Source organism: Acomys russatus, chromosome 16, assembly GCF_903995435.1.
Source record: "Acomys russatus chromosome 16, mAcoRus1.1, whole genome shotgun sequence".
Lineage (NCBI taxonomy): Eukaryota > Metazoa > Chordata > Mammalia > Rodentia > Muridae > Acomys > Acomys russatus.
Window position 1 is genome coordinate 14,849,389 of NC_067152.1, and position 71,213 is coordinate 14,920,601.

At 44.7% G+C, this 71,213-nt stretch overlaps 2 protein-coding genes across 4 annotated transcripts; both read left to right on the forward strand.

Annotated features, from left to right (window-relative positions):
• Positions 1–17,955: 17,955 nt before the first annotated feature.
• On the forward strand, positions 17,956–19,991 carry Srsf1 (serine and arginine rich splicing factor 1). The gene is made up of 4 exons (XM_051158251.1): positions 17,956–18,198; positions 18,728–18,912; positions 19,359–19,531; positions 19,727–19,991. Exons 1-4 carry the CDS (start codon positions 18,005–18,007, stop codon positions 19,919–19,921), a joined length of 747 nt encoding a protein of 248 aa, XP_051014208.1. The 5' UTR covers positions 17,956–18,004; the 3' UTR covers positions 19,922–19,991.
• Positions 19,992–38,224: 18,233 nt separating this feature from the next.
• On the forward strand, positions 38,225–53,292 carry Vezf1 (vascular endothelial zinc finger 1). 3 transcript variants are annotated; one of them, XM_051158248.1, is made up of 6 exons: positions 38,225–38,400; positions 42,765–43,459; positions 44,358–44,421; positions 46,125–46,326; positions 48,590–48,751; positions 51,447–53,292. In XM_051158248.1, the coding sequence occupies exons 1-6, from the start codon at positions 38,368–38,370 to the stop codon at positions 51,872–51,874; spliced, it is 1,584 nt and encodes a 527-aa protein (XP_051014205.1). In that variant the 5' UTR covers positions 38,225–38,367; the 3' UTR covers positions 51,875–53,292. The 3 variants fall into 3 exon arrangements, with proteins under 3 accessions (XP_051014205.1, XP_051014206.1, XP_051014207.1); XM_051158249.1 differs by having other exon boundaries at positions 38,227–38,400; positions 46,143–46,326; XM_051158250.1 differs by lacking the exon at positions 38,225–38,400 and adding an exon at positions 39,478–39,757 and having other exon boundaries at positions 46,143–46,326.
• The last annotated feature ends 17,921 nt before the right edge of the window (positions 53,293–71,213 follow it).

Consider the following 71,213-nt stretch of genomic DNA (forward strand, 5'->3'; position numbering starts at 1 on the left):
TAAAGGCATTTGGGCTCCATTCTGGAGGAAGACAGCAAGGCTAGAGTAGCGCTGGCTTCTCTTTTTTCAGCCTCCACCAGATGGAGGCTTGTGAGAGATAAACACCCACAAGCTCTCCAACAGCAAGGCAATCCTATCTGTGAACCTGCGCTCACACCAAGAGCAGAAAAACTTGAGTTCTTGACTACAGGGTAACCACAGCCTGAAGACAGACTAAGCAGGATCCAAATACCAGCGTGCCTATGACACGTGCTGCCTACCTCTCAGGAAGCCTTCCATAAGATCTCCTCTGGGAGCCGGGCATGGTGGCGCATGCCTTTAATCCCAGCACTCGGGAGGCAGAGGCAGGCGGATCGCTGTGAGTTCGAGGCCAGCCTGGTCTACAAAGTGAGTCCAGGATGGCCAAGGCTACACAGAGAAACCCTGTCTCGGAAAAAAAAAAAAGATCTCCTCTGGGAAGATGACATAGTTTATATCCTACACATGTGGAAGGCAAGGCTTATGAGGGACTAAGTGATATTTTCAGGTTCTGCATGGCCCAAGTTTTCCAAACCTGTTCATCACCCAGCTCTTCCTTTGGAAAATTCCCAGCAAAGTCTCACTATACAAGAAGATAGCCCTTGCTACCCTCCACCTTTTCGAACCATCCCCTAGGGATGCCAGGAAAGGGGACTTGCTCCCTCCCCTCCACCAGGGTTAGGGTACTATCCAGGGATGGTCCAAGGCTTTTGGATCTTGATTGAAACACTTTCACTTTTTTTGTTTGTTTGTTCTCCCTCCTCCCCCCGCCAGGGTTTCTCTGTATAGCTCTGGCTATCCTGGGACTTACTCTGTAGACAAGGCTGGCCTTGTACTCAGAGATCCCCCTACCTCTTCTGGGATTAAAGGCCTGTGCCAGAGCTGACAGAGCAACCCTGTCTAGGAAAAAAACCAACCAACCAAATATAAATAGAACCCCACAGACAGGAGACAACACTTTTACAGTGTTATGCCATACAATGCTTCACTGATCTTCTCTGGTCCTCATAGAAACTTACCAGAGAACTTCTCCTCCTGGTATTCTATCTGATTCTAGCCGCTTCCACTGACTCATGTGGATTCAGCGGAGCTTTGCTGTTTCTGCTGGATCCTGCTGCCGCTACCGATTTGTGTTACTGTTTGGCGTTTGCTATTAGACTGGACTGCTGGTATCCTGACGATGAAGAGTGGAATCCCCCCAAGGAACTACTTCTAAATATGTCCACAACCCCCTTTTCCTATTAACTATCTTTCTCTCCTACCTCTGGTTGGTGGGTTGGAAGGGAGGTTGAAGCATTTTAGAACTCTAAATAAAGTAGGTTTTGAAACATCTAAGCCTACATAGAGTCACATGTACTTCACCCTGGTCTCCATTAGAGGATGGTGTAGAACTTTTTTTTTCCCCCTGAGACAGATCTCACTGTGTAGCACTCCATATGTAGACCATGTTGGCCTAGAACTTAACAGAGATCTGCCTACTTCTGCCTCCCAAGTGCTGGGTTTAAAATCATGTTCTACCATACCTGGACTGATGAGGGGTTTTGTTTGTTTGTTTGTTTTGGGCGGAGGAGGGTGTTGAGACGGTTTCTCTGTGTAGCCTTGGCTGTCCTAGACTCACGTTGTAGACCAGGCTGGCCTCGAGCTCACAGCGATCTGCCCAGCTGGTTCTGCCTCACAGGGTTAGTCCGTAACTGGCTGGTTTTATTTATGGCCTGAGATGAGGCTGGATATCATTGTGGGGACGAGTGGTAGAGTACCCAACTCACCTCATGGCACATGAGAGAAACATGAAAGAGGAAAAGACAGGGAACAACACATTTTCCCAGCATGCACCCAATGGCTTACTTCCTCCAACTAGGCACCTGTTTTCCACTACCTTCCAGTAATGACATCACATTTTGAACCCATCAAAGATATAATGCACTGAGTAGGTCAGCATCCTTGTGATCCAACCACTTCCCAGGAGCCAATCAGTGACTGTGGGACATGTAAACTGTGCAACCGGGCAAACTGGCCTGGAGCTAGTGTGGTCGGGATGTGTCCAAACCCTGAAGATCTCCATCTCCAGAGTAAGGATTGCTCCCTCCCTGTTCTGTGCCTGGATGCCCTGGTGCACATAGTCTTGTGACCTCCACCCTTGCAATTCTCAAGGTAGTCATGTATTCTAGCACCTGGAATTCCTTTCTGTGTAAATGAAACATTCCCAGCACCTGAGCCCCAGCCAATGATGTTCTCACCTAAACTCCCCTACCCACTTCCCCAAGGTCTATATAGTCCTTATTTGCTCCAACAAAGAGAGTGGTGTCATTGGAAGAGCTGTGTCACTAAAAGGGCTGTATCATTGAAAGAGCTTTATGGGAGATGGCACTCCCCGCAACCCCCCAGCACTCACTGCTGAGTGGGGATACTGCAGACCCACCAGCTTCACTCCTTTGAGTCCAGTACAGTATGCACTGGTGCCCTGGGTGCCCTGAAGGGAAGAAGTGCACCCCAGGCTCCAGAGCAACAAGTGACCAAGCTCCCAGTACATAAGCCTATCGGGGGGGGGGGGGGACATCTAATATTCAAACTATATGGATTAAGGATGTACACAGTTGGTAAAGCGTTTGCCTGCTATGCACAAAGCCTTGCTTTCCATCCTCAGCACCACCTAAACCAGGCATGATGATGTGCACCTGTAATCCCAGCACTGGTGAGGTGGAAGCGGGAGGACCAAGAGTTCAAGAGTTCTAGATCGTATTCAACTACGCAGCGAGCTGCTTTATTTATTTATTTGTATTCTTCCATCTTTTTAAATTAATTTATTCATATTACATCTCAATGGTTATCCCCTCCCTTGTATCCTCCCATTCCTCCCTCCCTCCCATTTTCCCCTTACTCCCTTCCCCTCTGACTGTGACTGAGGAGGACTTCCTCCCCCTTTATATGCTCATAGGGTATCAAGTCTATTCTTGGTAGTGAGCTGCTTTAAAAAAAAAAAAAAAAAAAAAAAAGCATTTCCAAGCCCTAACATCTGTCATGACTGCAGGTCTTACCCAAGACAGCAACTTGGAGGGACAACAAGATCTAAGCCAACAGAAGTTCAAGAGAGGGCCAGATTCTTAGGGCTGAGTGAGTAAGAAATGCACCCAAGGATGATGTTTGCCTAAACTGAGGTCCCAGCAGTGAGAGAACATAAAGCACCACAGAAGTGTCAGCAACAAACACCTGCCAAGCGCAGGAGACACCAGTGCCAGATCCCCATGCCAGGAACAAGGAAGTGGAAATTTACCTGCTTCTGTCCCACTGCAGCACTGCAAGGATCCAAAACCACAGCATAAAGAGTAGGAAAGGGGAGCTGGACGGTAGTGGCACACGCCTTTAATCCCAGCACTCGGGAGGCAGAGGCAGGTGGATCGCTGTGCGTTCGAGGCCAGCCTGGACTACAAAGCAAGTCTAGGACAGCCAAGGCTACACAGAGAAACTTTGTCTCAAACCCCCCACCCCCCACAGAAAAAGAAAGAAGAAAGAAGGAAAGAAGAAGAAAGAAAGAAAGAAAGAAAGAAAGAAAGAAAGAAAGAAAGAAAAAGAAAGGGGCCATTGGAATATCCCAGGAGGTAGAAGCACTTACTGCCAAGCAGAGTTTGGTCCTGGGTAGCTCAGTAGTGGAACACATTTACTGATCTTGCAGAGGACCTGCATTCAGTTTCCAGCATCCATCTGGTGATACACAACCACGTTTAACTCCAATTCCAGGGGATCCAGTGCCCTCTTCTGGCCTCTTGCACACATGTGGTGCATATAAGCTCACACAGGCACACACTCACATCAAAATTATATAAACGTGTAGAGTGTTTTACCTTCATGTATGTTTGTGCACTGAATGTGAGCCTGGTGTCATTAGACATTAGAAGAAGGCATCAGATCCCCTGGAACTGGAATTGCTCACAGTTGTGAGCTGCCATGAGGTGCTGGGAACAGAATCCAGGTCCTTTGGGAAGGCAGCCAGTGCTATTAACTGCTGAACCATCACTCCACTACCGTAATTTTTTGTTATAGGAGTTTAATTTTGGGGGCAAAAGTGATGGCTCAGTGGTTGAGAGAACTGTCTGCTCTTCTGGAGGACGAGGTCAATTCCCAGCAGCCATCTATTACAGGTGGCTTACACCTGCTGTAACTCCAGCTTCAGGGAGTAGAACTCTTTTGGGGGCACCTGCAATCATGTGCACGTACCTATATGCAGACATACACACAACCAAAAGGACAGAAATACTTTTCAGTGTCATTTTTTTTCTAGATACGGAGTCTGAGCTGGAGGCACGGGAGGAACCTTAATTTTATGTCATCTTTGGAATCTTCATTATCATACATTTTAACCACTAAGTTGAGACTGTATTCAGACCTAAAGGAACTAAGAAAGAACAGAATTTCAGAGGTGCATTTGGATGGGGAGAATGACATTGTTTGACCGCAGTTAGTTTAGTGTTTCAAAATGACTTGTACCAGGCAAGGAAGTGGCTCAGCAGGTGGAATGCTTGCCTAGCACATGCAAAGCCCTAGGTTTGGTCCTAGCAATGAATAAACATGAATCTAACAGCAAATGCCTGTAATCCCAGCACTCAGGAGGTGGAGACAGGAGGATCAGAAGTTCAAGGTCATCCTAAATTACACATTGATTTAGAGGCCAGCCTGTACTACATAAGATTCTGTTAAAGAAAAAGTTATGGGGCTGGAGATGTTAGCAGTGGTTAAGAGCTTGGCTGCTTCTCTAGAGGACAAAGGTTTGAGTCCCAGAACCCACATGGCAGCTAACAACCATCAGTAACTCAGTTCTAGAGGATTTAAGAGATGCTCTCTTTGCACTCAGGAGGCAGAGGCAGGTGGATCACTGTGAGTTCGAGGCCAGCCTGGTCTACAAAGGGAGTCCAGGACAGTCAAGGTTACACAGAGCAACCCTGTCTCAAAAAACCAAAAAACCAAAACCAAAACCAAAGAGATGCCCTCTTCTGACTTCCAAGGGCACCAGACCACACAGAGTACACATATAAAAACACAGGCAAAACACTCATACACATTAAAAAACATCTACAAAATTTGTTAGAGTGTGAATGATTCCAACAAACAAAAACAAAATTGTATGTCCTTGGTGAGGTAATAACTCTGTGCTATAAATGTGTTAAAAATATTACTCTAGCTGGGCATGGTAGCTCACGCCTATAATCCTAGCACTTGGGAGGCAGAGGCAGGAGGATCACTTTGAGTTTGAGGCCAGCCTGGTCTACAAAGTGAATCTAGGACAGTCAAGGGTACACACAGAAACCCTGTCTCAAAAAACAAACAAACAAAAAATTTATTCCAAAATGATAAAGATTAACAAGTCTCAAGATAAGAACAATTATAGTATCAATTATCATAGAAGTATTTTTTTAAAAAGAAAGTAATGCGATCTGCCTGAATTTTTATTCTGGTGCAGCTGTGCCAGTCTCAATGACAAAGGCCTGACCTTGGGTAATCTTCCCTCAGGCCTGCTCGTTTGTCACAGCCTGCAGCTGGTGAAAACATCGCCAGGCAGTTCTGAGGGTGTGTAGGGCTGGAGACTGCCAGCTTGCCTTGCAGTGGCGAAATGGAGAATGGTGCAGCTGAGCCTTTTTATAAAAGTAGCCATGAGCACAGTTCCTGTTCCATGTGTCCAGATGGGAGGAATTCAAACCCCGGGCTGGGTGGGAGGGGCTGCCACTGGCTTCTTGGTTCATAATGTACTGTCAACAGGCCTCTTTGTACTTACGACTGCTTGAGTGAGTAGATGCTCTTCAGCTGAAGTGTGCAGGTGGGCAAGGGAGGATGGAAATAGACTGTGGAAATTACTCAAGGTAGTTTGGAGGTCAGGCTTTTGGAAAGCTTTCCAGTGTGTTTATCCGACATGTCGCAGAAAACATGAGTTCAACTGAGCGCCAGGCGGAGACCTACCATGCCACCTTTTCCCTTTCTGCTCCTATACACACGTGTGTCAGTGCAGCACTGGCAAACAACATATTAAAAAGGCAAGAGTGTTTGAGTTTACCAGGCCAGCCTGGTCTACAAAGTGAGTTCCAGGACAGCCAAAGCTGTTACACAGAGAAATCCTGTCTCTAAAAAACCAAAACAAAACAAGCTGGCACACTGTGTCACCACTGCCTGTCTCAGACCAACCCTCCTCAGATGCAGTCTGCATACCACCACCAGACTGATGCCCCTCATCTCTGCCTTAACTTCACCCCTGCCTCAAGGGTAAACCTTCCTTCTGAACACACCCTCTAACCCCTAGCCCTAGAAGGGCCCACATCACCTGCCTTTCCTCCTCTGAGGCTTCCCTTGAACACAGCCCTTCTTATATAGCCATGCTGCTGTATTTATGAACCCCCAAACACACACACACACACACACACACACACACACACACACACACACACACACACACACACACACACACACACTGCAATGCCACATGGGACCAAGTAGCCAACAGAGGGGTGAAACAGTGACCTGGAGCCAATTGGCTCAGACCTGAGACCTTCAGGAGGAGGCAGCTTCTGTTCATCATAAAGTTAGCTCCAGCCCCAGGTGATCTGACACCCTTTTTTAGCTTCCCTGAGCACATGCATACACGTGTGCACTCACATTTACAGACACATAAGTAAAATAAAAATAATGTAAGAACACATTTTTTTTAAAGCTTTATTTATTATTATGTATATAGTGCTTGGCCTGCATGTACATCTGCAGACCAGAGGTGGGCATCAGATCACATTATAGATGGTTGTGAGCCACCATGTGGTTGCTGGGAATTGAACTCAGGACTTTTGCAAGAGCAGTCAGTGCTCTTAACTGCTGAGCCATCTCTCCAGTCCTTAAAAACACATTTTAAAAAATAAAAATAGGGCCTGGAGAGATGGCTCAGAGGTTAAGAGCACTGTCTGCTCTTCCAAAGGTCCTGAGTTCAATTCTCAGCAACCACATGGTGGCTCACAACCATCTACAATGTGATCTGATGCCCTCTGCTGGTGTGCAGGTATTCATGCAGGCAGAGCACTATATACATAAAATAAATATATATATAAAAAAAAAAGTAAAAATAAGGGCTGAAGAGATGGTATCTGTTCTTCCAGAGGTCTTGAGTTCAATTCCCAGGCACCACATGGTGGCTCATAGCGTGCAGGCATACATGTGGGCAGAGCATTGTATATTTAATAAATAATCTTTTTTCTTTTTAAGTAAAAATAAATTATTAGGCTGGATAATTTTGAAGCGTCCTTACCCAACACTTAGAAGTTCTGGGATTCTCCTGTCAACCATACTTTTTAAGCAAAGCTTTGGCTTCAATATTTTGTTTGTTCTGTTTTTGTCTGTCTTTCTTTTCTTCCTTCCTTCCTCCCTCCCTTCCTGTTAGGTCCAGCTGCAGGTTGTGGCTCACATGCCCTACCTTCAAGCTAGGGGCGGGGCTTCCTCTCTCAAAGAGAATCTCTATATAAACCCCGCCCTGCAGCCGGACCTGACATTGTTTTTTTGTTTGTTTTTTTTTTTTTTTGGTTTTTCGAGACAGGGTTTCTCTGTGTAGCCTTGGCCATCCTGGACTCACTTTGTAGACCAGGCTGGCCTCGAACTCACAGCAATCCCCCTGCCTCTGCCTCCCAAGTACTGGGATTAAAGGGCTGTGCCACCATGCCCAAGGGACCTAACACTTTCACTCTTCCTTCTTTCTTTCAAGACAGGGTTTCTCTGTGTAGCCCTGGCTGCCCTGGAACTCACTCCGTAGACAGGACTGGCCTCGAATTCAGTGATCCACTTGCCTTTGCCTGAGACTAAAGGCACACACTACCATGCCCAGCTAACTTTATCCTATTTAAAAGCAAAACAAAACAAACTGCACCTCTTGGGTCTGGGTGTTTGTGTTTTTGTGATAACTTGGTTTGAGGACTTGCTTCCAGTGGCTGATTTTTACAAATTCTGTTGTCTAAGCTTTGACTCACCACAAAAGGCTGAGTTCATCTAGGGCCACAAGAACAGTATCCTGAACAAGAGAATGGGCAGAGGATTAGGTACAATATTTTCAAAACCCAAAACAGACTGAAATTTCATCGCTTGGATAAGGTTGGATGGGGACTCTTACATTCCAAGAACCTTGCAAGTGATGTTAAGATTTTCTGCTTAAGCAGGGCATGGTGGCAAATGCCTGGAATGCGAGTCTGGGAGGTAGGCTAGGAGGATCAGAGTCATCTTCAACTAAACAGCCAAGTGTGAGTTAGCCTGGGCATTGTAAGATGAATACTGTGTACCCACCACTGGTGACTGTTACTGGTGTGACCCTGTGTCACAAGGATCATGCCTACCCTCCCACCTAGGCCCATTTGAGAATCTCATTCAGAACGGCGTAGGATTGTCAGGAAGGGTGTCAATCCTCAGAAATGCAAACTTTTGAGTTGGACATGGCAGTGTACTCCCCGAACCCCAGCCCGCAGGAGGCAAGACTGAGATCAACCCAAGAAGGTTGGAGAGACAGCTCAGCAGTTAAGAGAACTGACTGCTGTTCTGGAGGATGTAGGTTTGATTCCCAGCATCCACAGGGTGACTCACAACCATCTGTAACTCCAGTTCTAGGAGATCTGATGCCCTCTTCTTAACTCAGAAGATACTAGGCACAGACATACATCTAGACAAAAATCCATACACGTGAAATTATTTAAAATCTGAGTTCAAGAACATTTTCAGTGTAGGTAAGCTATATGAGCCCATTTCAGAAAATACAAGGACCAGAGAAATGGCTCTGTGGGTAAAGTGTTGCCTCACAAGCCTGATGACCTAAGTATCCCTCAAAACCCACACTGGACTTCTGAAAATTGTCCTGTCATCAGAGCACACATGTGCCTTCTTTCTGTCTCTCATGCACACAATACACACAATAATAAAAACTTTGTTTTCCCCAAGACAGGGTTTCTCTGTGTAATAGAGCCCTGGCTGTCCTGGACTCACTCTGTAGACCAGGCTGGCCTTGAACTCAAGAGATCCACCTGCCTCTGCCTCCCAAGTGCTGGGATTAAAGGTGTGCACCACCACCACCTGGCTAAAATAAGAACTACTGATACTGTGTTGACACTTTTTTTGTTTGTTTGTTTTTGAGACAGGATTTCTCTGCCTGTAGGGCTGGCTGTCCTGGAACTAACTTTGTAGACCATGGCCTCAAACTTGCAGTGATCCACCTGCCTCTACCTCCTGAGTGCTGGGGACACTTGTATTTGGGGCACTGACACCTCTCCCTCTTTCTACCATCCCTTTTACTTCTGCCAGCTGTTTAGGGTCAATAGCAACCTCCATCAACAGCAAACGCAGCAAGCAGTGTCCTCTGAACCGCTGTGTTGAAACCTTTCTCTGTCCACCAGTCTCTGGTCTCTCCAACCTGCTACAGGCCCCATGTCACACCCTCTCTCTCTGTGCTGCAGGAAGCAGGCTGTTACCAGCTGGCAAAGACCCTGCCCCTCATGAGGCAAGTATGAGCTGTGCACAAACTAAAGCCCAAATTAAGATCCCACACTTGGGATTAAAACAAAAACATATTTACATAACTGAGTTTACAAAGAAACCAAAACTTGCATTACAGTATTGAGTGCGCACATGACCTTCAGGGGTGGTGGTGGCACACATGCAGAGCACAGCACACAATGAACTCAGAGGACAACCTCCCAGAGTTGGTTCTCTACTTACAATATAGGCTCTGGGGCTCTAAGTCAGGTAGTCAGGCACGTACAGCAAGCACCTTTATCCTCTCTGCTATTGCAATTGTACAGAATTTTAAAATTTTATTTTATGTACATTGGTGTTTTGCCTGCATGTATGTGTAAGGGTGTCTGATCTTGGAGTTACAGACAGTTGTGAGCTGCCATGTGGGTGCTGGGAATTAAACTCAGGTCCTTTGGAAGAGCAGTCGGTACTCTTAACCACTGGGCCATCTTTTCAGACCTGATTTTTTTTTTTTTTTTGGTTTTTCGAGACAGGGTTTCTCTGTGTAGCCTTGGCTGACCTGGACTCGCATTGTAGACCAGGCAGGGCTTGAAGTCACAGTGATCCGCCCGCCTTTGACTCCTGAGTGCTGGGATTAAAGGTGTGCACCACCACACTCGGCTTTTGATTTTTTTTTTTTTTTTTTGAGACAGGGTCTCTCTGTGTAGCCTTGGCTGTCCCGGACTCACTTTGTAGACCAGGCTGGCCTCGAATTCACAGAGACCCACCTGCCTCTGCAAGACTGAGGACAGATATGAGGGGATAGGGAGATGAGCAGGACTGGGGTGCATGATGTGAAACAAACAATAAAAAGTTGAAAGAAAAAAGAAGTTGAAAAAAAAAAAGTGAATGGAGGTTCTCTGTGGGGGGAATTAAGCTGCCCCTACACAGGTTATTAAATGAAAACCTCAGCATCCATACAAGTTGTTGGTCATGTAAGTCCCCAGGTCCCCAAAACAATACAGGCCACTGCTCAGCTGTTGGCTGACTATCAGCACGAGATGAGAGAATAAGACTCTACTGCTGGCAGGGCATGGTGGTGCACACCTTTAATCCCAGCACTCGGGAGGCAGAGGCAGATGATCGCGAGTTCGAAGCCAGCCTCGTCTTCAAAATAAGTCTAGGTCAGCCAAGGCTACACAGAGAAACCCTGTCTCAAAAAACCAAACCAACCAACCAGAAACAAACAAAAAAACCAGACAAAACTCTACTGCTGGGCCAGCTGATGGCAGAGAAATCAAGCCAGGACTGAGCTGGAAGCTTCCGCCCTAGTGGCTAGCCCTCACAGTGCAGGAAGGTGCTGTGCTGGCTGCTGAGGAAGAACTGTCACCAAGAGCCAGAGACCCTGCATGTCACCACACAGGCAAGATGTGCAGCAAGTGCTCTTAACCACTGAACCAGCTCGCCAGTCCCAGCTCTTGTAGTCTTGAATTCACAGCACCTGTGTGTGTGATTAGCAGCGTAAGATTAGTACTGTCACACAAGATTGGTGACGACTGAGTCACCAAATAATTAAGTTTTAAAATAAATGAGGGCTTAAGAAATGGCTCAGGCGGGACAGAGGTGGTGCACACCTTTAATCCCAGCACTCGGGAGGCAGAGGCAGGTGGATTGCTATGAGTTTGAGGCCAGCCTGGTCTAAAAAGTGAGTTCAGGACAGCTAAGGCTACACAGAGAAACTCTGTTTCGAAAAACCAAAGAGAAAAAAGAAAGAAATAGCTCAGTAAACTACACTGAGAAAGAAAGAAATGGCTCAGTGGTCAGAGAGCATGTGTTGCTCTTCCAGAGGACCAAAGTTCAGTTTCTAGCATCCACACTGGGTGGTGGCTCACAGCCACTTGCAAATCCAGCTCCAGGGATCCAATGTCTCTGGCACAAATGTGCACCTACACATAATTAAAAAATAATTATAGCCGGGTGGTGGTGGCGCACACATTTAATCCCAGGTCTTGGGAGGCAGAGGCAAGCAGATCTTTGTGAGTTCAAGGCCAGCTTGGACTACAGAGCAAGTTCCAGGACAGCCAAGCTGTTACACAGAGAAACCCTGTCTCGAACAACCAAAAAATAAAAAACAAAATAAAAATAAAATAAAAATTTAGCCAGGCATGGTGGCAAACACCTTTAATTCCAGCACTTGGGGAGGCAGAGGCAGGCAGGTTGCTGTGAGTTCGAGGCCAGCCTGGTCTACAAAGTCAGTCAAGGACTATACAGAGAAACCCTGTCTCTGGGGTGGGGGTGGGGGAATCAAAACCCCAAAGTAAGATGATAAATAAATAAATCTTAAAACAAAAACAAAAACAAAAGAGAAAGGTACTTTTAAAACTTCAAATAAATATTTCTATCAAAATAAAATTTCAAAAGCCAGACGTGGTAGCACATGCCTTTAATCTCAGCACTTGGGAGGCAGAGACAGGTGAATCGATGTGAGTTCGAGGCCAGCCTGGTCTACAAAGTGAGCCCAGGACAACCAAGGCTACACAGAGAAACTCTGTCTCAGAAAAACAAAACAAAAGTTTTGCCGGGCGTGGTGGAGCACGCCTTTAATCCCAGCACTCGGGAGGCAGAGGCAGGTGGATCTCTGTGAGTTCGAGGCCAGCCTGGTCTACAGAGTGAGTCCAGAACAGCCAAGGCTACACAGAGAAACCCTGTCTTGAAATCCAAAATAAAATAAAACAAAACTTCTACTTGGCAAGATTATAAGCAAGAGCAGTGAAAATATCTAATATTCATTTTGACCCCATTATAAACTAAATTGTAGGCAGGTACACTGAGGCAAATAGATTATTTGAGCCCATCACTTCAGAATAGCTGGGGCAACATTGTGAGACCTGCCCCTAGTCTCAAAAAACAAATAATTTACAGATGTAGGTTGAAAGTAAAAGGATGGGAAAAATAAAAGGACGCCATGTTAACATATACCTGCTCAAACACCTCTGGAAAAAAAAATAAGACTCATCAGCATTAAACAATGAAAAAAACAAAATAAAATAATTACCGGTGGTCATAGCACGCCCCTTGACTCCCAGCACTCGGGAGGAAGAGGCAGGTGGATCTCTTGAGTTCGAGGCCAGCCTGGTCTGCAGTGTAAGTTCCAGGACAGCCAGGGCTAGAAAAAGAAACCCTCCCTCAAAAACCAAAAATGAACAAAAAGAACTAATTAGGGGCTGGAGAGATGGCTCAGAGGTTAAGGGCACTGTCTGCTCTTCCAGAGGTCCTGAATTCAATTCCCAGCAACCACATAGTGGCTCACAACCATCTATAATGTGATCTGATGCCCTCTTCTGTCATGCAGGCAGAGGATTGTATACATAATAAATAAATCTTTAAAAAAAAGAACTAGTTAATTCAACTAGGAAGTGTTCAACTTGAATTGAATTTGACCTTGGAAGACAAAGAGGAAGAGGAAAAAAGAACTATAATAGTAATTAATATGGGAAGAAGTCATACTGAAGATGGCAAAATCAGCTGGGCGGTGGTGGCGCACGCCTTTAATCCCAGCACTCCGGAGGCAGAAGTAGGTGGATCGCTGTGAGTTCAAGGCCAGCCTGGTCCAGGACAGCCAAGGCTAACACAGAGAAACCTTGTCTAGAAAAACAAAAACAAAAAAAGATGGCAAAACCATGTTCTGCTATCAATAATGGGACAACAAAGGTGGGGGAATTCAGCCAAAAAGAAAGCAAAAAGAATCAAAGCATTAAGGAAGCTAGTCCTAGAATAAAATTACCATGACAGTATTTTTAGATGTCTTAGTTGGGTTTTAGAAGTGGCTTTTGTTTAAAAAAAGAAAAGAAAAAAAAAGTGGCTTTTGTTATCTGTGAAATGTAAAATAGTTATAACCATTGTCTACTGACAGCAACATGAAGTTTCCATGGAAACAACATTTGCTCACTTACTGTTCCAGATTTTTCAAAGTACAGTCAGTAAATAATCAATATTCATTTTAATGGGGAATTTACTGGTGATAAAGAAGTTACAAGAGGAGCCAATGTGGTGGCAGACACCTTTAATCCCAGTATTGGGAGAGGGAAGGGTGCAGGCAGGTAGATGCATCACTCTGAGCTCAAGGTCAGCCTTGTCTACAAAGTAAATCCAGACAAGTGACACAGAAAAACCCTGTCTCAAAAAACAAACAAACAAAAAGTTACAGGGGGGAAAAATCATGTTTAATATAATTTTACTAGGGAAAATGGGACACAAAATAAATTAAAAGATACATACTGTTTCTTTCATTTTCTGAAAACGTGTCACTAAAACAAGTGGACTGTTGGGCATTGGTGGCGGCACCTGCCTGTAATCCCAGCACTCTGAGAAGCAGAGGCAGGCTGATCTCTGTGAATTCCAGGCCAGCCTACAGGCCTCACTCTACAGAGTGAGTTCCAGGCCAACCAAAACCTTAAGAAAAAAAAAAAAATCTGTGCTAATATTGCCCTCTCTGGTGATAACTAAGTAAAAATACTAACTGCTAACTTCTGGGGAAAAATGATGTGGTCCACTTATTTTGGTGTGTTTTTTGGTGTGTATGTCCCGTCCATGCCCCACCACCCCCAAAGACAGGGTTTCTCTGTGTAGCCTTGGCTGTCCTAGACTCGCTTTGTAGACCAGGCTGGCCTCGAACTCACAGCAATCCACCTGCCTCTGTCTCTCGGCTGCTGGGATTAAAGGCGTGCACCATCACACCCGGCTCTTTTTCATTTTGATTTTTTTTATTGAGACAGGGGTTCTCTGTGTAGCCCTGGCTGTCAAGCAACTCAGTCTGTAGATTAATTAGATGGCCTCAGACTCAGAGATCCACCTGCCTGTCTCCCAGTGCTAGAATTAAAGATCTGTCACCATCTTCTGGCTTTTTTCTTTTGAGACAGGATCTCTCTATATAGTCCAGGGTGTCCTGGAACTCACTACATAGACCAGGCTGGCCCTGAACTCATAGCCTACCTCTGCTTCATGAATGCTGGGACTAAAGGCATGTCTTGCCATGAATTTGAATCACTGTCTCACGTAGATCAGCCCTAAACTGGAAATTCAGTAGGGGATGACCGTAAACTCCTTATCAACCCCAGGGCTGAGGTTACAGATCGGGGCCAACCACGCAACCCTAAGGATTTAACAGAAAGGTCACTTTTCAAAAAGCTGCTCAAAATCCGGGCATGGTGGGGCACACCTTTAATCCCAGCACTCAGGAGGCAGAGGCAAGCAGATTGCTGTGAGTTCGAGGCCAGCCTGGTCTACAAAGCGAGTCTAGGACGGCCAAGGCTACACAGAGAAACCCTGTCTTGAAAAACAAAACAAAACATAGCTGGTCATAGAAGCAGGAGGGACCTGAGCTCAAAATCTAACAAAAATCCCCAGTTTCCCCCACATTTCAACAAGCATCTTTGATCATTTCAAATTGAGTTTGTGTTATTATGGGACATTTACAAAACGTAATTTTCTTTGTTGGTCCCCCACCGCTACCTCAGGGTTTCTCTGTGTAGCCTTGGCTGTCCTGGACTCCCTTTGCAGACCAGGCTAGCCTGAAACTCAGAGAGATCTGCCTGCCTCTCTAGTGTTGGGATCACAGGCATCCGCCACTGCGCCTGCCATCTTTGTTGTTTCTTGAAAAGCCCCATATGTAACGGAGGCTCACCATGAGCTCATTATCTTCCTTAGTATTTTAACCTTCTGAGTGCTGGGATTACAGATGTGTGCCACGAGGCCTTGTTTAAAATTCATTTCAACTAGATTTTATTTATTTATTTATTTTTGGTTTTTCGAGACAGGGTTTCTCCGTGTAGCCTTGGCTGTCCTGGACTGCTTTTGTAAACCAGGCTGACCTTGAATTCAGAGATCCACCTGCTTCTGTCTCTCAAGTGCTGGAATTAAAGGCATGTGCCACTACACCTAGCTCTCAATTAGCTTTTATGACTAAGAATAACAACAAATTGTCCTTTCTGGAACTATTTGTATTTCAAGGTTATTTAAATTTTTATTTACTCTTGGGAGGCAGAGGCAAGCGGATCACTCACTGTGAGTTCGAGGCCAGCCTGGTCTACAAAGAGAATCTAGGACAGCCAAGGCTACACAGAGAAACCCTGTCTCGAAAAATAAAAAATAAAAAAACTATATTTGAGGCGGGCGTGGTGGCGCATGCCTTTAATCCCAGCACTTGGGAGGCAGAGGCAGGCGGATCGCTGTGAGTTTGAGGCCAGCCTGGTCTACAAAGTGAGTCTAGGACAGCCAAAGCTACACAGAGAAACCTTGTTTTGAAAAACTAAAAAAACAAACAAACAAAAAACTCTGTTTTCTTCTTTACTGTGACTTCTAGGAGACTAGTCACATTTGCTGTTGATCTCCCAGAAATTCAACAAGTTTTCACTTCAGGTGTTTTGCCTGGAAACCTTATATATCACTTCTGCCTCTCCCCCTTTCTCATTGTCCTTGATTTCTCCAGCCAGTCTTAATATTTAATGGCTTCATTTTAAGCAGCCTTACATTCTTGGACTGTTGTAAATAAATAATAATGCACATGGGCAGCAGATGGCATATCCGGTAAAAGTGCTCCTCACAAGCCGGACAGTTTGATCTCTGGCTCACAAGGTGGAAGGGTGACCTGACTCATTTTCTGACTTCCACATGTGGGCCATGTCATAAGCCACCACCCCAACACATAATATGCAGAAAATAAAAATGTAATAAAAGTCAAAAATAACAAGTGTAGAAAATCACCCTTAAAATCTGCGGGGAACTGATTTAGAACACTATTGAGACAGGGTCTATGTAGCTCTGGCTGACCTTGAACTCAAGAGATTCTACTGCTCACATGCTGGGATTTAAAGGCAAGAGCCACCACCCTGGCTGTTTTATGCAAACTCTAATCTGGTATTGTTGGGTGTGGTGGCGATGCAGGCGGATCGCCGTGAGTTTGAGGTCAGCCTGGTCTACAAAGCGAGTCCAGGCAGGGGAGCCAAGACAACATAAAGAAACCCTGTTTCCAGTGGGGGGGGGGGGGCGCGAGTAAAAAGCTCTGGTTTTAGCTGGGCGGTGTTGGGGCACGATTTTAATCCCAGCACTCAGGAGGCAGAGGCAGGCGGATCTCTGAGTTCCAGGACTATATTGAGAAATCCTGTCTCAAACAAACAAACAACAAAACAAACAAACAACAAAAAGAAAGAAAGACCCCAAAAGGTTCTGGTTTTACTTTTTCAAAATTTTTAATAGAAAGGGTTTCCCTACATGGCCCAGGTTGACCTAAAACTGTGCATCATAAAGTAGCTCAGATCTTCCGGCCTCAACTTCCGGAGTGATGGGATTGCAGGCACAATCTGAGGTTCCTTTTAGTGCCGGACGTGGTGGCGCACGCCTATAATCCCAGCACTCGGGAGACAGAGGCAGGCGGATCGCTGTGAGTTCGAGGCCAGCCTGGTCTATAAAGTGAGCCCAGCACAGCAAAGAGTATAAAAGTTCATTTTAGTTTTGCTTTTATTACAACGCCAACTCATTAACAACACTGAAATCCCATATGATTTTACCCATAAAGCCTTAAATTCCATTCCCGTTATTACAAAAGATAGAAGCAAAATCGTGGTACCCAACACAAAAATCCTTACTTCAGATAATCTCTGCAAAAAAAAAAAAAAGTTCGAAAAAGTTCGTATCTCCCTAAACTAGCACTGAAGCCGGATGTCGGCCCGGAGAAGCAACTACAGTCTCCAGTAGCTACAGTCCTCGCATCTATTCTATTCCGCTTGCATTCTCTTCCTTTGAAAGGAGGAAGAGAAAGATCGAAGGCACAGTTCACTCGGATAGTCGTGGACGACCCGCCTAAACACTTCACTAGCAGAAGCCGCACAACAGCTCCGCCCGAGGCTCTTAAAGGCATCACCTGAAACTCAGCAGGCGGCTCCGTAGCGCTGAAGCTGCACACGTTTCCGGAGCAACAGTCCAGCCGCCATCTGGCTCCACCCCCGGCGCCTTTTCCCGCCAAAGGCCGTTAACACCGCGGAGCATGGTGGGACGCGGTCGCGGGCTAGGTTTCACCACATCTTTCCAAAGCGCCGAGTTGCTTCCCAAGAGGGTTTTTACTCCCGAGGAGACGCAGCAGGGGCTAAATAACACCTTTCACCAGAGTAGGGGATTTCCGCCGGACGTCTGGCCGCTCCGCTAGCTCATCACGCCGCAAGCCCAGGACGCGAGGGACTTTTTTCCCCTCCGTGCGGAGGGCGACGTCGCGCCTGCGCGAGCGTTACCTCTCAGCGCCCGTTACGCCCGTGCGCGTGCGCACTGGGACGGAATAGTCGCTTCCTCTGGCTTCTCTTCCTCCCCCCAGTCCCCTCCCCCCCCATATCAGTGCGCCGAGCTGATAAAGGCGCCATTTTGGACGGGCCGCGGGAGACGTGGTGCCGCTGAGGGCTCGCTCTGCCGTACGCCAGGCTCGGTGGGAAGGTCCCCTCTACTCGAGTCCGCGCTTTTCGTCGTCGCCGCCGCTGCCACCGCCGCCGCCATGTCAGGAGGTGGTGTGATTCGTGGCCCGGCTGGGAACAACGACTGCCGCATCTACGTGGGGAACCTACCTCCAGACATCCGCACCAAGGACATCGAGGACGTGTTTTACAAATACGGCGCCATCCGCGACATCGACCTGAAGAACCGCCGCGGGGGACCGCCCTTCGCCTTCGTTGAGTTCGAGGACCCGCGGTGAGGCAGCGTGGGGCTTGCGGCCTTGGAGGAGGAGGAGGAGGAGGAGAGAGAGAGGATAGGCTTGGAGTAGTTTGGGGAAGGCGCCGAGGCCTTAACGTAATGGGGGGGGAGGAAGGAGGGGCTCCGAGGCGCTATCGCCCCTGCAGGAGTCGACTAAGGAGCCGAGTCGGCGCGCGTTGTCTCCGGTGGCTGGCCGCCTCGGACGTGTCCCCCCCCCCTCCGTCCGTCCCCTCCCTTCCCCCCCTTCCCCCCCCCCCCCCAGAGCCCACGCGCAGCCCCGGAGCGGGAAACTGAGGCGCCGCGGGCCGGCGCGGTGGTCGGGAGTCCGCCCGGCGTGGTTCTGGGTGGGGGAGGGGCCGCCCCTATTATGCAGCGCATGTGGGCTCCGGCGGCGTGGCTGCTGCGCATGTGCGCTGCCCGCGGCCTCCCGGGCGAGCGGGCGAGCCTGCCCGGTCCAAGCGGGTCCCCCCTTTTCTCTCTCTCTCTCCCTCCTTATCCCTTTCGCTTTCTGTCTGTGATCACGCAGAGACGCGGAAGATGCGGTGTACGGTCGCGACGGCTACGACTACGACGGCTACCGTCTGCGGGTAGAGTTTCCTCGGAGCGGCCGCGGTACCGGCCGAGGCGGCGGCGGGGGTGGCGGCGGCGGAGCCCCGAGAGGCCGCTATGGCCCGCCATCCAGGCGGTCAGAAAACAGAGTGGTCGTCTCTGGTAAGTTGACTTAGTGAGGGTTAATTTTATTTCCCCCCTCCCCCCCCCCCCCACCCGACTGCCTGACTGGTTTGACAAGTGCAAGGGGTTTTTTTGTTTGCTTGTTTTTTTGTTTTGGTTGTTGTTGGTTTGGTTTGGTTTGCATTGTTTGGTTGGTTTTGTTTTTAAACACGGGGTCTTTAAGCTACTTCGGTTTTTGGGGTGAATTTAGAAAATAAAGATTACTGTGGTGGTGATTTACCCAAATTAGGTTGCAGTACTAGCCAATGAAGATCCTTTACAAATAAATTTGGACTCTGGATCTCAGACTCTTACCAGCTCTTTACCTGGAAACACTTAAGTACAATCATTAAGTATTTTAAAAATAACCTTTGTTCTAATGTGCATTATACAAGTAACGCGGGGCAGGATGATTAGTATTAACTCGGGGGGCACCGCTCTTTCAGGACTGCCTCCGAGTGGAAGCTGGCAGGACTTAAAGGATCACATGCGTGAGGCAGGTGATGTATGTTATGCTGATGTTTACCGAGATGGCACTGGTGTCGTGGAGTTTGTACGGAAAGAAGATATGACGTATGCAGTTCGAAAACTGGATAACACTAAGTTTAGATCTCACGAGGTAGGTTATATGCTTATTCTTTTGTTTGGCCAGAATTGGATACAGTGTTCTTAACAGTGGAATTTGAAGGTAAGGATGCAGGCAAGGGTGTCCAAGTAAACCTCAGAGACCTGGTCTGTCTTTGTATTCATGCAGCATGTCTGAAGACAGGTGAAAGCTTAGATCTTTCAATGGAAAGTTCTGTCTATCCAATAGGGAGAAACTGCCTACATCCGGGTTAAAGTTGATGGGCCCAGAAGTCCAAGTTATGGAAGATCTCGATCTCGAAGCCGTAGTCGTAGCAGAAGCCGTAGCAGAAGCAACAGCAGGAGTCGCAGTTACTCCCCAAGGAGAAGCAGAGGATCACCACGCTATTCTCCCCGCCATAGCAGATCTCGCTCTCGTACATAAGATGCTTGGTGACACTTTTTGTAGAACCCATGTTGTATACAGTTTTCCTTTACTCAGTACAATCTTTTCTTTTTCTTTTTTTCTTTTTTTTTAATTGAAACTGTTTTGTTCAGAATGGGCTAAAGTGTTGACTTGCATATTCTTGTGTAATATCCCCTTGCTCCTAACATCCACATTCCCCTCACGTCTTTGGTAAATTGTATTTTAAGTGATGTCATAGACAGGCTTGTTTAAATTTAGTTAATTTCCATGCTCTTCAGACTGTGATATTGTGTAAATGTCTATTCTGCTCTGGTTTGTGTGAACTGGGATGTTGGGGGTGTTTGTGGTTATCTTACTTGGGGAAGTTCTTATGTTTATCTTGCTTTTCATGTGTCTTTCTGTAGACATATCTGAAGAGATGGATTAAGAATGCTTTGGATTAAGGATTGTGGAGCACATTTCAATCATTTTAGGATTGTCAAAAGGAGGATTGAGGAGGATCAGATCAATAATGGAGGCAATGGTATGACTCCAAGTGCTATTGTCACAGATGAAATTGGCAGTATTGACCTTATACTAAAAGACAAGGGTTAAAATTTTTATCTACCTTAAAAAACTTGCAAGCATCTTAAGCAGTTAGCTTTAGCTACAATTGCTTTGCTTTTTAAACCTTGGCAATTGTGGCAAAATGGCCCGTTTTATAACAGTTATTTGCTCCCTTCCCCCCTTTTTGTTTCAGTAGGGACTAATGTGGGAAGAATGGCTAATTTGTGATAGTGCTTAGTTACAACTGTTTATGTGTGGCCTGCTGTTGGTATACATGTGGGTACAGGGTGTCTATTTCCAAACAGAGTATAATATCAATACTGCTAAATCTGCATGTCCTCTGTGTGACTGATAGAGCGTTGTATTTCATTTTTTAAAGACAAAATGACAGCAAAATATATAATTCCAACGTATTAGTGTAGATAATCTAGTTGGGAATACTTTAAGTCTCACCTTCCCTTTTAATATTCATAATTGACTCATGTTTAAACACTTTAATTTACAAGCTAAATTGCAGATGGGAGCAATAGATTTAGTTTAGACTTAGGTGGGTAGCAATACCAGAAAACTTCAATTACATAACTTTGCAACCGCAAAACCCCATGATACCTGTACAGTAGCAAGTGTGGGCATTATCAGTTGAACTGTAAATATAAAGTGCTTCTTCCAGTTAGTCTCTATAATGATTAAGTTTCTAAAATTTATCTAAACACCATACAGAAACTTGTTTTGGGGAATTTGATAGTTATTGATGTACATCTGTTAAACTGATGACAGACATAACTCATCATTCCCCAGAAACCTTTTTTGATTACAGTATCTAACATTTTGCCTCCTCTTTTTTGGTTTTGCTGGTTATAAAGGTTTGGATTGGAGAGGGCTCACTGGATCCCAATCCTTGGAGCTGGATCATTGGATTCAAATCATAATGTGGATAGGATAGGGAGGATGAATTACCAGGATTCATGGAGCGGGATCAGATTACCAGGAACATAGGAGTGGATTCCTTCCTGCCCCAACCAAACCGCATTCATGTGGATTTTTTTTTCATTCAACTTAATTGGCTATTCCAAAGAATTTTTTTTTTTCCTATTTTTGACGATTGGAGCCCTTAAGATGCACGATGGAATTGTGTTTTGCATTTTTTGGTAAAAGGAGCAAAGCGAGGACCTGGAGATAAACGCTGGAGCAATCTCCTTGGAAGGATTCAGCACGAGTAGATGGTAAACAATTAAAGGGGAAAGGGGGGTTTTGTTTAAAATAGTAAATCAGTAAGTCACTTCTAAATTTAAAGAACAAAATTGGAGTTGAAGAATAAGTAGGTTTCCAATTGGCTATTGCCGTTTTTCTTTGAAAAAATAAACATTTTTTAAAAAACGATGCATGGTTGTCCTTTTTCCTCTTCCTGTAAAATTTTAACTTGTTAACTAGTGTATCAGTTATTTCTTTAAATTGATAAGATCTGACTTTGTTTATGTGTTACTAAATTAAAGATTCTAATCTAATAAATGATCATAACTGTCTCACTTTGTGGAAGTCTTAAGGGGGTACTAAATTGAGTGTGAGGCAGTTACCTATGAAGGTACAGTTGGATGGGGTAATAGTCTGGAAATTACACTTTCATATTTTGCTAAAGTATGATTAAGAACATGTAATTACTGCTTATTTTGGTAATTCTTTAGACAAAGTAGGTTTGATAGCAATTTTTAGTTTTGAGATAGCCGTTGAAATTATCAGTGGAACTCAAATTCAGTATTAACATTAGCAGAGGTATCAGACTGCAATACAAAAATTTTTTTGGAATTGTGGACAGTATGCTGGCAGATTAGCTGCTTACCAGATAATCAATGCCTTGTATTTCTTTGCAGCCATAGAGTAGTCTGCCTGTAAACTGTTCTGTATTGAATCAGCAATTATATCTTAGTCTACTATTGTATCTCTACTGATAGCTCTTTGAAGCTGAATCTTCATCTTGCTTGGATTGGGGGGATGGATTTTTATTATAGTCTCAAGTTTGTGATTTCCTTCTAGTTAGAAGGAACAAAGCACTCTTTCAGTGTCCCAGTAGAAATATCTAGACTTTAACAACTTGGGTTGCAGGCTGAATTTGAGATTATCCAGATGTAATGTAACATTTAGGGGGAGGCCAGGGATCTTGATAGTTGAGAAAGAAACAGGTTTCACGAAGGTTTCACGAGGTTGCTCAGCTTGTGCATTGTAATGAACCCTGTAGACTGTCCTGGAAGAGAAGGTATGCTAACTCCAAACCCAGAATCTCACCTTGGGTAAAGCGCTTGGTGTAGATGAGCACTTAGTAAGGACGAATAAGTATTACAGAATTCAAAATACAATCAAGAAGTAGAGATTTGTTTTAGAAAATAGCCTTAATAAGTTAAGTTTTAATATAGTGGTTTAAAGTACATTGTATGATCAGAGGAAAATTCATATGGTAGGTGGAATTGTTTTCCTTCCAGACAGCCTCATGGTTCCAGACATTACTAGATCTTGTTACATAGCTCACACTCCAAAGCTATCCAGTTTCCCAAATTCTAGGATTCTAGGTGTGAGCCACCATGCCTAAGGCTAATGTGAGAGATACAACTAAATATGGGTTCATTTTAAGTGCTTTGGAAACAGAACCAAGAAATGGCCTCTATTTCAGGTTATGTTTTAAGTAGTTCAGCCCTTGGTTGTAATGAGGAAAGTCATCTTTGCCCTACAGGTTTGGGCTTGAACACTAGAGAGAGCACAGTGTTTGTACAAAGTACAGTAAGTTTTAAGTTTGAGGAATTAGGACTGTACCCATACTGACAATTGCTACCATTTTGGAACTACAAATACTACCCTGATTTCCAACATCCCCCTTCTCTGTTCCCTTAGGATATTGTAGGGAACCTATGATTAGTTTTTCTAACCAAGAAAGCACTTAAATCTCTTTAAGCAAGTACTTACATAACATCTGATTGAGTAATCCAACTTGCTGTTCAGCTCATCCTACTGGAGACAAAGGTAAGAAACATTTTCTGATACCTAGTTTGAGACCTGGATTTTAAGAACTAAAGTTTGGAATGAATAATTTCTCTTGACTTGCAATCCCCTCCCCAGCTTTATATTTTTAAATAATTTTGAGTGTATAAACCCATCCATCTTAATTCTGGACTTGAATATGCTAAACTCTAAAATCTGCTTTTCTTTTGTCTGAACCGTGTTTTTTAGGGCTGGTGCTATTTTCGGCTTTCTGTGGTCAAGGTCAATTTTTGGTGTTTGCCTTTTTGCTTTGTATGTGAAATTTGTAGTGAAATTAAAATGAAATAAAGTACATGTATTTAAATAGTATTAAAAGGAGAGAAAGTATTAGACTGAGTTCTGTTGTAACAACCTCTTGTGGCTTATTTCCGTCATGATTTGAACAGGTTGGCAATCTACATTTCAGAAGTTTTAGAAAGCCCTGAATACCAGGGGTTTTGTTTAGCCTCTTGAATGTAAAACCTGGCCATAATAGATGCCTTCATTGTATAATTCATGTCAAGGTCACAGGCATTATTGAAGGTGTTCAACTTAAGGTATATGTGATGAGATCTTCATGTAAAGTTTGAACAACCATGAATCCCAAATACATCTCTAGTTTGGTGGGCAATGATTGTAGAATTGTACTAGTACTACAGAGGATTGATGCTCTATGTAATTTTGGGAGTGAATAAAAAGCTGTTACTTTGGAACCTATTGAGATTTAAGTTCTCCATCTTTTTAGACTGAATCAGGCACTAGAAGAAAAGGTGTCACCCACACAGTATACTGTTACTATATAGTTAACACTGTAGCAGACTTTCTCCATGGAAGGGCATATTCAGCCACCCACAATGTTTATAGTACAGTACTCTGGAGGTAGGTGTTTTGATTTTTTCTTTTTAAAAATTTTTGTTTGTGTTGAGTGTTTTGCAAGGGGAGAGAGGTGTGTGTGTTGTGTGTATTGCCCTTTGATGCCAGGAGACAACAGTGGATCCCCCTAGAACTGGAAACGGAACAGTTGTGAGCTGCTGGGAGCTCTGACTCAAACCTGGGTCCTCTGGAAAAGCAGTGAGTGCTCATAACAAATGAGCCATCTCTAGCTCTTGCTTTCAGTTCTTAAGGAACCTTGCCCATTTTGGTTCCATGAAAAAAATTAAAAATTGGAATGAAGTTAGGAAAAGGTTTATTGTGATTGTTGAATACATCTTGGAAAATTTTTTGCTTTAGAGTGAAAAACATGGCATACTTGAATGCTGGTTGGTTTGGTTTTGTCTTTTCAAGACAGAGTTTCTCTGTGTAGCCCTACTTGTACTGGAACTCACTCTGTAGACCAGGCTGGCTGGCCTTGAACTCACAGAGATCTGCCTGCTTCTGTCTCTGAGTACTGGGATTACAGGCATGTGCTACCACCACCCAGCTGAGAGCTGTTTTTTTTTTTTTTTTTTTTTTTAAGAATTTGGTTGTGCTTGTAGGGATTAAAGGAAGGATATTTTCTTTTTTTAAAGATTGATTTATTACTATATTGCAGTGCTCTGCTTGCATGTACACCTGCAGTCCAGAAGAGGGGATCTAATCACATTATAGATGCTTGGGAACCACCGTGTGGTTTCTGGGAATTAAACTCAGGACCTCTGGAAGAGCAGACAGTGCTCTTCTGTACCATCTCTCCAGCCCTATTTTCTCTATTTTTAAAAGACCTTAAAAAATTATGTATACAGGGCTATGCCTGTAGGCCAGAAGAGGTACCAGATCCCACTACAGATGGTCGTGAGCCATTTTATGATTGCTAGAAATTGAACTTAGGACCTCTGGAAGAACAGCAGCATTCTTAACCTCTGAGCCATCTCTCCAGCCAAAAAGATGTTTCCTTGTTTCATAGTACACAGAAAATAAAAATAGATACCCTGTATAAGTTAGTTCCAGGAACCTACTTCAGAGGCAGAGAAATATCACTTAGTGTGTGCTGAGAACTTGAACACAGTTCTTTCATCACTGAGCTGCAACTCCAGGTTATATACTGTTGGATAATGTCAATGGCTTACACAGAAAAGTCATACATGGCTTTTGTGTGTGTGTGAGGTTCCTGTTTAGGTAAGCAAAACAGTTTTCAGCTGGGTACTTTATCATTTAAAAGATGCAGGCAATAGTTAAACATCTCTTGATTTCTGTACCACAAAATATATGGTAACTATTAGGAAGTACATGAAGCTGTCTACGAATTGAGAAGGTTCATTCTCCCCAGATACACCCAATAAACAGGAAAGATCAGTTAGCCACAAGAGGGAGCTATACAACAAAAAATAGAAATAAGTTTACTGCACTGTCGTTTACAATATTTGATCACAAATACAGTACAAATACAAGGTTTTAGATGGCTTGGTTAAGTTTTCTGCCTGTAGTCATGAGCAGTGCCCCCATTTCAGCTTCTCTGAGTCCGTGTAGGTTTTGAATAGTGGTTATCTAAAGCAGGGACCCTAGCTCTATAAACAACAGGAGAAAGTAAATATATATTTTCAGAAATTTTCCTCTGGCAGGTTTAGAAGTGGTTATAGTATTTCTAATGAACTTTTATTGTTAACTTGTACCCAAATCCTGTCAGGCCAGCTATTGTACATAGGAATATGCTGTGATCAAAAAATAGTTGATACCTCTTTTGACATGTTTACTTATATTTCAAGAGCTGGAGATTACTGAGAATGAAAATTTGTTATCATTAACTTTTGTCCCAATTATACCACTACCTTGTGACAAAACAAAACAACCCACAGACAAATTTGTCTCCTTTTTTGAGAAATGGCTGTGGGACCATCTAAAACTTGAAAACTTGTCACTTGGGAAATAAGAGATTGTGAGTGGACAGTTTAATTTTGCAGTTGAGAAGGCACTTATCAGCTACGCGTGGTGGCGCACACCTTTAATCCCAGCACTTGGGAGGCAGAGGCAGGCAGATCTCTCTGAACTTGAGGCCAGCTTGGTCTACAAAGTCCAAGACAGGGCTACAAAGAGAAACCCTGTCTGGAAAAACAAAAGATACTTTTTTTAAAAAAAGATTTTATTTATTATATATACAGAGCTCGAAGGCCAGAAGAGGGCATTAGATCACATTATAAATGGTTGTGAGCCAACATGTGGTTGCTGGGAATTGAACTCAGGACCTTTGGAGGAACAGCAGAATAGTCAGTGCTCTTAACCTCTGAGCCATCTCTCCAGCCCAATGAAAGATACTTATCAGATTTATATAATAGACATTCATCTGTCTATTAAGTTGTGTTGGAGGCTACAAATTTGAACTATCAGCCATGTATAGTTATGTACACCAATAACTACAGCATTTGGATAAGATTGCCAGTTGAAGGCCAGCTTGGTCTGTATCATGAGAACACGTGAAAGAGGCACTAATTCACACTGGTACTCCAGAAATCCATTTGTAGTGATTCTTTCAGGAAGCCTACACGTATGTCTTAGGTATATACTCCCCTTTTCCTATTTCCCACTCTAATGTCAAACATGAAATAAAACTTATAAACTCCAGCTGTCCTGGAATTAAGCTTTTTAGACCAGGCTGGCCTTGAACTCTAGGAGATTCATCTGCCTCTACTTCCTGAGCACTGGAATTAAAAGCTTGCGCCTGCCCATCTACTGCTTCTATTTATTTTTGGTTTTTGGAGATGGTTTCTCTGTGGTTGTAGCCTTGGCTTTGCTGGGAATTTTTCTGTAGACAAGGCTGGCCCCACAGGTCTGACAGCCTCTGCCTCTCCGGTGCTAGGATTAACGGCATGTGCCACTGGACCCAAGTATCTGCTTCAAAATTTAAATGCTCCTCATGAATTCAGCTCAAGTTTTTGTTAATCTTTTGAAAATCAACATGCTATAGTTTTTTGAATTAAAAAACCATTTTTATGTGTTGGTGCTTTGCTTGTATGCAGTTGTGAGCCTAACCTCATCTGTGTGGTTGCTAGAAATCAAGCCCAGAGCCTCTAAGGAACACAGCACTCCTAAACTGCTGATGCATCTGTTACACTTACTAAATACTTAATTGTACTTTTCTCCAAGGTGTATTTAATATCCTTAGTTTGTTTTAATGTTTTTAAATTTTTAAAAAGATTTAATTATTTTATGTCTATAGGTACTCTGTTTTCATGCACACCAGAAGTGGGAATTAGGTTTCATTACAGATGAACTCAGGATCTCAGGAAGAGCAGCCAGGCGTGGTGGCACACATCTTTACTCCCAGCACACCTTTAATCCCAGCACGGGAGAGGCAGAGGCAGGCGGATTTCTGTGAGTTTAAAGCCAGCCTGGTCTACAAAGTGAGTCCAGGACAGCCAAGGCTACAAAGAGAAACCCTGTCTTGAAACAAGCAAGCAAACAAAAAAGAGCAGCCAGTGCTTTTAAGAATGAGCCCTCTCTCCAGCCTCTTTAAATATTTTTATGTTAATTTTAGTAATTGTATTTTCCAAGAACCAAATGCAATGCTGTTGCAGGCATAAATTTGACAGGAAACGATAGAAAAAGTGGTATAGATGTCTAGGATTGTAAAAAGTATTATAGTCCTAAATTGGGTCACCCAACTGTCTTGATGGCAACAAGCCAGGATTGGTGGTACACACTATTATCAAAGCCTTCTGATCCTGAGACGAGGGCATCTTGAGTTCAAGGTCATTATGAGCTAGTTATACAGCAATACCCACTAGTAGGTAGCATCAATTTGGTGATAGCTGTAACCCCAGCACTAGGAAGCTAAGGCAAGAGAGCTACACAGTGACAGCTTGTCTTTCAGGCATATGGTTTTGTTTTTTAAAGATTTATTATAAATAGTGTTTTGTCTGCTTGTATGCCTGCCTGCCAGAAGAGGGCACCAGATCTCATTATAGATAGCTAAGGTACCATGTCATGGTTGTCAGGAATTGAACTCAAGACCTTTGGAAGAGCAGCAGTGCTCTTAACCACTGAGCCATCTAGCTCTTCAGCCCTGGTTTTGTTTTTTGAGACAGGATCTCTATTATATAGTGCTGGCTATTCTGGAACTTTTTATGTATTCCAGGTTGGCCTTAAAACTCAGAGATCTGCCGCCCCAGTGCTGGGATCAAACACATGTCCCCCTGCCTCTGCCTGCTTGAGTGCTGGAATTATAGGCGTGGGCCACCACACCCTGAAGTAGTTCTCTTAAGTCTCATTTTCTCATCATTCTCTGAGCTTGATTCTTACAGAGGAAGCCTAAATACAACCTTTTGAATTTAGTGGCCCTTCCTCAGAATCCTTGCAGATTCCACAGTATTTGTTTCTTTTTGGTGGTCCATAAATAGATAACTTTACAGCAATTCATACATTACACATGTAAGGTTGTTTGGGGGTTGGAAAATTCTTCAGGATCCTGGCCCTAGTCTTCAGGCTGATAGAGCAAGGACAAAGTTTTCTTAAAGCCAGACAAACCCAGAATGCAGATATTTAACTCCTCATACTCAAATCCCACAGCGGCCCCATCTCTAAACATCCTCCCATCTAACTGGAGAGATGGCTCAGCCATTAAGAACACTTGATGCCCTTGTAGCAGGAGGACCTGCACCAGCCTGCAACTCTACCTCCAGGAGGCCCTCTTGTGGCATACACACAAAAAATGTTTAAGAGCTGGTGGTGGTGGAGCATGCCTTTAATCCCAGCACTCAGGAGGCAGAGGCAGGTGTATTGCTGTGAGTTCGAGGCCAGCCTGGTCTACAAAGCGATTCCAGGACAGCCAAGGTGTCCACCACCAAGCCAGGCCCAAGGCCTTTATTTTCTGCATTTCTTCCAAGATGCTCAGCTACAGCAGAATACACAACAGAGTAAATGTGGATATACTTGCAAAATCTGAGGTAAATGGGTTGGTTAGTTTAGATCTGAGATGCATGCTTTGGTCAGAATGAGCATATTTCCAGAGTAGTAGCCTCAGACTCGTGCTCTTTTTTTAAAATGAGAAAATGGATAGGATGGACAAACGATGTTTATTGTGGCTCAGTTTTGTTTTATAGGGTATCACATAGTCCAACCTGCCATAAACTCTGGATCTTCCTACACCATTTCTCAAACTCAAGGAATATAAGGCATGTGCTATCAAACCTGGATTTGGTGATGCTTAGAGTAATGGCTAATTTTTATGTGGTGCTGGCACTTTTTAAAATTTAATCACGTGGGGTGTGGTGGCGCATGCCTTTAATCCCAGCACTCGGGAGGCAGAGGCAGGTGGATCATTGTGAGTTTGAGGCCAGCCTGGTCTACAAAGTGAGTCCAGAACAGCCAAGGCTACATAGAGAAACCCTGTCTCAAAAAAACAAACAACAACAAATTTAATAGCTAACTTCGCATTGGAGTTTAAAGTAACACCCTCAGAGATGTTAAAAATGGTAGGAGCAAAGCATGAATCCAGGTCTTTAGGTTAGTACAGACGCTAGCTCCTCCTCCTGCCCCCGACTCCACCTGTAATATCTACCTAATGCCACCAGGGTGTCCCATGGTGCTGTCTGTTTTCAACCCTGGCCTTGGCCCAGAGCCCGGCTCCAAGACTGAAATGCTTGACTTCCTGGCTTTACTGTGTGCCGTGCACAGACAGCTCAGAAAAGCATTTGCCCTTTTTTAGCCCTATGAAAGGACAGCAGGTCCACTGAGGTCCAGCTTAGCCAGGCACTCAGTAACTAGGTAGCAACCCTGTAAAGGCAATAGGATGCCACAGAACCTGTCAATGGTAAATGTCAAAAGATCCCTACTTTGTGTTTTGTTTTGAGATAGGGCCTTCTGCTGACCGGCCTGACCTCAACTTTGCTATGTAGCCAAAGATGGCTTTTGATCTTCCTGTCTCTACCTCTCAAGTGCTAGGATTATGTGGACTAGAGACTGCTACACCTTGTTTATGGGGGACTGAGCTACATTCCCCACCTTCTGCGCTGGCTAAATAAACACTATGTATTAGTAAAATAGCTTTACAAGAGCAAACTCGTTGTATTTGGTTGGTTGGTTTGATTTTTTTTCTCTGTGTAGCCCTGGCTGTCCTGGACCTAGCTCTGTAGATCAGGCTGACCTCTAACACAGATCCACCTGCCTCTGCAAGTGTGCTGGGTTTGAAGGCCTGCACCACCACCACTCAGCCCAAATTTAATTGTTACTTGTTTGGGATAGGTGAAATTTTAAAGTTGCTGTGGTGAACTTGCCAATTTCCAGTGTGCAGTCAAACTGTTTGCATTATACTTAGCTTGAGTACATCCTACAACTGATTAAAATTCATGTAAACTGTGAAAGTTGTCCTTGAGATGCCCTGACTAGCCTTTCAAAATGTTCAGTGCGGTTTTTCTATTTTGAATTCTGATCATGGCCTGATTGGGGACTATGTCTAAGCTCTTTAAGTGATATCTTGAGGGCTGAGTGACTCTCCCGAGCTGCTAGGAGTCTATGAGTATACTGCTGTTTTGAAGTACTGGACTTATGATGTCACTTTCCCTTTCTTGAGTTCCCTTAAGTGTGTTTGCATCCCCAGACTGCTTCAACACATTGCTAGGTTTTTGTTTTTAATTTTTATTTGATTTTATGGGTATAGATATTTCACCTTCCTGTCTTTATGTCTGGACTATGGAAGTACCTGGTGCCTGAAGAGAGCAAAAGGGTTGTATTCCCTGGAACTGGGTTTATAGACAGTTGTGAGCAAGATATGGGTTCTGGGAATTTCATCTCAGTCCTCTGAAGAGCAGCAGTGCTTTTAATTGTGTGCCATCTCTCCTTCCCATTTTAAATTTATTATTACATTGTATGTATGTGTGTGTGCCATAGGGTAAGTATGGAAAATCTTGGTCTGTTCGCTATTCTTGGTGGGATTCCCTAGGGATCAAATTCAGGTTGTCACACTTGGCAGCAGAAGCACATTTACCAACTAAGCTATCTCACCCCCTTTTTTATTTGTTCTGGGGATCAAGCATAGTTCCTTATTTATGCTAAACAAGAGTTGGATCTCTTCTATCGATGAACTCCTATCTGACCATTGGTCAGGTTAGGTTAGCTTGAATTTCTACAGTTGTTCTCTGATGACATTAGTCATACCAGATCATACAGGTTGTAGTACTTTCTGTCATATAGCTCTTTTGTTGTTTGTTTGTAATTTAAGATTGGATCTATCATATAGTCCTGCCTGTTCTAGAACTCACTTGTAGACCAGGCTGGCCTCAAACTCACAGAGATCTACCTCCCAAATGCTGGGTTAAAGACAGGGGCTACCTGCCTGGCTTTCATATTGTTTTCCTAAGAGATAAGAGTAATTGTTTCATTGGAATAGAGTTGTAGGGCTGGAGAGATGGCTCAGTGGTTAAAAGCACTCTCTACTCTTCCAGAGGTCCTGAGTTCAATTCCCAGGAACTACAGAGTGGCTCATAACCATCTATAATGAGAGCTGGTATCCTCTTCTGGTGTGCAGATATACATGCAGGCAGAACATTGTATATGTGATAAATCCTTTTTGTTTGTTTGTTTTTTTTTTTTTTTTGGTTTTTCAAGACAGGGTTTCTCTGTGTAGCCTTGGCCATCATGGACTCGCTTTGTAGACCAGGCTGGCCTCGAACTCACAGCGATCCGCCTGCCTCTGCCTCCCGAGTGCTGGGATTAAAGGCGTGCGTCACCACGCCCGGCTTGTGATAAATCCTTTTTAAAAATAGAGATGTGTAATGAACATATACAGGAGCTTCCTCAGGCATTAGCATTAGTGTTATTAAGTGAATCTATGTAGGTGGCCATAGACAAATTTCTTTGAGTTACCATTTCTAACACATAGGTATCACTAAGGCGAGTTTTCCATCCTAGATTATACATAGTTTAATAAATTGGTCTGAAATATTTCTCATATGTGGAACATAACTACATTGTTACATTTTGTTTGTTTGTTTTGTTTTTCGAGATGGGGTTTCTCTGTGTAGCCTTGACTGTCCTGAACTTTGTAGACCAGGCTGGCCTCAAACTCACAGAGATCTACCTCCCAAGTGCTGGGATTAAAGGTGTGCGCCACCACTGCCTGGCTATGTTACATTCTTATTTAAAGTGAATACCAGGAAACAGAAATAGTTTGTATTACAAAACTAGCCTTGGGCTTTATACCTAATGCACAGGAAGCATTCGTATTGTTTTGGGCTGACTACCATCTGTTCCCTGAAGTTGTAATGCTGAATGAAATTGGGGAGAAAGTGAAAGGTGAGATGGGGAGAAAAAGGAAGTTGGGAATAGGAAACAGCTGGAAGGTGAGGAAGGTCTTAAATAGATAACAAAACAAAAGCAGAGGGCAGGATCAGGTCCTGAGAACTGATAGCTAAATCTGTCAATCGAATAGGGCCTTGTATACTTTGAGACCACAGATACTAGCTAGTCTCCCCTATGTACCATAGTAACAAGTTCATTGAGTCAAAACTGTCCTGCCCTCCTAAAGTTTCCTCAGACTGAGTTGTGAGCTGCTGCCAGTGTGCACACAAACTAAGGATCTAATATTTTTGACAACAGTGGGTATAAATTTACAATTTAGAGTGAATGTTGCTGGGGGTGGGGTGAGGAGAGGAAAGACTGAGTACAGCTTCTGTCCCTGTGTAGAGATAACTACTGCACCTGCCCTTTCATGTCATACCAGGACTGGTTAGCCAAATGTAGTAGCTTACAGTTCAGAGACTCAAAGTCCAGAAACATTCTTAAAAGAGCAAGTTCCCCAGGCTGGAGAGATGGCTCAGAGGTTAAGAGCACTGGCTGCTCTTCCAGAGGTCCTAAGTTCAATTCCCAGCAACCACATGGTGGCTCACAGCGTGCAGGTATATATGCAGATAGAGCACTGTATATATAATAATAAGTAAATCTTAGGGGAAAAAAGTTAATTCCCACTTCCAGAAGCTGAGCCAGATCTTAGGTTTTCCTGGTCTTCTGTTGCTCTCAGTTGGCTTGTTTTCTGTACCAGAACAGCTTTTCCAGATCCTAATCTAGCTAGTCTTGTGATGTCACATCAGGACTTAGATTGTTGCTGTTCACTTCTTTAACCCAGAGAGAGAACTTGCTGCATAGGTTCCACAACACTGGTTTTGTGATTTCCATGTTCCTTTCATTACCAAAAATTGTGAGACAACCCAGCTCTGCAAACAGAAAATCAAACTGGTGCAGTAGAGCAGAAACTGAAGAGAGCTGTTTCTGTTGAAGTAAAGTGTGTTCACTAAGTAGCTTGGTTTTGTTCATCTTTTGTGGAAACATTTGGAGAGACACTACAATTACACATGAATAGCATTTTTAGGTTGGTGGCATAATACTGATTAGTTTCAGTTAGCCACTGAGAAGGGTTTATATCAATAAATAAGCAACTTTGAATGGTTTGATTGTAACAGACAAAGCTTTGTGGTTCATCAGTCAGGCCCATGAAGTTTGTAGGGCTGTTAAGTTATCCATTGCTCTAGGGACCTTGGGGCATCTAAGGGCAGTGAGGAACAGGTGTCCAAAGGATTTGAAATGTTGGTGCCTGAATGTGTTTTCCAGAAGTATTGAATTTCTTACTTAGTGTATTTTTGACCTGTTGGTTTCTTTCCTGCTGTGACCTATTTTGCTTGTGTTTACTATTCCTTTTTGTTTAATGTTGCTTACTGAGGATTAAATCTAGGGCTTATCACAAGCTAGACAAGTACCTTTTGTTTAGGTTTGTTTGTTTTTGGAGACAGGGTTTCTCTATATAGCCTTGGCTGTCCTGGAACTTATTCTATAGAGCAGGCTGGCCTCAAACTTGTTCCAAGCTGGGATCAAAGGCATGTGCCACCACCACTTGCCTTAGGCAAGTGCTCTCCCACTGAGTTATACCCTCAGACTCGTATTTTTTGTACATTCTGTCATCCATGACTAAAATGCTTTATTGATGAAACTGAGAGGTATAGTGTTGATTTTTTTTTTGATAGACTCAAAAAGAGTTAAGATGATAAATATGTTTCTATGACCTTAGACTCAGTTTTTGAAGTCCTGGGTTCATGACTTTTTGTAAAAATAACAGTTTTAATCAAGTTCTCTCAGATACCAGCTGGATTCTACTACATAATATGAGTAGATTTGATTCTTGTGACTATTCTCACTGTCAAGGAACTAAAGTAGGCATTATTCAGGAATAAAGAAATCTTTATTGTTTTCCTCTGTTCACTTTGCCAGTTCAGACAGACAACTAGCATTAGCATGTTCCAGTAGAAGGGGAGGAGAGTACTTCTGCTGGCCTTCCAGGCAAACCTTCCCTTTTTTTTTTTTTTTTTCCCTAGCAGGGGTATGCTTTCTCCCATGGTTGTATTGAAGCTGATGTTGAGGTGTGAAAATTCTTTATGGCCAGTACTTTTTGGTGTCAATTGCCCCTCCCTCCTCCTCTCAAGAGTTTTTGCTTGCTAACGAGCCTTGGCAGACCTGTGCTCACCTGTATCCAGGTTAGTCTCAAAACACTCAATAATATTCTTTTCTCAGCCTCCCAAGTACAGGAATAGAAATAGGCCTGTGCCACTATTCTAGTCAATTCTGGTCACTTCACTAGAAGTTGATTTTAATAATATACTGTATGCAGACACTTCTAATCTTGACTGAGCTTCAATATAAGGTCTGTGGAAATAGGCCTTTGAAAAGGCACTGACTCATTTTGTTTATGGTTAAAGATAATCTCCTAAAGGTTGAAATGCCCTTTCTAAGGATGCAGTCCTTGATGGTAGTTGGTTTGATTATATTCCTGTAATAGTTGAATCTGGTTGAGTTTGAGTACGCATTCCAAACTTTAAGGCACTTTTCCTTAATGAAATACTTGAAAAGTACTCGAAAAATATCAAGTATTTAAATTTTAATTAAATTTAAAATGTTGGAACTGGAGAGATGGCTCAGTACATACTGCTCTTGTAGAGGACCTGGATTTAGTTCCTGATGCTCACATGGCAGCTCACAACTGCCTGTAACTCCAGTCCCAGGGGATTCAACACCCTCTTCTGACACACACACACACACACACACACACACACACACACACACACACAGAGGCATACACACACATATAATTAAAAGTACAACTTAAACTTTTTTTTTTTTGGTTTGTTTTTTGAGACAAGGTTTCTTGGTTTTTTTTTTTTTTTTATAATTAAGTTTTAAAGAAGATTTTTAAATTATTTATACAGTATTCTGCCCACATGTGTTTCTGTACTCCAGAGAGGGCACCAGATCTCATTATAGATGGTTGTGAGCCACCATATGGTTGCTGGGAATTGATCTTTGGAAGAGCAGCCAGTGCTCTTAACCTCTGAGCCATCTCTCCAGCCCTGAGACAGGGCTTCTCTGTGTAACAGAGCCCTGGCTGTCCTCTTTGTAGACCAGGTTGGCCTCCAAACTCACAGAAATCTGCATCTGCCTCCCTGAGTGCTGGGATTAAAGGCGTGCGCCACCACGCCCAGCAACTTAGGCATCATTAAAACATGGTTAATTTCCTTTTTAGGAAATATTTTGAACAATCAAGAATTCTGATTTCATCTTATGGATAGAGATGAAATTAGCCATTTCCCTCTAAAAATCCTGTCTCTTCCATGCAACAGCTTAACTGTTTTCACTTGAACTCTACTTCCTGTTCATGGGGAAACCCTGACTGAAAGGGACTATAAGAAAAACTGGGGAGGGGGTTTCTAGATTCCAAAATAAGTTTTTAAAAAATCCCACAGTATTGGCATAAGAGCCATATTTATTTATTAAGTACTAGTTTTTGTAGTCCTGAAGCTTTAGTTTGATTACAGTTTAAAAGAGCAGTGAAAGAAAAGCAGCTATGTATGGGAGGAGGGAAAGCAAACGTATACAGAGACCTTGAAGGGGTTAGACAGGGAAGAAGCAGAGACTGGTAGCCACTGAATGGAAACAGAAGGACATACTATGCCCAAGGTCAGAGCAGTAACATATTTTGTCTTGTTTCTTGGGTTTGCATATTTTCTCCTTAAGTTACATGTATATGTAAACATCAAACAAGACTGATACAGGGGATATGTAGCAGTTTAGCTGAGGGATATATCAGAAACTCATTTTCTGTCTCTCCTGTCTTAGGCTGACTGGTTCTCTGGTTACGGCTACTGATCCATCCAAATAGCTGGACTTCTTGTTCATACCCAAGGCCTCCAGGCTGGATCTAATGGGCAGTTAACTGTTAAAGGAACCAGACTATCATTTCCCAGCCCCTTTATTCTTTCTGGTGACTGATGTAAGAGTGGGAGGGAAATATATTTGCTTGTTTAATGGATGGAAAAACAGATCAAGTTCTGTACCTCTTCAGTTTCTATTCCCATAGAAGTCTTCAGCTACACTATTGGATGGTGTATATACTGAGGGAAGCTGAAGCTGTGTCTTTCCTTAGAAGTGTCTAGAGGGGATAAGACTCACTTTGAAATGTGTTGAAGTCCTGAAATAATGTGCCCAGCCGAGGAGTTTTTAAAAACCAGTTTATAAACTGGGCATGGTGGTGGCGGCGGCGCACGCCTTTAATCCCCGCAGTCGGGAGGCAGAGGCAGAGGCAGGGGCAGGCGGATCACTGAGTTTGAGGCCAGCCTGGTCTACATAGCAAGTCTGGGACAGCCAAGGCTACACACAGAAACCTCGTGTTGGAGGAAAAAAAAAACCAACAAAAAGTTTATAAAAATACTTTAGATGGAGCCTGCCCCCACATTTCCCCTCCACAGATTTCTTGGACTAGAGACACATGTTTAATAATAGCTTGTGTCTGATATTCCTATGTGAGGAAAGGATAGAAAACACTCAAGACATCATGTGGGCTTATGATCTACAGATTCCAATCAGTAGCAGTGGCTGGCTGACTCCTACAGAAGACTGGGAACTGCAAACAGGCTGGGGTCACCTCAGCGGCATGTGACGCTGTCCAACCAGAAGTCTGACTTTTGTGTATGTGTGTTTATGAGGGCATTGAATAATGTACTAAAAGACTAAAATACTTTGTCTATGTACTTTCTCATTTGTTTTCATTTTTTTTTTTAATCGCGGTGGGAGAGGGCTTTTCAAGTAGAATTTCCTGTGTCTGGAGTGAAAAGGAAGAATGGGGAAGCACAGTCCCATCACCCAAGAATAACCCAGTAATGACATCCGAACGCGTGGGAAGTGTTTCCCTCCACACTAGGAGGATCTAAGGCTGTACCCTAGTGGAATTCCCTGCTCAAATTGGAAGGCCGCGCAAAGGGCGATGGTGTTATCATAGCAAGAGCGCTGAGGGCTTAGCTGGCCGGAATGAAAATACCCGAGGGCAGGGGACACTTGAAGCCAGCGTCCCCTAGTCCGTAGGTGGAAGCTGTGATGTGCTTGACCGACTGCAGAGCCAGGTGACCAACCGGAGCTCTGACTGCTGCTGAGGGTATGATAGGGACTTGACGCCGCTGGGCACCAAGTCAGAGTCACGCGAGGCTGCCCAGCTGTGCCCAGCGGGCCAGCGCCAGACCCTGGCGTCCTCCATCTTCTCTCCTGAGCTCCCCCTGCTCCAGCTGCCTGAGCCACGGACCGCAGCATCACACACCCCCGCGGGGGGGGACGCCGCGCCCCATCCCCGCCCCCGGCCCCACCCCAGCCCCCGCGCGGGCGCCCTGACCCCACCGCCCGCGGGCACTGGCTGAGCTCCGAGGCGGCGCGCCGGCGGCGGGGACGCCCGGAGGGGGTCGGAGCGGCTGGGGGCGGCGGCGGCCGGGCCGGGGCTCCCCCCCCGCCCGCGCTCGCCGCCGCGGTGGTGCGTCCCGGAGGTTACCGGAAGTGGCCGCGCTCGGCGCTGCCATGTTGAGGAGCCGCCGCTGCCGCTGCCGCCGCCGCCGCCGCCGCCGCTTTGTTGTCGCCTCCTCCGGCTGAGGAGGCTCCCCGAGCGGGGGGAGTGGGGAGGAGGGGGGTCGGCCGCCGCAGCCATGGAGGCCAACTGGACCGCGTTCCTGTTCCAGGTACTGGGGGCCCCGGGGGGGCCGGGGGCCAGGGGGGCCGGGCCGGGCTCGGGCGGGCGCTCCTCCCCTCCCGGCTCCGCTCTCCGGCCCGGCCTTAATCCCCCTTTGTTTTTCCGCCCGCCCGCTCCGGCGGAGCCGGGCCGCTGAGGTGAAAGGAGGCGGCCTCACGGGGTGCGGGGGAGAAGCAGGCCTCGGGGTGAACCCGGGCCCCCCCAAGCACACACGCACACACACACCCTTCCCTCCCGCCCCGAAGGGGAAGGGAGGAGGCCGGCCGCTGTCACCACCCCGCGGCCCAGAGAAAAGAGGGCGCCGGGCCGCTGGGTAGCGCGGGCCGCTCGGCCACTGCGCGCCGGACTCAGGCCGCGCGGCGCAGCCAGGGGGTCCCCGGGTCCCGCTCCGAGTCCCCATCCATTTTTCGCTCGCGCTTTCGCGTCACCTCTCTTTTTTTGTGTGCGTGTGCTTGTGTGTTGACTTTCTGACCCTCCTCCCACATCCCGGGAATAGCGGGTATCTCTGGCTTCGCCGCCACTCCCCCTTCTCGCCGCCCCCTGGGTGGTACCCGGCCGGGGGTGTTGCGAGCGTCGTTCCCCTCTGCAAACTTTTCTCCGTTCCTAGTCCAAGTCCTAGCCGTGCCCTGGCAGCTGGTCCCCTCGCCTCTGTCCAGCTCTCTTGCTGCCGTCCCATTGAGCTTGGGGAATCCCCGGGCCTGTGGGGCCGGGCGGGGGCGGGAGTGGGAGCGGCGGGGGCCGGGACTCCTGCAGGCCCGACCTTCTCCGGAGCGCGTCTCGCTAGTCTCGCTCGCGGCCCGCTCGAGCGTTCGCTCTAGCCCTGTGGGCGACGGGAAGCGGAGAGAGAGAGAGAGCGCGCAAAGTCCGCGTGCAAAGCCCCCCGATGAGTCACTCGAGGAATGTGAGGGTCTTCGCTCTTTTTTTTTTTTTTTTTTTTTTTTTTTTTTTTTCTATTCTCCAGAAACTTCAAAGCTACTGTAGCGGATACTTTAGCCATCCCATCCCCTACCACTTCAGTGCTGGACCCCTGTTAGGAACTTTTTTTTTTTTCCTGCTTCGTTTCTGTTTGCAAATACGTTGATGAACAGTAGAGATGAGCAGTAGAGGGATGAGCTCACGCAGAAACTTTCAGAACCGAAGGTTAGGTCGTCTTTAAAGTGTATCCTTCCCGCCTGCCTCTTTTGAGTTATTTTCCTAAATACTTGAGACCTTTGGAAATGCAGAATTTTCAAAAGATTATCCTCGAAACATCTGGTCCCATCCCGGTGGAGTTAATACGGGGAATTGGAGAGTTCAAAATTACCCACTGTGTAATCTGGCTTGTCGTATTAAGACATATTTCAAATGTAGGCATTTTGATTTTAAGTAATTAATGAAATAAATTACCTACTAAAATGTGAAATTCTTAAGATTTTGGAACTCATGAACGTTCATCTTTACCATCTTGATCTAGTAATGAGTTTACTGTCCGTTGATGAACTTGTTAATAAAGTGATGATCAACTTAATGCACTGGCAAAGAAATACAGAACTAGCTGCCGTGAGGGTTGGTGCAAAGATGGCAAGTGCTTTCCTTAGAAGAAGCTTACAACTGGTCATTTTACAGCAAAGGACTGATGAGCCTTAGAAGTAGTTTAAACAGTATCAGACTGAGGATGTATAAACTTAATGGACGCTGAGCAAAACAAAACAAGTTCCGTTATGTAAAGAAACCCACAATTCATCTTTGGGAAGCTACTTGAAAGATCCCATGAAATACTTTTTAAAGCTGCTTCAACTGTGTGCTTTTTGTTTTGTTTTTCCTCCTGGATAAAGCTAATGTCAGCCTGCTAATTTTTTCCACCTGGTGAGGAAATGTGACAGCTCGTATTTGATCTTGGACATTCTGTATGTGCTGTGAAAATAGTTGGAAAAGCTGTGATTTAGAGTTGAGGACAGTGAGGGAAGAGACTTCCGGTCTTTCCTATGGGAAGGCACAAATAGACACTCAGCTCCAGTCGTCAGTAGCTTTCACTGGGGAGATGGAGGACTAAACTGCTTCTTGGAGCATCCTGTGGAGTTTATATCTTTAAGCAGTTTTTTAATAACCTGCTTGCTTCCCAGATAACATGATGGAAAGTGAAAGTGTAGCTCTTAAAATATTTGATGGATGATTCTTCTAACAGGACAGTCAAGATATGACTCACCGATGCTAATTTGTTTCAGTACAAAATCTTTTACCCTCTGGCAGCGGAGATTTCATGGTTCCACATCCTACCACCCTGGGTGATGAAATAGCATTTCTCTTGTTTTTTGCCAGTCCCAGAAAAACAAAAGCTTGGGCAGGGCTAGAGCTGTGCACTTGAGTTAGAAGATGAAATTTAAACTTTGATGGGATGATGCTGGGCAAATAAAAGCTTGCTGAGAACTTACATTTGAGAAATAAATCACTTCATTGAAGGCAGGCCGCGATTATTTAATACTCTCCCTCATAGAACAAGTTGAGGGAAATTGCCCTCTTTGGCAGCTTCATAAAGAAGTGCAGGCCCCTAGCCACCTTCAGAGAGCCATCCTTGTAGTGGTTCTACAGCGTTTTTTTACTCAAGATACAGGGACCTGGTGTGACCCTCGTGAGTGAGCATCAGCAATGCTGTAAACATAATTCATACTGCACAAACATCGGAATTGGTCACATGACAGTAATTTCTTTTAGTCCTTCATCCTTCCAATGGTTGTTTAGAGTTGGGAAATAGCTCAACTGTTAAAGTTTGAAGTTTGTCCAGAAGATTTGCATTCCGCAGCGTCTGATCTGTTAGCCTTTGAAATTGTATATCTTGAGCTCACTTCGGCTCTTAACTGTTTGCATTCTGTGTGGAAACTTGGGTATCTTGCTTAGCTTGGAGAAGAGTAAGATCAGAGGCCAAATTCTGTGATGTTTCTCCCGATGTCACCTGGGTACGTAGCTGCCACGTTACAAGAGCCACGCAAATTGAATGAAAAAATGGGCTGTAATTCAGTATGGGCATTAAATCTGGAAAGATACCCATTAGTATTCACAATTTCTGAGTGTCATTCTAAAGCCTGAAGGTCATTTAAGTCAGCATTGCTAAATTCAGACCACTACCTTTGGATTGCACGCCTCCTGCCCTTTAGGGGATAGTGGTTGCAGGCATAGCTGCTGGCCTTTTATTAGGTGACCGTGTGGGACAAATGTTCTGGACCATCAGAGGAGCTCTGCCAGCCTCCTTGGCATGTGTGTGTTTGTTTTCTCTGTCTTTAATCAACTTAGCTAATCAGGTGACTACAGAGTGTGATGGTTGAGAAAAGCTGTCCGAGGTGTCTGCGGTGGTGGGATAGGCTCTTCCTGGGATGTTATATGTTAAAATACGTGCAGCTCTTAGCACGATCCCTTTAGCATTATAAAACCCAAGCATAGGGCCTTGGGCTCACTGTCAGCTATTTCAAGAATAATGGAAGAGCTATTTCCAGAACTTTTTCCATTGTTTGCTAAAAGTTCCCAACAGTGGTCCAGCTACAGTTTTGAAGTGGAGAAGCACATTGCATCGTAACAGCATGTATGTAATGCTTTACCAAAACCCTCTTCTGGGAGAGGATGGGCGCGAATGTGGTTGCAGTTTGGTTTTTCTTTTACTAGTGTTGTTAAAGGGCGCAGACTCTAGTGGAGGATTCTTGAGCTGAAAAACAACTGACAGGTGTTTTGCCACCTTCACAGATGCCTTCTCAGTTGATAAATGACAGCCTTTCTTTCAGGCAAATCTTTTAGTAGAGTTAAGTGATGACCTTTATAAGTAAAGTTAACAGGCAGCATATGTATTTCACAGAGTTATATTCCTCTCGTTGCTTAGCAGCCCCTTTCTCAATCACTAGTTTTCTTCTGATAGAGAAGAGATCTCGACCGGTGTTTTTTCTTTCCTGAGTAACAGACAGTAGATGATGGTACTAGTCATAAATAAAGTTTGTATGGTGAAGCGACCCAGGGTATTGCTCAATACTCAGTCTGGCATGCAGTTTTTTTTTCACAAGTTATTTAAACTTGATTTCTTTATTGACAGTCAAATGAACAGTGGTTTCATCAGTTAGTATGTCCTTTATGAGCCAGGGCACTGTTTACTTTAGTCTGCTTTTTGAAAGTACAATTGCTGTCAGCGATGTCGATGTAAAATTGTTTGCTCAGCAGCGATTTTCAGTGCTTTGTAACTGGAGCTATTGAGGGCAGGTGGTCACTGCAGCTCTATTGCAGAGAGCGTCTCTCAGGCTCCTGGTCTGTCTCTCCTGCTCTCTCTGGTCTGAGCATGTGGAATGGTTAAGGTCACTGTGGAGGCTCAATTTCTCAAGTGTAAATATTTGGTTTTAGGCCCATGAAGCCTCCCATCACCAACAGCAGGCAGCGCAGAACAGCTTGCTGCCCCTCCTGAGTTCCGCTGTGGAGCCCCCTGATCAGAAACCGTTGCTTCCAATACCAATAACTCAGAAAACTCAGGCTGCACCAGAAACATTAAAAGATGCCATTGGGATTAAAAAAGAAAAACCCAAAACTTCATTTGTGTGCACTTACTGCAGTAAAGCATTCAGGGACAGCTATCACCTGAGGCGCCATCAGTCCTGCCACACAGGGATCAAGTTGGTGTCTCGGGCAAAGAAAACCCCCACCACAGTGGTTCCCCTCATCTCCACCATCGCTGGAGACAGCAGCCGAACTTCGTTGGTTTCAACTATTGCAGGCATCTTGTCAACAGTCACGACATCGTCCTCGGGCACCAACCCTAGCAGCAGTGCCAGCACCACAGCAATGCCTGTGCCCCAGTCAGTCAAGAAACCCAGTAAGCCTGTCAAGAAGAACCACGCCTGTGAGATGTGCGGGAAGGCCTTCCGGGATGTGTACCATCTCAATCGGCACAAGCTTTCCCATTCGGACGAAAAGCCCTTTGAGTGTCCTATTTGTAATCAGCGCTTCAAGAGGAAGGACCGCATGACTTACCATGTGAGGTCTCATGAAGGAGGCATCACCAAACCCTATACTTGCAGTGTTTGTGGGAAAGGCTTCTCAAGGTACTGCATTTTGCTTTGCTTTGTCATTATAGCATCAGTGAACTTGTGTTTGTGTCTGTGATCTTGGTTTATATGAGCAGGTCTGCACTATCAGAGGAGGTTGTTGATAAATATTATGTGTTTAGGTCTAAGTCTGGCTTGGTGTGATTGACAAGTGGAGACACAGCAGGCAACCTGTTTTGTCACTAAGCAGGCACTTCGGTAGCTCCAGGTCTTCATTTGGCACATGGATTCTTATCACTCCCAACAGTCCCACCAGTTTCTAGTTCAGTTGGAGAACTGGATATAAGGGTCACTGTGAAAAGCAAAGGAATTTTCCTGTTGGGATGACCTTGGATTTTCTTAATATAACTTTTCAGAGGATTTTTCTCCCACTCGCACCCTCCCTGTTTTTTATGTGTGTGCTATTTCTTTTTCTTTTTTCTTTCTTCTTTTTTGGTTTTTCAAGACAGGGTTTCTCTGTGTAGCCTTGGCTGTCCTGGGCTCACTTTGTAGACCAGGCTGGCCTCGAACCTGCAGAGATCCTCCTGCCTCTGCCTCCTCAAGTGCTGGGATTACAGGTATGCACCACCACGCCTGGTTATGTGTGTGCTATTTCATTAGGGGAAAAAAAAGCTATTAGAGTTAGCACAGCGGCAGTTATTCCTGGTATTGGGACTAAACCTTTCAGTGTTTGTGATAAAGAATCAGGAGTTAATATGATCTGAAGAAAAAGAACAGGTGCAGGGTTAAGACTCGTGTTTATGATATGAGAGGTAGGATTGGTGGTACTGAGGGCAGAAGAAGTTGGTGAATCTGCAGAGTGCCGCACCCCTGTAGTCTGCCAAGGCGCAGGGTCACGGAAGTAGCATTCTCTCTGCATGTCACGTTACATCTTCTGTTTGAAACTCTTTTACAGGCCTGATCACCTAAGCTGTCACGTAAAACATGTGCATTCAACAGAAAGACCCTTCAAATGCCAAGTAAGAGTTAAAATGACTTATCCTTAACATAGCACTTGATGCACGTTATCTAGAAAGTCAGAGCCAGTCAGAATCTTGTGGTCCTTGAATAGTCTTCAAGTCACTGATTGGAATGAATATGGTTCACTGGAATTCTTGGTTGTTTTTTGTTTGTTTGCTTGTTTTTTTTTTGTTTGTTTGTTTGTTTGTTTTTTTGAGACAGGGTTTCTCTGTGTAGCCTTGACTGTCCTGGACTCCCTTTGCCTCCTGAATGCTGGGATTAAAGGCATGCACCACTATGCCCAGCTAAAATTCTAGTTTTATAATATATAAGGCAGTACATTTTTATAATAAAAGATTTTTTAAATATAAGGATACTGTTTTTATGTAGCTACATTTACCTTTTCATAAGCAATAGCATTTTTTGGTGTTAGAGGGGAATATTTTTATTTTTTGTAATTAAATAAATACCTATTTTATATGTCTGCATGTATATATGTATGTATATCTAAGTTTATGTATGTGTACCATATGTGCACAGAGGCCGGGGTAGGTCAGAAGAGAGCAATAAAATCTCCTGGAACTAGAGTCACAGGTGGGCATGAACTACTACATGGGTGCTAGGAACTGAACTTGGGTCCTTTACAGGGTAGGCAGTGCTCTTAACTGCCGAGCTCCTTTTGTCTCCAGCTCCTTTGTAATTTCTTCTTAAGATTTACTTTTTAACGTTATGTATACGAATGACTGCCTGCATGTACATATGTGCCCCGTGTGCATGCCTGGTGCCCAAGCAGGGCACAAGAGGTTGTTGGATCCCTTGGGACTGGCACTGGAGTTACAGATGCCTGTGAGCCAACGTGTAAGTGCTGGGAACTAAGCCCGGGTCCTCTGTAAGAGCTGCCACTGTTCTTAAATAGTCACCGCTGGCCCCGAGACGGGGGAATTTATACTGCATTTTCTCTTATCCTTGGGACAACTGTTACTGTTCACTAGATATTTTTGTCTGCTGTTGCCAGATTGGAAAATTTGAAAGTATATACTTAGTTAGATTAGTGATTTTATTAGACATAAATTGTTATAGTGAAGAAGTTAAGAATTTTGCTAAATCAAATGATTGTTTTAGACATTCCTGATCCAGTTTGTTGCTGGAAGTTCTTTAGTGCTCCTGTCAGTTGTTTGCTAATGACTGATTTTATTAAGTAAATGACTTGAATTCTAAGAAAAATCTAATTGGAGGAAGAACACAAATGCCATTGCCTGAGTACATGCATATCAGGCTCTTAATCTGCCAGGAATTTTGTGATAGGTATTGACCCTGTTCCATAGAGACATCAGATAGATTACCTGTCTTGTTCAGCATTATACTGTCCATTGAGTTGCAAAACTCAGTTTAAATCCAGGCTTTTGTTTTATCTTGTCCTTGCTGTGTTGAGAATTGAAGCCATGAGACAGGTACTCTATCACTGAGTCCCACCCAGGCCTAAGTCTAGGTTTAACCATGTGTGAACCTCATATCTTTTCATTACTCTGTGTTGATATGTTTTCTTGCTCCAAAATAGAAGCATCTAAAATTCACCAGATGTTTTAGTATGATTGTGATTCTCAGTAACACATGCAGTGAAAATTATACTAGTTCAGCCAGCTTGCTTATATGGGTAGAGGTAACGTGTAAAATATACGTACTTTAAAATGAGTTGAACAGGATAGTCTATATTTAAAAAAAGTTTTCCTCCCTCATGCAGACATGCACTGCTGCCTTTGCCACCAAAGACAGACTACGAACACACATGGTGCGCCATGAAGGCAAGGTATCATGTAACATCTGTGGGAAGCTCTTGAGTGCAGCGTACATCACCAGCCACTTAAAGACACACGGGCAAAGCCAAAGTATCAACTGTAATACGTGTAAACAAGGCATCAGCAAAAGTAGGTGATGTTTCAGACTGTTCTGCTTTTCATGTTGATGAAAATCCAGGCATTTTTCTTTTTCTTTCTTTTTTTTCTTTTTTCTTTTTTTGGTTTTCAAGTCAGGATTTCTCTGTGTTAGCTGTCTTGGACTTGCTTTGTAGACCAGGCTGGTCTCAAACTCACAGCAATCTGCCTGCCTCTGCCTCCTGAGTGCTGGGATTAAAGGTGTGCGCCACCACGGCCTGCTAAGGCTTTCTTCAGTATTTCCGAGCTAACGTGACTGTGCTCTCAGGCCTGTATCCCTGCTCACCTTGTTTCCTCCCATCACTAAGTAGGCGTCCGTGGAGAGAGCATGTTGTTGTTGGGACCATGCTTTACATACATGTGTGCAAACAGCATCGCACGCTATCCATTCATTTGCTTCGAGTCCCACACTTGGCTACCACTAATTATACCCTTGGATCAGAATTTTGTCCAAGCTATTTCAGTGTTGTTGTTCATGAGGTTTGAATAAGCTCTGGTGCTCAGAATTGTCGCAGCTGAGGGTGGAGGTTCACACCTGTATTCCTAGAGCATGGGAGGGGGAAGCAGGAGGATCAGAAGTTCAAGACTAGAGTTGGCTGTAGCGTACATTTGAGGCCAGCCTGAGCACATGAGACCCTATTTCAAAATAATATAAGGGCTGGAGAGATGGCTCAGTGGTTAAGAGCACTGCCTGCTCTTCCAAAGGACCCGGGTTCAATTCCCAGCACCCACATGGCAGCTCATAACTGTAACTCCAAAATTTGACACACACACACTAACGCACATAAATTAAAATTAAATAAAATATTTTAAAAATAATAATATAATACAATAATAATAAATTCAAGCAAAGTATGATGACATATATTTATAATCTTAGCAGTTGGGAGATAGAACCAGGAGGATCAGGAACTCAAGGCTAGCATCATCAGAGATAGTTTGAGTGAGACTAGCTTGGGCTACATGAGACCTTTTCTCACTGTACATACACGGACACACACACACGAACACATGAGAGAGGATATCATAACATTTGAAGGTCTGAATATTTGGCTTGCCTGAAGAGTTAAAGGCAAAATATTCCAGAGACATGGACAAAATTTAATACTTAATTTACCTAGCCTTTTATTTGAAAGATTTTCCTCACCACTAGAAGAAAGTTATTTTCACAATTCTACATCTTATTACATATGCATTTCATGCAATAGAAAGTCAGATTCTATATATAAATGATTGTGAATGGCTTAAGTAAATGGGAAATTTAATGTTTTTTATTTTGTTTTGTTTTTGTAGCCTTGACACTCTGAGATCTGTCTTCCTCTGCCTCCCAAGTACTAGTTTTAAAGTCTGTGCCACCATATTTGGCTAAGTTTAATGTATTTTAATCCCATCCACTTGTGGAGGTTCATTACCTACCATGCCATACTTTATAAAAATTAACTTTTAATGTGACGTTGTGATTAAATAAATAGTTAAATAATAAACCCATGCTAACATTATCCAACTTTCTTTTTCAAAGATAATTCATTTTTAATTTAGCAAAGAATTATTTTTTTTTTCTTATACTAGTTTTCTCTGGTTCTGCAGCTTATTGAAAATGTATTTATTTAGTGTGTGTACATACACATGCCGTAGTGCAAGTGTGGAGGTCAGAGGGAACTGGGGGAGTCAGTTCTTTCCTTCTGCTACATAAGTCTTAGGGATTGAGCTCAGGTCACCAGGCTTGGTGCTAGGTACTTTTACTTGTTGAGCAATCTTGCTGGCCCTAGTTTCCTGTTTTTTAGTGAACATATACAGATATAGCGATATAGCTACAAGCAGGAAAAAAGAAGCACTGCAGATAGAGCTATTAATTAAATGACAGTGGTCATAGAGGCACAAGGAGGCGAAGCACCTAGGTTTGCCTGGTGGTGTTTATTTGTTTTGTTTCTGGAACAGGGTCTTACTGTATAGTCTTGGATGGCCTAGAACTTGAAATATAGATCATCAGATTGGCTGAGAATTCATAGAGATCCACCTGCCTCTGCCTCCTAAGTACTGGGATCGAGGGTGTGTGTCACCACATCTGGCTTGGGTTTTTTTTTTGTTTGTTTTTGTTTTTGACAGAGTCTTATGTGGAGAATGGAGCCCAGGGCTTCCTGCATGTTAGCCAAGCACTGTAGCAGCTGACCTGTATCTCTAGCTCCTAGCTTGCATTTGAATAGAGGGCCGCACTTTTCAAGGTAAACACAATGTTTGTGGTTTGTCTTTGGAATAGCATGCATGAGTGAAGAAACCAGCAATCAGAAGCAGCAGCAGCAGCAGCAACAGCAGCAGCAGCAGCAGCAGCAGCAGCAGCAGCAGCATGTGACAAGCTGGCCAGGGAAGCAGGTAGAGACGCTGAGACTGTGGGAAGAAGCTGTCAAAGCAAGAAAGAAAGGTAAGAAGGGGCTTCTAGTGCTGCAGGTATAGCTCAGGCAGTGTTACATTTAGTACTCCAGGTGACGGAGCGGGAGCGCAGCAGTGAAGGAGTCTGGCTCTACAATGCTGCTTACTGGACAGTGGCTTGCTATAGTCTAATTATTAGCAACAGAGCTTCCATTTAGGTTTTATTATTGGGAAAAGTCCTCAGTGCTTCTGCTTTGTTCTTTCTCTGGATTTTCTTTTTGTTACATATACATTCAAGGCTGGGGTGCTTACAGTCCTTTTTATGCCAGCGTCCTTGTGTTATGGGCTCCTTTTTGTTGTTGTTTGTTTTGAGACAAAGTCTACGCGTAGCCCTGGCCGTCCTAGAACTCTCTTTGCAGACCACGTTGGCCTCGAAATCATTGATCTACCTGTCTCTGCCTCCCAAGTGTTGGGATTAAATACGTGCACCATGATGCCTATTATGGGTTCCTTTTTTAATTTCTAAAATATTCTCATGGAAGAGCTATGTGTGTATAAGTTCATTTTTCATAGCTGATTTTCTGCTTTCTAGGGCTGGTCCTGCACTGATTTTTTTGGTGCCTACTTCAGACCTTACTGTCCTGCTGTCTTCTCTTGGCTCTGGCTCTCTCCTCTAGCCTTTCGCAGGACTGGCCCTGCCCTAACACACCTGCACCTCTACTGTTGAAGACTTTGTTATAGAGGCTGAGAATGGTGGCCACTGTGTAGGAATTCTAAGTCGCAGTGTGAAGGGTATTTTCACTGGAGAAGGAGTACCACATGTGAAGCCATAGTAAAGGTGCTTGAGGATGAGGCACGGCTCACTTGTCTTCTGTGGACAGTGCCAAAAGTCTGATCCTCTAGAGTGAAGAGAAGAGTGGAGGGGAGGCAGGGAGGTGGCATGAGGCAGAAATGCCTTCCTTCAGCAGAGCATGAGCAGAACCCTAGCTGTGGCACCATCACCCAGGGAGCAGGAAGCGAGCGGCCTTCTCGCACTCACTTCCACTCGGTTCCATTTCTCTATTGAATATCCCAGCAATCTATTTGGGGGGAAAAAAAAGCCTCCCTAGATAGTTTCTATCACCAGTCTTATTTGGCAGCTCCTAGTATGTCGTGTGACGCATACCAGATAAGGTCACACCAATCACAGAAAAGCTACTTACTGACCTGAAGTGGTTTGACCCTTCAGTGGACCCTGTGCACACCTCCAGCTGTAATTTGAATGGGTGTCACAGGTCTATCTCCTTATTGCCGTTTTATGGCATATTGGTAGATGGTGCTGGATTTTCTTGAACGGAGCAGGATAGAGTGGTGTGTCATCTTCCAGATATCTTTTATTTTAAATTAAGATTTATTAGTTATGTATACATTATGTATGAATATTTTGCCTGAATGTATGTCTGTGCACCATGTGCATGCCTAGTGCCAGCAGAAGCCAGAATAGGGCTTCAGAGCCCCTGGACCTGGAGATACATACTGTTCTGAGCCACCGTGTAGGTGCTGGCAATTGAACCCAGGTCATCTGCAAGAGTAACATGTGATCTTAACCGCTGAGCCAGTTCTCTAGCCCCAGTGGTCTTTCAAAGAACTATTCTGGCATTGCTGGATACCCAGGACTGGGGTTCCCCAACATGCTGCAGGGTTTCCTTGCCTTAGGTAGTCCCACTTGGTGTTCTTAGTGGTATGTGTGATGTGTCCAGTTAGCTGATGCTGGGCATGAAGTAGATGATACATCAGCAGTCGAAAGAAGAGGAAGTGGGGGTGAGACGGAAAGAAGAACACAATATTGAGTAGTACTTTTCTCTTTACGTAAAAATCCTTATAAGTCAGGTGTGGTAGCAAAAGCCTTTAATCCCAGCACTGGGGAGGCAGAGGCAGGCAGAGGATCTCTGAGTTTGAGGCCAGCCTGGTCTACATAGCTAGTTCCAGGCCAGCCAGGACCACATAGTAAGACCCTGTCTCAAAAAGAAAAGAAACATTATAAACTACAACATTATGTAGCTTAGTTCTCCTCTGACTCAGACAGACAATGAAATAGTGTTTGTCATTCTTTACCCATTTAAAAACGTCAACAGAGTGTGGCTCCACACCTAAGACACCTTTATCGTGCTGTGTTCATGAGTACACACCTCTCTGCTAGGTACAGCGTGCCTTCTAAGACTCACTGGCAGAGCTCTGTCTAGCCAGGCTCCTTCCCACTGGCCTGCCGCCTGGTGACTCCCCAGGAAAGGCTGTTGAACTCGGGAACTGCATGAAGGTAGTGAGGACACTTAACCCTACTTAGAACCTCTGCTCCTCAGAGTGCCTTGCAGAAGTTAACTGATCTCAGCATCTCTGTGAGGTAGGTAAGTAAATGTGAACTGAAATAAAAAGTTTAGGGCTTGCAGAGTGAGTGCAGGACAGCCAGGGCTGTCACACAGAGACACCCTGCCTCGAAAACCAACCAACCAAACCAACCAACCAAACAAACAAAGTTCAGGGCTGAGCCAGTTGCCCAAGTCCTCCCAGGCATCAGAGAAGAGATTGATACCGTGGGGTATGCTGTGCTCAGGATTGTGCTCAGAAGGCCCTTTCGTTAAATTTGATCACTTGCTAGAAACTGTAATTTGATTATTACGTGTTCTTTTTAATTAAGAGAAATTAATTCAGGAGCTGAATTTTGCTCACAGTTTTAAGAGTCTAAAGTCCCCTTTGTTTTCTCATTTTAGAAGCTGCCAACCTGTGCCAAACCTCCACGGCTGCTACGACACCTGTGACTCTCACAACTCCATTCAATATAACGTCCTCTGTGTCGTCTGGGACTATGTCAAACCCAGTCACAGTGGCAGCTGCAATGAGCATGAGAAGTCCAGTAAACGTTTCAAGTGCAGTTAATATAACCAGCCCGATGAACATAGGGCATCCCGTAACCATAACCAGTCCATTATCCATGACCTCGCCTCTAACACTCACCACCCCAGTGAACCTCCCCACCCCTGTAACCGCCCCAGTGAACATAGCACACCCTGTCACCATCACATCTCCAATGAACTTGCCCACGCCTATGACATTAGCTGCTCCTCTCAATATAGCAATGAGGCCTGTAGAAAGCATGCCTTTTTTGCCCCAAGCTTTGCCTACATCGCCACCTTGGTAAACAGTATTATGAAGTCAAAATATGGGTTAAAGTAAATATTTACCAGCAACTTACTTTTAGTTGATTAAAGCAAAAAGCAGACTATGAAATTGGGAGGTTTTATTACGTTAGTTAGTAAGAGTGTAGTAGCATTTTGCTCCAATTTGGCTGGGGTTCAGAGTAGGGAGTGCGTGTAACTTACTGCTGGACCACTTTAGTTTAACCAGAAACCCCCTCTACCTGACAGCATTGCTTAAACAGGATCATAGCTGGCAAGGTGAGACGCCAGAAATAAAGCCAATCATAAAACACATTTCAAAATGAAAAAAAAAAAGCATTATTTGTTTTTAATTATTATTGTTTTAATACAATAAAATCATTTTATTGTAAACACTAGCAGTTTTTCCCTCTATGCCAGGTGGATGGTTTTAACCTGAGGTTCTAGACCCGCAGACTGAGAGCTAGTGTCGAATTGTCTGTGTTTTTCTGTTGGTCTGAGTAAATAGATGCATTGTCATAATAAAATGCATTTCAGAGAATATGCATTTTACCTTTGGGAATATGTTAATTTCAGGCAGCATTCCCTATGGGAAAGGTGATACCAGCTCTGATATGCAAAGCATATGATAATTTATCATTCTAACTTCAACATATAATAGGGATTGTGACCTGATATTTGGAGATGTAAATATTGCTCAGCATATTAATCCTGATGGAATATAGCATTGTAGTTGACTTTTTTTAAAAAAGAAAAAAAAAACTTAAAAAAAAAGAACCAAACAAATTGTGTTTTGATGAGAAAAAGCTGCAGCTGGCTGAGAAGTCAGGTGTGCACACAGCAGGCTCCTAACAGGCCAAAGCGGGTCCTGTTTAGGAGCAAAAGAACTTTGGAACAGTTAAAATCTATTGCTTTAAATTGGAAGACATTGGAGGCACTGGGATGTGATATGCCCCTCTCTCTCCCAATCAACGTCTGTTGGTGTTACAGCAGGCACAGATGTGTTAGATGCTCACTAGAGTTTATGTCTTATATTAAATTGTATACAGTTTTTATTCTAACCACTAACTAGGTAGTATGCCCCTTCAGAACAAGCAGAGTGTATCTTTCCCCCCTCCCCTTCTGTTTAATCAAGTATTGTGCAGATTTGTTCAACTTTGTAAATATGGACATCACTTTTTTTTTCCTTTAAAAAACAAAACACTTGTATCCGCTTTCTGGAGTTTTCAGGGATGCAGCTGTCTGCATGCTCCATGGAAACCCTGCAATGATTGTGCACGTTGAGACATGTGCTTTTGTTTCTTAGCAGGATGTTTTATCCCTGTACATACAGTAGAAACCAAAAGCTAGGGAAACAGATACTTTCTACGCCATCATGCCGCACTTCATGTTTTCAAATATTGTGTTAAAGAAAGAAGAGTTCATTCAAACCAAGATGCTGTCTTTTCTTTTTCTTTTTTTTTTTTTTAACATTGCAATGTGTTTGGGGTCTTTTTTATTTTTAATCTTGCAGTTAAGAGAAATGGGAATGAGTTTTTGATAGCCCTGCAGAATGCATGCAGGACTGTCACACCAGATGACTTCCGTTTATACCCCACTGTGTCAGTACAAACATCAAAACACCTTGCATCTGAGGCAGACTTACACATCAGGGACAGGTATCTGTGTGTCATTATACAAAACAGTTCTAGGGGGATGAACTACAGAGTAAGAAAAAATTAAAATAAATAGTACCTAGTGTAAAATAATTTTATAAATGATCTTTTGTACTTTAGGACATTAAATTGTACAACTTTTGTATATATAAAGCTTAGGAACTTTCTGTTTAGCAGGAAGGCAACACATTCCTACACTTTTAATGTATATGTTTGTTATAATGTCCATGTAAACATGCCCTATGTTTGTGCCTTTTAATTAGTTTGTCTCAATAAACAAAATGTAGAGAAAAATATGTAGCTATGACTTTGTTACAGCAGTTCTTATCCACAGTTGAAAATGGTTTGTTTTTAATATGTAGATCATTATGTGTGAGCTACTGGAAGGGCTTATGTGGGGAAGGCCTAGGAATGGCACTGCTGAGACCTGGGATGGCAGTGGTCACATGTGGAGGAAACCCTCATTTCCTGGCATGTGCTCTGCCTGCTGGGCCTGTCATCTCTGTTGTGCTGGCAGCCATGGTCCTTCGTGGTTCAGACAGCCCAGGCTTCCTCCACAGTGGCCAAGGGGCAGTCCTCAAAGTAGAAAGGAAGGTGTAGGCCCTTCCCCCAGGCTACAACGCTGTCATAAGATCCTGAAAGTATCAGTTCTTACAGGGGAAAAAAAAGATATATACTAAAAATGATTGTTTTGTCAATTCATTGTAAACAGCAGTGAGAATTCATTGTATGACTTCAGCTAAAATGCTATTTTGTATGCAGCATACTTTATTCACTTAAGAAGCTTGTCTGCAATAATAAAGCCACGGTGTGTCTTCTTTGGGGAGGGAGAGAGAGAGCTGATGGCAGGATTGGGGTGAGGGTAGGCCACTGCAAAGGGGGCACAGACAGGTTGTGTGGCGAAATCCTCCCGTGTCTTGGAACTGAAACCGAGTCGTGATGCCGAGGAACCGACTCAACCACGTGCTGAAGGCACCGGCGGCCACCACTCTACAGAAAGGCAGAGTGTGTTCTCCCTCCTGGTTGTAACCTAGTGGAGAGCTTTCCCTTTTATCAGATTGGCAGCTAAACAGTTGTATTAGATAATCCTCAAATCTGACATCCAGCCTGTTATGCTTGCTCTAGGGCTCGCTGCTTGGCCTGCACTTACCTTTTACTGTGTATTCATTTCCCTCCTGAGGTGTGCTCCTAAATGAAGGTTTCTATGTACACGGATGATGATTTTACCTGTCAATACCAGCACTGTATTACTAACATGCAAAATACTGCAGATTTATTTTGACAAATTAAAGTTAACCAGTCACAACTGTTATGATGGATTGCTTAATGCCGCAGAAGCTCCCTCAGTTCGCTGTGAGGGAGGGCAGAGACGAGACTGAAGTGCTGTTTCCTCCCCAGGTGTGCACTCTGTGTTACTGGGCTGGGAAAGGAGGGCTGGTTGGTACCGTGGTGCCACAGAGAAGGGTGGGTGAAAAGGCACCAGACTACAGAAAGGTAATGCCCCCATGCTGCACAGCTCCACCAAGACTCACCATACGCCAGGCAAGGGTATAGGCACTGTCATGTGATGCCTCCAGGGAGGTGGTTAAGGTAGGTGTGACAAGTACCCAAATTACAATATCACTAAGTAGCAAGTGGCGGTTCCGATACTTTATTTAATGGGAAAGTTTTGAGTGCCTCTAGATTTCCTGTGGTAATTATGTTAGTGTCTTTATTGATTCTGGATGCAACTAGAGGGATCATGTTCCTTGTGATGTTTTCGTCTTGGGAATAAGGGAAGTTTTATTTCACAGTCCCATGTGTCCTACTTCTCTTCTTCCTGGGCCCTGCAGTTTGGTCCTCAGGAGAAACCTGAGTTCAGAATATCCCGGGGTAGAGGTTTTCACTTTATTATTCTCAAGGACGACTGGACAGAAGGTCTGATCAGCCCTTGGGCTGGCCCAGCATCCTGTCCACTTCTACCCTTTTGCACCCATGTGCCTCTGTAAATCTCACCACCTCTGGCCTAGCCCTGGCAGGTAGTGAGTTTGTGAAGCAGAGCCCCTCAGGGCTGAGTGTTGACTGAACTTGGCAAATACCGCCTATTTTCTCTTAGCACCTTTGAGCACCTATTGCTGTTCCAGAGGACCCAAGTCTGATTCCTAGCACCCACATTTGGAAGCTCACAACTGTTTTTAACTTCAACTCTAGGGGATCCAACACCTCAGGCCTCTGGGAGCACTTGTACCCATGTGCACGCACACACACACATGTAAACACACACGTACACACAATTAAAAAATAATTAAATTTAAAATTACCTTTTAAAAAGAGACTAGTGCCGCTTATAGCAGGTAGAGGTCTTCCTAGCTCAACATACTCAGGATAGTCCCCTAGAGACGTGCGTAGAGCCTGCCTCCCAGGCGCTTCCAGATCTTGTGTAGTTGACAGTACTAATTATAGACCTAGTTCAGTTTTGATCTAAGTGAACATAAAATGCTTAGCACAAGGCCTGATACACAGTATGGGACCTCAAACTCAAAGATTCGTTTTATGGATATGGGTGTTTTGCCTGCATACATGTGTGTACATGCCTATGTCCCTCACTACTGACCCTCTGGAACTGGGGTCACAGGCAGTTGATGAGCACTATGTGGGTTCAGTGGAGGAGCAGCCAGAGCTCTTAGCTGCTGAGCCATCTCTCCAGCACCTAGAACTTCAGATTCAACGCACCCTATCTTCGCCTAGTCCTCTTGCCTTGCTTTTGTTTGGGCTGTACTGGACACTGAAGCACAAAAGTACTGAGCAAGTGCTGTGCACTGAGTCACACCTCCAGCCCTTTTGTTTCCTGTCTCCTATGTCAGTATCAATATAGGTCAGGCTGTCATCCAGCCTCGTCCCAGGCTTGAGAAAAACTGATGGAAAACACCGTAGAAAAGCTACCAGTTGGAGATTAGCTTGAGATGTGGTGGGTGGGCTTCATGCTAGAATCCTAAAAGAACTAAGAGGTCAGGAGACAGGCTATGTGGGTATGGTATGTCTTCCTTGGGGAGGCATTCCTTCTCTCCCCAACCCCCACCCCCAGTTTTGTCATGGCTGCTGGAAGTACTGGGATACAGCTTTTTTGAGCAACCCTACCCTCTAGTACACCAACTTCCTTTTTCCCTCCCGAGAAGAAACGGAGGGGTCCCCACCTGTCCAGGTGGGACAAAGTGGAGAGGCCTCATAGCCTTCTAGACTAGTGGTTCTCAACACGTGAGTCACGACCCCTTCAGCAACCCTCTATCTCCAAAAATATTTACATTATGATTTATGACAATAGCAAAATTGAGTCATGACGTAGGGACGATAGTCTATGGTGGGGGAGGGGGGCTGTCACCACAACATGAGGACCTGTCGCAGCATTAAGAAGGTTGAGAACCACTGTTCTAGACCCTCTTCCTCTTGAGGCACTCACACCCTCCTAGGATGTCCTAGGTACATTGTGTAAGGCAAATGCGGGCGTTGCTATGGCTGCAGCAGTCCATGGTTAGCGTTCTCTGCCTGCACTTTTGGTTTAATCTACTTTGCGGGGCCGCTTCCAGGCCTCTTTCTCCCTAGAACTGTACGCCAGGGCTGTGGGGGCAGGGGCACCAGGCCAACAAACAGCTCTTTGGAGGGCCAGTCCCGCCCAGCCTAGTGCATCGCTGAGCTGGGATTGGCTGAGGTATACTGGGCCCTGATTGGTTGGGTTGATCTCTTGCTCATTCACAGATTGCGGCAGTAGATTGTATGTGGAAAAGCGACTTCGCTTCTACAATTGGCGCGGTCGGTGCTTTGTACTCATTCCACGTAGACAGGCAAAATTCAGTTCCATGGTTTTCCCAAATTCGGTACTGGCTCCTCTAAGGGCGGCTGCTCGGGTCTGATTATGTGTCGTACATACGAATCCTCTGAGAGCAAGCGAGGGAACAAGCCTGTGGGAAGGCGGGGAGGAACACGTTTTGCAGCCCAGACAAGAGCAGTTTGTCTTGGAAGGTCGACCGCTGGGCTAGCCTTTCACCCCTTTTGCGCGCACCAGCCCTTTGTGTCATCTGTGCTTCACGTCACACCTCCTTGCCTTTGACCATACGGCGCCTGCCGCGTGCTGGGAATGCTGCTTCTTCCCATTGCGCTATTTTTAAAATGTGGCTAAATGCTCCCTTGGAATTCACTCCTTACCCCAGAGCCCAGAGCCAAAGGTGACTGCAGAGTTTATGCAGGGAAAACTCAAAGTAAATATTTTTTTTAAAAAAAATAGTAAAGCGGGGGTTGCATGTTTTCAAATTTACAGTAAACACCTATTTTTTACCCAGCTTTGCAGAATTCACATTCTTTCTCATGCTAACTCACTGAGGATTTTTATTTTTTAATTTTTTAAATTTATTTATTTTTTTTGCTTTGCTACTTTTTAGGTAGCAGGCCTGGCCTGGCATAGAACTTGCGCTGTAAATGCCCCTGGCCTTGAATTCCATATATCCCCCTGTTTTTGCCTTCTGGGTGCTGGGATTAAAGGCATGAACCACCACAGCGGGCTCTTTTTCTAACTTTTGTTTGTTCGCTTATTGTTATTTTTCTGGACCTTATGGCTTTCATGCATCATAGCTGGGACCTGTAAAGACCTCTATGCTTCCAAACACCACAGCCCAGCCATTAACTTTACTTATTCATATGATCTTTTCATTTAATCGGTCACTCATATTCCAACTTTTTTTTTCTGTGATTGTTAATTCTATCATCAACCTGATTGTATTAATAAACAGGGTATGCATGAAGCACACCTTTGGGTTCTATGAGGTAGTTTTCAGAGGATGAGTCTCTGAATGTGGGTGACGTCATCCCATGAACTGGGGACCTCACCTGAATAAAGGGGCGGGGGGAGAAAGCCAGATGAGCCCTACCATTGCTCCTTCTCCGTTTTGTTGGTCCGTAGGCAGGCGGCCATGATGGATTGTATGCCTCTGAACTGTGAGCCAAAACAAAGCCTTGCCCGCAGCTGCTTTTTGCAGCTTATTTGGTCATAGCAAAGACATAAATAATTAATATATTTTATTTACTCCAACACATTACATATTATATAGCTGGCATTTTAAACAATATAGACTCCAGACCTACACGGGGCTAGAGTGATGGCTCAGTGGTTTAGAATACTGGCTGCTCTTCCAGAGGACCTGGGTTCAATTCCCAGGACCCACATGGCAGCTCATAAGCACCTGTACCTTCAGTTCCAGGAGATTCAATGCCTTCCTCTGATGTTAGTTGGGCACCAGGCATGCGCATGCTGCACAGACATACATGCAGACCCAAGACCAATATGCATGAATATTTTTTAAAGATACAGACCCCTTCCTTATTTTTTTATTTTATTTTATTTTACTTGAAAGTGCCTCGTTTTGTGTTTGCTTGTTGACATTTTCTCATGATATTCTTCACTGTTACCTGGAATACTGCATGGGCAATGTCCCCAGGGTATCACATCTGAAAGCACAAGATGTCCCTGTGAACCACAGAGATGACATTAATTCTGATAGAATGCTATCTCTCTCTCTCTCTCTCTCTCTCTCTCTCTGACTCTCTCTCCACAACTAATAAGCAATGAGAGGGAGTCGATAGGACTATTCACAAAACTCCTACCCTTCATCAGGACTTTACTCTGGATTCACATGAATCGGTTTGATTCAGCCTTTACCATAATGGCCAAGGGCATCTCTGCACAGAAAGTGAGGAAGAGACTGTGGTGGTGCACGTGCCTGTAATCCCAACACTTGGGAGGTGGAGGCACTCAGAAGAAAACACTAATCCAGGCTCAACACATAAATGAATCCGTGCTCTCTCTCCTTTCAGTCTCGGCTCCTTCAGGCGGACTCCAGTCCGTCCCCAAAGGACCAGGCACAGGTATGTGATGTCCCTCCTGGCCAGGAGACTTGACCTGCACCATAGACAAGAGGAGCAGGCCCTGCAAGCTGCATGTGGGGCTGCCGAGGGGCTGGTCCCCAGGACCCCAGTCCCACCATCTCCTTAGGTCCCAAAAAGCCTAGCTCTTTCTCAGGGAGGTGAGGGTCTCTTTCTCCCTTCCCTCCCCTCCGTCCTCTTCCTTCCTTCCTCTCTCCCATCTCTGCAGTCTTGCTATACAACCTTAGCTTACCTGACACTTGCTATGTTATCCAGACTGGCCTCAAACGCCCAGTAATTCTTCGGCCACAGATGGAGTTACAGTTGTGAGCCATTACACCCACCTCTGTTTTGTCTTATGAAGAATTACCTGGCGAGGGAGGCCTCCGCAGGCACTCACTGCTTTGGAACTATGTCAGACAACCTAAGTGAGGCTCTTCCACACATTTTTTCCCACCCCCACTAGTGCTCAAGGGCCAATGAGGTGGCACCAGGAAGATAGAATGGGAGGCACCTGTTTCCCTCTAAGAAGGGAGAATTTTTTTCTCCAGAGAGTCATAGTGCCTGTTCCACCCAGCCCACTCTCACTCAGTCTCTCTCTCTCAGTTCTCATGTACCTCAGGCTGGCTTCAAATTCTCCATGGAGTCAAGGATCACCTCAACTCTTCTTAGAACAATAAAAAAAACAATAAGCAAAACAGGCATTCCTTGTTGAATATGAACCTAGTGAGGAATAAACTACACAGCCTGACTACCCATGACTTTGCCAAAAAGCAGCAACTGACTCAACGTCTCTGTGCCCAGCTCCCTTATCTGTGAAACTGGGATGATGGGGGTACCTACTTCTGGGTCCCTGAGCAGTGAGTGACCATGTGACTGCCAGCACAAACGCACAAACACTTTGAATGCTTGCTATCATTGTTGTTATCACAAGAAGTGCAGTGGTAGCCGGGCGTGGTGGCACATGCCTTTAATCCCAGCACTCGGGAGGCAGAGGCAGGCGGATCGCTGGGAGTTCGAGGCCAGCCTGGTCTACAAAGTGAGCCCAGGGTGGCCAAGGCTACACAGAGAAACCCTGTCTCGAAAAAACCAAAAAAAAAAAAAAAAAAGAAGTGCAGTGAAGTGCTGGGCTCTGGGGACAGGGATGTGTCAGTGTCTTGCTATAGGATTTCAGATGGTTTAGTTGATCTCGCTGTATCCCAGTTCCCTCATCTATAACTCCTGACAGGGTTTTTCTTTTTCTCTGAAGATGAACTAACATATGCCAAAGTACTTAAAACAGAGCCACACACATCAAGACTAACAAGATGCCTAAAACTGACCTCTGACCTCCACACACATGCTGTGCACACATACATGCAGGTGATCGATCATACAAACACACATGCGCATACCCAATAAGTAAATGTAATCTTAAAAGTTTAAAAAAAAAAAAAAAAAAAAGAAGATGAAAGGTTATCCTCCACTAGTCCTATGTCCAAGCTATTGAGATGGAAATATCCTCTTTGCCATTTTAGAGATTACAAATACAGAGCCAGGGCTGGAGAGATGGCTCAGTGGCTAAGAGCACTGACTGCTCTTCCAGAGGACCCAGGTTCAATTCCCAGCACCCACATGGCAGCTTACAACTGTCTGTAACTCCAGCTCCAGGAGACCTGATGCCCTCATACAGGCATACACGAAGGCAAAATAGCAGTGCACATGAAATAAAAACAAACGAGCCATTTAAAATATTTAAATAAGAAGAAAGAAAGGAAGAAAAAGGGGTTAAGTCACCCAGCAAGGAGGTGGTACTGAGGAGAGCCCCCTGACCATCACTTTATCATGACATCATACTCTGTGGGGACAAGCCAGGCAGAACCTCCCCACCCAGAGGACCAGCAAGCTCTTCTCTGGAACCTGTAAATTACCCATAGCAAACACTTGCCTCCAGAGTGCACACTTACTTGTAACCTGGCCTCTCTCCTCTATGCTTTTACTCAAGTTTTGCACAAGATGGAAACACTTTCATGCCCACTTAGTCGTTTTTGTCTCTCAAGGCTCAGCTGTATGTTAGTGCCTCTAAGGTGCCTTCCTTGGACCCCGACAGAGCTAACCACTTCCTCCCCATGCTTGCCACCGCCCCCCCCCCCCCCCGATATGCATGTCACACGTCAATAAGTGGCATATACTTTGTGGTATCAGTTACCAGTTACTTCACATCTGCCCTTGCCTTAGACTTAGTTGCCATGTCAGGGAGGAGGTGCTATGTGAGTTTCATCTTTAGGGTTTCAGTGTGGGCATATGAGAGGAAGATAAAAGTGGTCACAAGCCGATTTGAAGCATCCTATGTTAAACATAATAAGGGATGTGGCTCATTTGCTGTGGTACTTGCCAAGTATGCATGAGGCCCTGGGTTCTGGTGTGATGGTACATACCTAGAATTCCTACAGTGAGGATGCTGAAGCAGGAAGATCATAAGTTCAAGGCTGGGGCTGGAGAGATGGCTCAGTGGTTAAGAGCACCAGCTGGTTGCTCTTCCAGAGGACCTAGGTTCAATTCCCAGCACCCACATGGCAGTTCACAACTGTCTGTAACGCCAGTTTCAGGGAATCCAACACTCTCAGTCAGACTTACATGCAGGCAAAATAACCAACATACATTAAAGCAAATAAACCATTAACAACAGAAAAATAAGTTCAAGATCACTTGATAACATATTTAAAAAATAAAAACACAATTATAGAGAAAAAATTATTTATGTTTATCCCCCTTAGTGGTGATTTTTGTTGTTGTTTGACTCTAAAATCGTAATAATGATTTATTAAAACTGTATGTTCAAGGCCAGGCATGGTGACATACCTTTAATCCCAGCACTCAGGAGGCAGAGGCAGGTGGATTTCTGTGAGTTGGAGGCCATCCTGGTTCCAGACCAGTCAGAGCTACATAGTGAGACCCTAGTGCAAAACAAACAAACAAACAAAAAACCTATAAGTATGTTAAAGCCATGTGTAGTGACATGTACCTGTAACCCCAGGACCTGGGAAACTGAGGTATGAAGGTGGTTGTGACTTGCTAGTCTTTCTTCCTCTTCCTCCTGCTCCTCCTCCCCCTCCTCCTCCCCCTCCCATTTCTTTTGGTTTTTTAAGACAGGGTTTCTCTGTGTAGCACTGTCTGTCCTGGACTCACTTTGTAGACCAGGCTGGCCTTGAACTCACAGAGATCCCCCAGCCTCTACGCCCCCCCCCCCCCCCCGAGTGCTGGGCTTACAGGCGTGTGCTACTGTCACCAGCATAATCTTGTCTTCTTTGTCTACAATTAGCTAGGGAAATGTGTGGACCATCTTGGAGTGACTCTTTAACAACACTCTTTCTCCAAACACTAACTAGATTAGAATGTTCTAGACATTAAACACACTCTGAAACCGATTTTCATGGTTACATGGGATTCCTCGTCTATGCCCAATCACCCCCAGGCTTTACCCAGAACCAGCTAGACAGCTTGTGTACAGGAAGGGAGCCCAGGGGCTTAGATCTGTTGCCCCTCAATACAGAAGCACAGCCAAGTGTGGTTGCGCACGCCTTTAGTCCCAGCACTCAGGGAGCAAAGGCAGGTGGCTCGCTGTGAGTTCGAGGCCAGCCTGGTCTACAAAGTGAGTCCAGGACAGCCAAGGTTACACAGAGAAACCCTGTCTCGAAAAACAAAACAAAACAACAACAATTAAAAAAAAAACCCATACAGAAACACAACGTTTTTGTCAGGGCAGACTAGGCATGTCTTGAGGCTAGAGAGAGCGTTAAGTGGTTCTTTCATAGAACCTGAATTTGGCTCTTCCTACTTTCATTGGGTAGCTTTCGGTGTCTCACATCCATCTGTAATTTCATCTCCCAGGCAACTGACACCTCTTCTGCCCTCCAAGGACACCCGTTCCCATGTGGCTTATACTCATACAGAGAATAAAACTTAAAAAAAAAAAAAATCTTAGGGACAATCCCTCCAAAACTAGTTACGTCTCATGGACCTGTTAAGAAGTTATTCCTATAAGCCAGGCATGGTGGCACATGCCTTTGATCTCAGCACTCAGGAGGCAAAGGCAGGTGGATTGCTGTGAATCTGAGGCCAGCCTGGTCTACGAAGCGGAGTCCAGGACAGTCAAGACTACACAGAAAGACCCTGTCTCAGAAAAAAAAAAGAAGTTATTCCTGAGCCAGGCATGGTATCACATGCCTTTAGTCCCAGCATTCAGGAAGCAGAGGCAATCAAACTCTGTGAGTGCAAGACCAATCAAGGCTACCTAATGATATCTGCCTTTAAAAAAAAAAAAAAAAAGCTGTATATGGTAGCATATGCCTTTAATCTCAGTACTCAGGAGGCAGAGGCAGGTGGATTTTTAAATTCAAGGTCAGCCTGGTCAACAGAGTGAGTTCCAGGACAGCCAGGGTTACACAGAGAAAATCCTGTCTCAACAACAACAGCACAACAACAAAAAACCAAAGAAGGAAGGAGGGAAAACCAAAAAACAAGTCAACATGCAACAGAGAGAGAAAAAGAAACAGGCAGAAAGACAGGCAGACAGACAGACAAAAAGACAAAAGGAAGACAGAGATGTTGGTCCTGGTGCTGGAGAGATGATTCAGTGGTTAAGAGTTAATACAGCTCTTGCAGAGGACCTGAGTTTGGTGTCTAGTACCCACACTAGTCAGCTCATTACTGCCTGTAACTCTAGCTCCAGGGGTATCTAGTGCCTGTGGCCTCTAGGCATCCGCGCTCATGTGCATATACTCACAGGTAAGCATAATGAAAAATAATAATAAAAAATACTTTTTAAAAAGTTGGTCTTAGCTGGGTGGTGGTGGCACTCACTTTTAACCTCAGCAGTCAGGAGGCAGAGGCAGGCAGATCTCTGTGAGTTCGAGGCCAGCCTCGTCTATAGAGTGAGTTTCAGGACAGCTAAAGCTTCACAAAGAGACCCTGTCTTAAAAAAAGAAAAGATAAAAAGTCCTAGAGAGATGGCTCAGAGGTTAAGAGCACTGACTGCTCTTCTAAAGGGTCTGAGTTCAATTCCCAGCAACCACATGGTGGCTCCCAACCATCTATGAGCTCTGATAACCTCTTCTGGTGTACATACAGGCAGGCATACACTGTATACATAACAAATAAATAAGTAATTTTTTTTAAAAAGTTGGTCCTTAGGCAAATAGTCACTCTCTCTTGGGGACTTAGCAGGCCAGTGGTCGGGAAGTTACAGAGACACCCCTGCTTTCCAGGAACTCTGTAGAAAACAGCTACACTGTGGACAGGAGGAATGTGTCACACAGAGGGAGATGGCGAAGCTCTTGGGTACTTCTCAGGCGTTAGACTAGCATCTTCCCATTATCCACTTAGCTATTTTTCCCTAAAAGGGATAGTGTTGTCCCCTCCCCCCGTTTTAGATACTGCTTCTGTGATTCAAATAGTCAAGTGATGCTTGGCATTGAAGGTGCTTGACATGTCTCCGTTAGCTTCTCCATTAAATCAGCCACGCTAGCGGGGCGTGGTGGCGCACGCCTTTAATCCCAGCACTCGGGAGGCAGAGGCAGGTGGATTGCTGTGAGTTCGAGGCCAGCCTGGTCTACAAAGTGAGTCCAGGATGGCCAAGGCTACACAGAGAAACCCTGTCTCGAAAAACAAAAAACAAAAACAACAACAACAAAAAAAAATCAGCCACGCTGTAGAAGGATATGGGATTACCCAAGTGACTGAGTGATTCCACCCCCAACCCCCCAACCCCCACACACCCCCATACACCCCCACCCCCTGTCCTGCCACAGGCCTGGTTAATGTCTTTGGTGGTGCAAGGAGGAGTGGATTTCACGGTGGTGGGGATAACACGGTCTCTTCCAAAGCCAGGACTGCTTGCTCTTGTGCCCTGTTAGTGCCTTAGCAATGGCCCCGAGACAGGGAAATCCTAAAGAGAAGCCTCCTGTCTTCCCTGGAGCCCAGCTTTAGGGCAACAGCTGCCCATCAGCCTCATCCTCAAGGTGTGTAATGATATCCGCTTCATTGGCCTGAGTTTAGCAAGGACAGAGTCTAGAAAAAGTCTCTCTCTCTCTCTCTCTCTCTCTCTCTCTCTCTCTCTCTCTCTCCTTCTTTGGTTTTTCAAGTTTTCAAGACAGGATCTCTCTGTGTTATCTTGGCTGTCCTGGACTCACTTTGTAGACCAGGCTGGCCTCGAACTCACATTGATCCACCTGCTTCTGCCTCCCAAGTGCTGGGATTAAAGGCATGCGCCACCACACCTGGCTACCTGGCTTCCTTCTCTGTTTTCTTTCTGTCATTTCTTTTCTTTTTGCCCAGCTTTAGGAAAAGGCTCTCCTGTTGCAATGTGGGAGCAGCAAGCATCCATAGTTGGTTCTAGCACAGGCAGGTGGGTGGGGAGAGGACAGGAAAGGGAACAGTAGAAAAACACCCTGCAAAGACCTTACCAAAAAGAAGGTGAATTTTGACACACACACTTTACCAGGTTCCAGTCAGTGATGGTGGTTTTGGATCAAGGAATAGCTACACCTGTGTGCGTCTCTCTCAGGATGCTCCCTGAGAGGACACGTGTGGGACACTGGCTTGGAAGGAAAGACTCAAGGGAAAGACCCACCCTCGGGGCAGCCCAGATAAAAAAGTCTGAGGGAAGAGAGCGCATGCTTGCCCTCCTTTCTGAACAAGTGTGGCTATCACTGCTGCTCAGCTCAGATACCAGCATCAGCATGGACTCAGAATTAACTCTGGACACAGATTCAGTTCAAGACTACTGTGGCAGGCTGCTTCTGGGTCTGAGCAGCTACCTGGGTTCTTGGCTTCTACAGTGTGCAGATGGCCAATTTTGGACTACCCAATTCCTATCATGTAAATCAACCTAATAAATTCCTATTTATTTATTTTATCTTTTATATTTTGGGTTTTCTTTCTTTCATTTTTTGATTTTGAGAAGTTTCTCTGTGTAGCCTTGGCTGTCCTGTACTCACTTTGTAGACCAGGCTGGCCTCAAACTCATAGTGATCTGCTTGCCTCTGCCTCCTGAGTGCTGGGATTAAAGGCGTGCGCCACCATGGCTGGCTTGTAATCCCCTCTTATGATATATTATACAACATATAATAACACACATGCATGGTCTATTGAGCTGTTCCTCTAGAGCCCACCTTCCTACAGGTCACAGCCCCTGATTGAGTTGCATAAATGAATGTGAAATAACAAAAATTTTGGCAATAGTAAAAGGTTTCTGAATGCACAGTGACCCAAAATTAATTTGAAATCAAACACTAAAAGAACCCAAGATTTTTTTTTTTTTCTGGCAGCATTCACCTATTTGCATCCGTGACTTCACTGCAAACCTTGTTCTGAACTTACAACACATACATTTCACATCACACACACACACACACACACACACACACACACACACCACTTTCATTACAGAAAACAAAGGATTTTGCTATTTTCCCATGATCATTCCCCAGCATGGAGAAAATTATTGTATTTGTTAGACTGTTTGATTTTTTAAATTGCTATTTCAGTTGCTGGCTTGACATTGATGCTTGTAATCCCAGCACTCAGGAGGCAGAGGCAGGTGGATCTCTGTAAGTTTGAGGCCAGCCTGGTCTACAAATTGAGTTCGGGACAGTCAAGGCTACACAAAGAAACCCTGTCTCAAAAAAACAAAAATAAAAATAAAAATATTTCAATGAGGCTGGGCATGATGGCACATGCCTTTAATCCCAGTACTCCAGAGGCAGAGGCAGGCAGATCTCTGTGAGTTCAAGGCCAGACTGGTCTACAAAGAGACTTCCAGATAGCCAGGACTGTTACACAGAAAAACCCTGTCTCAACCCCCCTCCCCCGCAAAAAAAAATCAATGAAGCTAGGCATAGTGGCATAAGCCCTTAATTCCTGCACTCAGCAGGTAGAAGTAGGTGGCTCTCTCTGAGTTGGATATCAGTTGGTCTACATAGAGAATTTCAGAACAGCCAGGGCTACGTAGTCGTGACCCTTTCTAAAAAAATTGAGTTTTTGTTTGGGACTAGGACAGATTCCAGCAATTTTGAAATGGCCCTAAACGTACCTTGCCAAGCTGTACTATGTATATATTTGAAGTGATGTTTTCAGCATTGATTATTATAACATCAATATATCTAATCTGAAAAGCACTGAAGATGTTCTACAGCCTGCAGTATCAAACATTCAGCCAAGATTTAATTATTTATGTACAAACAGTGCATCTCATTAGTATGCAATTTGTTTCACCTTTAATAAATGGTAAAAGTTATATGCATACCAAAATTGCTTTAAAATATTTTTATTAGTCAGGCACAGTGGCGCATACCTGTAATTCCAGCACTCAGGGAGGCAGAGGCAGGTGGATCTCTGTGAGTTTGAGTCTGGTCTACAAAGTGAGTCCAGGATGACCAAGGCTACACTGATGAACCCTGTCTCAAAAAACAAAAACAAAACCCCCAAATTTTTGTTTGTTTGGTTTTTTTGGTTTTGGTTTTTCAAGACAGGGTTTCTCTGTGTAGCCTTGGCCATCCTGGACTCACTTTGTAGACCAGGCTGGCCTCGAACTCACAGCGATCCGCCTGCCTCTGCCTCCCGAGTGCTGGGATTAAAGGCGTGCGCCACAACGGCCCGGCCCAAATTTTTTATTATTTATTAAGAGTAAACATTTGATTTGTATAATTATTTTATGCAGCTATATACTTCGGGTCATGTAAACATTTCTCGAGCAAAAAAGGCTCAAGAGTTTATGAAGTCTTGCTGTAGAGTGCCCTGACTACCATGACATCCATGGTCACGGTGTTCTGTTGCTTTAAGGTCTATGATGAAGCAACATGGTAGGGGCACGAGTCGGGCAAAACTGCCCATCTCCTGGATGAGGAGTGAAAGGAAAGAGGAAGGGGCTGGGTACCACTCTCCCCTTGGAGGTTATGGAGGTCATGGGAACAGAATTCATCGTGCCCCACCTCCTAAGCTCTGTCACCTCCATACAGAGGTCTTTGGGGAGCATTCCAGATATGAGCCGGAGCAGAGTTTAAAAAAAAAAAAAATTTGTTTTAAATGCAACATACAAACTTTAACAAAAGAGATAAAGTAAAACAGGCACTCATATTAAGATAAAACTACAAAGGAAGCTTTAACAACTTTCAAACAACCGACTTGCAGTCGCATTTACCTGAGCTCTGATGCTGTGAAGAATACAGCTCGTGCACTGGTATGGATCAAAGATTTGCACATTTTCCAAGTATTTGCTGAATACTACCTTATATACACATATACATTAAGTTTGAAAAAGACTAGATGATCCCAGCTGTACTTCATATTTGCTCTTTTGGAAGAGGTCGCCTAAAAAGAAGAATACGCGGTCTAGCTCGTTGGACACCGACTCTCCTCCACTCCTCTTCAGACATCAATGAGTTTTTGGTACCTGTTTAGAGAGTTCTCTGGGTAACATGACAAGCCGGTACTCGTAGAGCTGGTCGAAGATTTTGTCGGAGTAGTAGCTCTGCTTGTGGGCCATCCTGCCGCGGTGCACCACGGAGGAGAAAAAACAAAACAAACAAACAAACAAACAAACAAACAAAAAAACGGGAGCAGGAAACCAGGCACAAGGAACTCCACGTCTGCTTATGGCCGGCGCGAGGACTCAAATGAGCCAGAGTTTAAATTTTACCCTCTGAGGACTGAACAGGGAGCTTCACCAAGTCTATGCGTCAGAACGGCAGCTGCAAGCGCTGAGGAGGATGGTTGGCAGGGTCTGAACCAGGGCAGGGCATGGAAATTCCAAATAAATTCAGAAAGTAGAAAGCCCGGAGGTTAGTATGGGGTTTGCCTGTGAATTCACAGCTCAGTGAATGAGATTTGTCTTCACCCAGGACGGAAACGTTGGCAACGGAGACTGTAGGGATGCTGAATGCAAGTGAAGGGAAAGTGGCCTGAGACAGCGTGTCCAATTGCTGATGTGCATTCCAGGCAGTGGACTTAAGAGCAGAGAGATGCAGGGGCAGGCAGGCCATTGGCTCCGTGTCTTAGTCAGGGTCACTATTGCTGTGATGAAACACGGGGACCAAAAGCAACTTGGGAGCCAGGTGTGATGGCCCACACCTTTAATCCCAGCACTTGGGAGGCAGAGGCAGGCAGATCTCTGTGAGTTCGAAGCCAGCCTAATCTACAGAGTGAGTCCAGGACAGCCAGGGGAAATCCTGCAGGCCAGTGCTCCTCCCCCCCCCCAAAAAAAAGCAAAAAGGCAACTTGGGGAGGAAAGGGTTAATTTGGCTCACACTTCCACATTGTAGTTCATCATTGAAGGAAGTCAGGAGAGGAACTCAAATATTAATCATCAGTTTAGAAAATGCGCCCCCCCCATACAGGCTTGCTTATATCCAGATGTTATGGAGACATTTTCTCAGCTGAGGGTCCCTCCTGTTTGATAACTCTAGCTTGGATCAAGTTGACGTAAAACTAGCCAGTATGTCCCAGTCTACCAGGGAGTATGAGCAGGGATATATTTACAACACTGTTGGCTACTGAACATGTAGCACGCCAGGCACTGTTCTGTGTACTTCAGAATGTGTGGACATTCTCACCACAGCCCTTTGAAGGAAATGAGTCGGGCTGGAGAGATGGCTCAGTAGTCAAGAGCATTGGCTGTTCTTCCGGAAGACCTGGGTTTGATTCCCAGAACCCATAGGGTAGCCTACAACCTCCTGTAACTCCATTTCCAGGGGATCCGATGCCCTCTTTAGGTACACACGTGGTGCACAGACAAACATGCAGGCAAAACATCCAAATACATCAAGTGAAGTAGACCTTAGTTGACACATAGAAGGAAACTGAGGCGCAGAGAGAGTTAAAAACATCTGACTAAAGTCAGGTAGTGTGTTGAAGAAGCCCTGGGGGTTGGTGCACACATCTCTCTCTCTCTCTCTCTCTCTCTCTCTCTCTCTCTCTAGTTTTTTTGAGACAGGGTTTCTCTGTGTAGCCTTGGCTGTCCTGGACTCCCTTCGTGACCAGGCTGGCCTCGAACTCACACGATTCACCTGCCTCTGCCTCCTGAGTGCTGGAATCAAAGGCGTGCGCCACCACCGCCCAGCTCACACCACTCTCTTAACCTCAGTGAGCACATCCTAGAAAGAGCAAGAGGGGGCTGGGTGCTAGAGAAGGGCTGCTAAAGAAATGTGGGGGGTAGTGGGAAAACCTTGTGAAACGAGAAACCTACACGGTGGGAGTAATTTCAAAGAAGGCTTAATAGCACCTGGGGTTGCATCAGAGCCAAGAAGTGGGAGTGAGCAGGAGGTTCATGGGTTTAGACAACCAGATACTTGCCAGGGCCTCCCACTGCGTGTAGCTCCTGGGGTGACCGGGGAAGAAGGCCAGACCACAGGAAACCAAACTCGAACAGGGCTGGGAAAAGGACGAGATGTGTGTGTCTCCATCCTAGAGGAAGTCTGTCGTGAGTGGGAGGACATTAATAGGGCAATGCTTGTGGGCAGGGCAGGATTGGGACGGGACATGTTTAAAATGGGGCATCCAGGTGGCACCTGGCATGGGGAGGAATGGTTTTGAGTGTGCTGCCAGCCTTCATGAGGTACCCGAGAGACCTGCTGCTGAATTGAGGGGCTGGGTTGCAGGAGAGAGAGAGAGGGAGAGGGACCTTGCCTGACCCTCTGGGTGCTCAGAAGTGGTGGGTGAGGTTGCCCTGGTGTAAAAGAAGCAGAAGGAGGGGGGTGGGAGGGAGAGAAAAAGCTTAAAAGCTTCTTTAGAGGACTTTAGCAAAGCCCAGTGCTTCAAGGACTACCTGTCACAGCCACAGCGA

Excerpts from the sequence above, each read along its gene's own strand:
- Vezf1 (XM_051158250.1), top strand. The coding sequence starts at position 39,629 with ATGCAGAATTTTCAAAAGATTATCCTCGAAACATCTGGTCCCATCCCG. Across the intron at positions 39,758-42,764 it reads TATTAAGACATATTTCAAAT|GCCCATGAAGCCTCCCATCA; the intron begins GTAGGCATTTTG and ends ATTTGGTTTTAG. Across the intron at positions 46,327-48,589 it reads TAAACAAGGCATCAGCAAAA|CATGCATGAGTGAAGAAACC; the intron begins GTAGGTGATGTT and ends TCTTTGGAATAG.
- Srsf1 (XM_051158251.1), top strand. The coding sequence starts at position 18,005 with ATGTCAGGAGGTGGTGTGATTCGTGGCCCGGCTGGGAACAACGACTGC. Across the intron at positions 18,199-18,727 it reads GTTGAGTTCGAGGACCCGCG|AGACGCGGAAGATGCGGTGT; the intron begins GTGAGGCAGCGT and ends GTGATCACGCAG. Across the intron at positions 19,532-19,726 it reads CTAAGTTTAGATCTCACGAG|GGAGAAACTGCCTACATCCG; the intron begins GTAGGTTATATG and ends TCTATCCAATAG.